At 40.6% G+C, this 72,089-nt stretch overlaps 1 protein-coding gene and 1 long non-coding RNA gene across 12 annotated transcripts; one reads left to right on the forward strand and one right to left on the reverse strand.

Moving 5' to 3' along the window:
* The first annotated feature begins 4,492 nt into the window (after window positions 1–4,492).
* Window positions 4,493–59,983, forward strand: MAK (male germ cell associated kinase). 9 transcript variants are annotated; one of them, XR_006217489.1, is made up of 16 exons: window positions 4,493–4,578; window positions 11,354–11,678; window positions 19,604–19,658; window positions 20,320–20,441; window positions 24,440–24,519; window positions 27,345–27,477; window positions 30,913–31,084; window positions 32,058–32,225; window positions 38,023–38,328; window positions 42,701–42,873; window positions 45,562–45,710; window positions 50,780–50,911; window positions 53,111–53,185; window positions 55,665–55,784; window positions 57,109–57,269; window positions 59,557–59,641. XR_006217489.1 is itself a non-coding variant. In XM_042985730.1 (16 exons), the coding sequence occupies exons 3-16, from the start codon at window positions 11,578–11,580 to the stop codon at window positions 59,709–59,711; spliced, it is 1,941 nt and encodes a 646-aa protein (XP_042841664.1). In that variant the 5' UTR covers window positions 4,606–4,740; window positions 6,770–6,855; window positions 11,354–11,577; the 3' UTR covers window positions 59,712–59,983. The 9 variants fall into 9 exon arrangements, 8 of the variants coding, with proteins under 8 accessions (XP_042841659.1, XP_015390173.2, XP_042841665.1 ...); XM_042985730.1 differs by lacking the exons at window positions 4,493–4,578; window positions 57,109–57,269 and adding exons at window positions 4,606–4,740; window positions 6,770–6,855 and having other exon boundaries at window positions 59,557–59,983; XM_042985725.1 differs by lacking the exon at window positions 57,109–57,269 and having other exon boundaries at window positions 59,557–59,983.
* On the reverse strand, window positions 12,726–45,555 carry LOC122238558. 3 transcript variants are annotated; one of them, XR_006217492.1, is made up of 4 exons: window positions 44,931–45,555; window positions 43,019–43,171; window positions 39,621–39,852; window positions 12,726–13,421 (listed from the first exon to the last, which is right to left on the reverse strand). It is a non-coding gene; the product is annotated as an uncharacterized LOC122238558 (long non-coding RNA). The 3 variants fall into 3 exon arrangements; XR_006217491.1 differs by having other exon boundaries at window positions 43,019–43,196; XR_006217490.1 differs by lacking the exon at window positions 44,931–45,555 and having other exon boundaries at window positions 43,019–43,437.
* Window positions 59,984–72,089: the final 12,106 nt, after the last annotated feature.

The raw sequence follows: 72,089 nt of genomic DNA on the forward strand, positions 1-72,089 counted from the left end.
GAGTAGCTAACTTCAAATACTGGCAGGGTCAACATGTGAGAGACAAGGTAAGTCTTCTCTATGGTCCTGTATAATTAAGGAATGCCTTCAACTGAAAATGGAAGTGAAAAATCAAGTGAGCAAGCAATATGAGGAATTTTCTGGCTCTTACAGTTGAAAAGACCAAGAATAGATTCAGGGATAGCTTTCTGCAGGTGCTCAAATGTTGTTGTCTGGAAATGGTCTCATTCCCTCTCATCTCTGCATTCGACTGTGTTCATTTTCAGCAAGGACATGCGGCGAAGATGGCCCCCAGCCAGTCTGGGCCCTCGTTTTATGCTAAGGATGCATCACAGAAAGCGTACCTTTTCCCCAGTATCTCAGAATCATGTGCCCATCTACGTAAGCCAATCTCTGAGACTGAGTGGCTTCACATGACATCCCGGAAGCTGAACCACAGTGACAAAAGGATCAAGGTGTCTCCCCAGGGGGATATTGAGGGATACCTGACAGGAAGGAGTAAATGCTAGATAGGCAAAAACAAGGGATCCACTGCAGATCATTCCGGGTAAAATTCGGAGTATGGTCAGGAACTACAAAGTAACATGTTGCCATTCAATAAAAGGACAATGTAAACCATTGGAACCATCCCAAATTGAGATTGCAGGAGATATGTGAGTTCTGTCATAGGAAGTTCAGTCAAAGACTTGCATTTCTAAGGTTGCTAAGCTTTCAATCAATCCACTGAATCAATCAATCAATGGATCACTTTGTTATTGGACACTGTAAAGTCTCCCTGTCTCTACTGCTGTTGTGCTTGTCCATTCTACCATCGTATCTTAGCCCTTTAAGGGCAAATGCCTCCTGACGAGCCAGCATCCCTATTCCCTGCTTGCCCCCCTACAATTCATTCCCCAGAGAGCAGCCAGAGGAAATACCCATTTACTCACTCAACAAATATTTATTGAACACCTGGTGTGTGACAGGGACTGCTTAAGGGACAAATCCATTGCTGGCCAAATACATAAATCTCTGCCTTCAGGGAGCTTCTGTTCCAGTAGGAGAGGGAGAAAGAAAACAACGTAAGCCAGTAAAATGTATATTAAATGGTAAGAGATGCTAAAAAGAAAAAATAAAGCAAAGTGCATGGAATATTAACAGTGAGGTAGTTGGGATGGTCCGGGAGCACTTCTTGGAGAAAGTGATTTTGTTTTTAAGGTTTTAAATATTTATTCATTTATTTTGAAAGAGAGAGAGAGAGATGATGATGATGATATGATGATGATGATGATGATGATGATGATGATATGATGATGATGATGATGTTAATTGTAAGGGCCATGATAGATATTAAGGACTGACTAGTATGAGCTGGGTAGTATTCGAGTTCCTCTAACAACTTTCAAAGTTATGCATCATTAGCCCATTTCACAGAAAAATAAAACAAAACAAAACATGGAGTATCAGAGATCCTACATACTTCGCCCAGAGAAAAATAATAACCATTGTCAGTTAGAGGTGGTAGAGAGATTAAAACAAAAGTCTGCATACCTTCAACCAAACCAGGCGTCTCCATTGAAATATTCATCCCTGAGGCCACCAGCAAATTCTAAATAACAATTCTAATGAACACATTTTATTCCGTCAGCAAGATGTATCCTAAAGTATCAGAAGAGCCTAACTAAGAAAGGTTATTTTTTTTTGGTCTGGGAATTCTTAAAAATTTTTTCCATATAAATTAATGGTAATTGTGTCTTTGTTTTATGCCATTTCAGCTTAACTTTTCAGGGAAACACTCTACTTTTGTATAGCAGGGGAAACCTGTATGTGGGTCATATTTTCAACTCCAAAAATTATTATTACTAATTATGAATAACTGTTATTTTACACGGAGAATGCTTTTACATTTATACATGCGTCAGTTTCTTTGCTCATATTTTCTTTTTGCACCTGAGACACAGAATCGGAAGCAGGCTCCAGGCTCCCAGCTGTCAGCACAGAACCCCACGCGGGGTGTGAACCCAGGAACCGTGAGATCACGACCTGAGCCGAAGTCTGACTGAGCCACCCCGGTGCCCCTGTGGATTCATGTCTTTAATCAGTTGTAGAAAATACTCAGCCATGATTTTGCAAAAGTTGCCTCTCTTCTAATCTCTTTATTCTCTACTTCTTAGACTCTAGTTAGATATATATTAGACTTTCTTGGCCTTTCCATCCTATCTCTTAGTCTGTCATTAAAATCTCCTTTCTCATCTCTTTGTGCTACATTCTGAGTGGTTTCTGCAGATTTTGGACCAGTTCCATAATTCTTTCTTTGGTTCTAACATGCTGTTTAACTCACTTGTTTGTTGTTTGTTTGTTTTAAAATATGTTGATAATGATTATGTTTATTTTTAACTATTTTTTCTAATATTCTGGCTCAATTTTTTGTTCATTTTTGTGATTCTGTATGCTTTCTTGTATGCTTTGCCTGCATAGCTATTCTACACTCAAGCTGATATCTCCAATGTCTGAAATCCTCAAAAGCCTAAATATATTATTGCTTTTTTTTGCTAATGTGCATTTAAGGAGCTCCGTTTTTCATGTGGCTATTGGCTGATAGTTTTGTGAAAAACCTGGACGCCTAAACTGAAGATGCTTTCTCCAGAGAAGGTTCATGTCTATTTCTTCTGGGACTTAGATGATGCTACTGCCCTGGGACCGCTTTGGCCCCTTCCCAGTTTCTCAGGTTGATTTTCTAGTGTCTGGTTCAGCTCAGCCCCATGGCCACTGGTCCACGGCTTCGTCTTCTTGTTGCTGTGCTGAAAGTGAATCTGCCTTCGGGCCAGTTTTGCCTTCACATATATTTACTGCTCCTAGTCGAGGATCAGGTACCTCTTAGAAGGAGTTGGGAGTGCTTGGTGATCTTCCATTCTTCCTACTGCAATGATGAGATAAAAGTTGTGTCTTAAGCATGATGTGTTGTTTCAAATCAAGAGGGCTCCTCAGAGGATCTAGTCTACCCTCCTGCCCTCTTCTTGTTTTCCTCCTTGCTTCTTCTTTTTTTTTTTTTTTAACCTACCTTTTGTCATTCTGAAATATCTTTTTTTTTTTTTTTTCCGGAGATTCGCTACTTCTCTGAGTTTTCTTTTTCAGTCCTTCTCACTCCCTCACCTCCATTTCTCTTCCCCACTCTTTCAAGTATGGGGTTTTCCAGAATGCCAATTCTCCTTCCTTCTCAGTTGATCTCATCTACATGCTTGGACTTCAGCTGTACTTCTAGCTCTGACATAACCCTAAATGATACATCTATATTTCAAATTACCCTCTCATAATCCCCATTTGGATTTTCCTCAAACTCAAAATTTTCAAAACTGGCTTTATGATCTCCCCCGTATTCCACCTACAAATCTGCTTCTCTTCAACATTTCTCCACTTTTGGACACCACTATCCACCACTCACCTAAGCCAGATGGTCCTGTTAATTTTAACTCCTAAATAGCCCTTGAATTCTCTTTCTCCTCTGTTCTTATCATCACTGCTGTAGTTAGATCCTCATTGTTACTTCCTGATGAGTTGCATTGCCTCCTTTTCTTTCTCTTGCCTCCAGATTCACTGCTGAAATTTGCCTGACGCAATGCTGCTTTTGTGATCTTTCTGAAATGCAGATATGAATGTGTCACTCATCTGTGGAAGATTCTTCATCGGTTCTCCCATTAATGCATGGTAAATCTTAGGTTTCATAATTGGGCATGTGAGACCTCCATGATCTAACTTAAAAAGCTTTTTACTTTCCTGCCTATTTTTCTTTAAGCTGCAAGAAGGCCGTGAGCATATCCATCTTGTTTACTTTGGCTAGTGCCAAGCCCAGGGCTGATAACCTCACAGATAATTACTAAATGGGTACATCACTGCCTCATCTCAAACCATCTGATTCATGGACCCTTTTTCCTAGCCAATCTGGACATTTTTTGCTATAACAAAAGTCTACCCTCCTCGCACAACTGTAGGCTAATTACTATTTACTCTTTTATTCACACATTCATTAGTCTATCTTGGAATTACCACTAACACTGTAACTGATACATAGAAGGTTCTCTGGATGAATAAATGAAAACAAACTTAGAAGTGTGGCCTAGGAGGTAACACATACATGAAGCATTGACTAATATAAAGGACTACTCCAAGAGCAACTTTTCCCCCAGGTGGTATATGCATAAACCAATATAAGTACAGGCAACCTGTATCTTTCTCCTGCCCTTTCCAAGTCCGAGAACCAGATTTAATGAATCAAATTCTTTTCTGAAATGAATCCACACAAAACCAAGACAAAATAAAGGGCAAACCAACCTCCTACAAAGCACTGAAAAGGTAATCAAGACTTTCCCAAGCCCCAAATACAAATAGCAGAGAGCACTAGCTCCATAGGCACCGCTGTGCTGACGGAAGCCCCGCCCCAAGGGAGGCGGGGCCCGAAGTGCGGGGCGGGATTTGTCCGGATCGACCACGCCCTCTCTGGGCGGGGCGTAAGCAGGCGGGCCGCGCAGAAGCCCTCGCACCCCCGCGGTTTCCTAGGAGACGAAACACAAGGCGCCAGAGCTTCACAAGGGAGCCTACGAGGTGAGCCGCCTGTGCGGGCAGGTAATCCCTAGCGGGCTGCGGGGCTGCCACCCTCCGTCCGAGCCCAGCCCCAGCCTGTCCGGCGAGGCCTGCCCGGCATGTCCCCTCCGCGCCCTGTCCTACGAGGGCCAACCTCCGCCGAGAGAAGGGGCCTGGACACTGGTAGGGGGAGGGACGGCGGGGAGGAGGATCCGGGAGCGGGGGTGGAGCGGGAGGGGTCCTTCTGCGTCTGCTGCGATCCGTGCTCCCCAGGCCCCCCGGACCACTTTTCCGCGCTCCTCGACGGCGGGGAAGGTTCGGGGCGGGAGGATGACGGCGGGCATCCGTCGGTCTGAGGGACCCGGCCCCCAAACCTCTCCCTTAGGATCCCCCTACTCCCCCCCCCCAACTCCCCCAGTCTCCACCCCCAGTCTGGAGGGGAAACTGCTTTCACGAGTGAGAAGCGGGATCGGGTCTCGGGAAGGCAGCCGAATTGAGTGCCGAACGACTAAAATTAAAAAGGAGGTAGAAAGAAACTGGGTCTAAATTCCGCCCTCATTCGTGCACCCCAAGGGACTCCCAGGTAAAAGCGGGATCCCGGCGCAGGGCCCCAGGACGGACCCCTTTCCCCGCACACCCGCAGGACCCCCGCCCCAGGAGGCTTTAAATCCCTGTCCGCGAAAAAGGACGAGACTCGGCTTAAAGAAAACTTTCTTCCTGCAGATACGATTTTCAAATTTAGGGACAGAGTCGGGGGCGGGGAAGGGGGGAGCAATAAAACTGATTTTAGGGGCTTGTAGTTTCCGTTCTCAAAGGGATTCATCATATTTAAGTGACCATTTTTAATGAGCAGACATCTGTCCCGAGGACAACGAAATTCTCATAGAGTCAGTTATGGGACTTCCTTCATTCAGAAAACTCATTTGGTCAAAGCAGCGGAGGAGGAGCGAGTTACTCTCCAGCCTTTTGGTTTTCCTCTGTGACCCCACCCCCCAGTTCACCGCGGCGACTGGGGAAGGGAGAAACTCCCCCTTCCTCCTCCACCCCCAGGCGGCCACTTAACTGCCCCAGCAAAGCTGGCCTTGGGCAAGGATGCTCGATCTCCGCGTTGGGGTGGTTCTTTGTTTTGTTTAGTTTAATTTGGGAATACCTTGTGAATATTAGTACACGGCACGATTTTTTTTTTTTTTTAATCCTGGCAGCTTTGTTTTCCCATTGTAAAACTCTCCTTTTAATTTCTGTAAATACGTGTCTTACTTTGAGATCTTTTCTTTTCCTTCCTGTTTTGCTCTTCAAACAAGTTAGTGATTTTTAAGACGTTATTATTATTTTTTTAATTTTTTTTTTAAATATAAGTAATGCCAGCCTTGGAGTGATAGAATTACAGTAGGTTCTACAAAGACAAGTTGCAGACTTCCAAAGGTTATCTGTTCAGTGGTTGGCAGACAAGTTTTACCCTCCATTTGCCCTCTATGTTAATCTTCTTTAATCCTATCTAAATCCCTGTTAGCTGGCAGAAGCTCCTGAGAATACAGCTTAAGTTTACAGTAATTGTACACTTAAATAACAATACGAAAACTATAATGGGAGAGAAATTATAAGGGTATTTACTTAATGTAGGTCTGTAATTGAGCCTCTAAGTCTTTCTCTTTAAATCAAAATGTAAGGTTTGCTTAGCCATAGAAAGTCACTAAATATCGTAGCCTTATTGTAAAAAAAATTCCAAGTTCCTAACAGTTCTGTTAAATAAGGATCATAGTTGTATTACATTTACTTGTGTTCTGCCTCGCTGTGTATATCTACATACATATGGAAATATATACACAGTTTAACCCTTGAACAACACAGGGATTAGGGGTGTGAGCCCCCAACAGTCGAAAATTCTAGTATAACTGTTGAATCCCCCAAAACCTAACAGTCCACTGTTGGCAGAAACCTAACTGGTAACATAAAGAGTTAATCAACACATAGGTTGTACGTTATATGTATTGTGTGCTGTATTCTTCCAATAAAGTAAACGAGAGAAAGGAAATCATTATCAAGAAAATCATAAAGAAAATACATTTACAGCACTCTATGGTATTGATCAGAAACAAATCTGCATGTAAGTAGACCTGTGCAGTTGAAATGTGTGTGTTCAAGAGTCAGATGGACTACAGATGGAAATGTTCACATACATAAGATGTCGTGTTGATACATCTCTGTCTTGCAGGATTAGTCTTCTATAGATGAACAGAGAAGAATAAATGTAACCTACGGAGAAATATTATTATGTGTGAACTGGGGACCATAGGCAATGTATGTTTCTTAAGTTATAACTATTGCTTTTGACTAGTAATTCATTTAGGACCTTACTACGATACACCGATGAAAGCAGTTGTTTACGTGCTATCAGTCAGTAGATACATGGGGGAAATTATTTTAAAAAACAAGAAAAACCTTTCGCCTTGATATCTGTGCCTCTTTCCATTAGGCCATTGTCTTTGTATTTTCAGGGAAGATAAGGGACAGCTGGAATGGTCAGCCTCTAACTCTGGAGAACTATTTATTTTCCAATTCAAATGACCCAAAGAGGCCTTTCTAAAATTTTATGTAAAGGTTAAGCAGGGCTCAAACTGGACAGAGGCTCTGAGAGCCACCAATCAGACCTTTTGAAAATCGATGTGATATCCATAATCTTCGTCACCCACCCCATGGCTGGGAAATGGCCAAGTCCCTTGTTCGTTCTTCCCTGAATGTAAGCAGACCCTATGGGATAGCCACCTTCACTTGAAATAAACTGTTCCCAGGGCCGCCAGGGTGGCTCAGTTGGTTAAGTGTCCCACTCTTGATTTGTGCTCAGGTCATGATGTCACCATCGGTGAGATCGAGCCCCATGTCGGGCTCCATGCTATCTGCTTGGGATTCTCTCTCTCTCCCTCTCTGCCCCTTGTCCCATGTGCATGTGCTCTGTCTCTCAAAAAAAAAACAAAAACAACAACACCCCCCCTCCCCCCACAGAACCAAAACAAACAAACAAACTGTGTTTCTAGTGTTTATTTGGAACGTGGATGGTTAGGCTTGGAATGCAGTTTCTATAGCTTCCATTCCAAAAACGGTTGGGGTTTCCAGGCCAGTGCAGAAAGTCATCAATGAGTGAATGATCTGTAATGCTAATAACACCAGTGATGGTGGTGCTGGTTGGTCTTAACAGTGGAAGACAAAGGAAAGGAAAGATTAATTCCACTTTTGGGGGTTAAGTCACCACGAGGGAGAATTTTAACTATTGTTTCTTGCACACTCTCACCTCTGCCTTTCTGTTCCTACCCGGGCAGCTCCCTCTTTCATTCCCTTCTCACACAATATGTCCTTTTCCAGAATTGCCTACATTACTTCCTGCCCATCAGACCTTCGGTGCTTGTCCTCAGTGAGGTATTAACATGAAAGAAAAGATGATGCTATCATCCCATTGAATTTCTGAAGTAAGAAATTCATTCTCATAAGGGAGCTCCACTTAGACTGTCTTCCTCCTGAACTCCTACTTTCTTTTCCTTCACTGTTTCTGGCCTGTTATTTTCCAGTGTCCTTCCGAGCATGGGGCCAGATGCAGGCTCGGGGTCTAGTAGGGTAGAGAGCACCACTAGCAATTTCCATTCAGTAGCATCTGGATGTTTTAGGGTAAGGAACTGGGTTAGGAATCTTCAGGTGGAGGTGGGGGTGGGCAGCTTTCATTGTGAGGCTGCATGGTTTTGAGGCAAAGAGGGGCAGGGATGGTTCCTTGAGCTGCAACAGTTATTGTAAAAGCCAGTAAGAACAGGTTGTTTAGAAGTTGGGGACCACCCTACAAAGAACAAACAGCCTCAAGCCTAATGCAGTTACTAGACTGACTCCATCTTTGATTCTCTGATTATAGACACGTTATTTTATAGATTACAATCCTACTGATACAATGGATATATTCTCTACATTGTTACTCAACCAGAAGCGATCAGTCAACTTACAGAGAACACTTTTCCTTAAAATAGAGAGAAGTGTATGTCTTCTTAAATAAGGTAACTAGAAAAGGTGTCAAGCAACATAACATGTTGATAATGAACTGCAAAATGCTGATTTAATAAAATTCTAAATGATAAGAATAAATACATTTTAGTCCACGTTTTGTTCAATCATAGCACATGGTACAAAACAAACAACCCAGGAGCTCCCAGCTGGCTCAGTCAGAAGAGCATGTGACTCTTGATCTCGGCATTGTGAGTTCGAGCCCCATGTTGGGAATAGAGATTGCTTAAAAATAAAATCTTAAAAAAAAAAAAAGATCTTTCAAATATAAATTTCCTTGTACAGATAAAGGAAAAATCAAGAAAAGCAAATACATGTTTGTGTCAGGAATTGTGCAGGAGTGTTCACTCTATATTAATGCCGTAATTTTTTTTTTATTTGAGAGAAAGAGTGGGAGTGAGGGAGAGGGGCAGAGAGAGAGAGAGAGAGAGAGAGAGAGAGAATCTCAAGCAGGCTCTAGGCTCAGCACAGAGCCTGACATGGGGCTCAATTCCATGACCCTGGGATCATGTCCGGAGCTGAAATCAAGAGTCAGATACCCAACCGACTGAACCATCCAGGCTCCCCTAATGCCTTAGTATTTCGAATCCATGTATAGTATAATGTAAAGACCACTTACAAAAAACTTCATTTTTAGGCAAATGGAGAGTCATTTGTTGGCATCCATTAAGCCCAGTAGCTCAGACTTAAGCTGAGGAAGGACCTCTAAGTAGATATGGAATCTACCACTACTGCTGTGATCTCTTTTTTAAGATCCTGGCTTCAGAGTTAGCACAACCTACATTAATTCGCACGTGACTTTGAAGGGGTTATGATCTACATGAAGTAAAATAAATGGTAAACAAATACACACTCCCTGTCATTTAAAAGCCCCCCAGGGTTCTTCCCACATTTCCTGTGGACAAATACATTCCTGTCTTGGGAAACAACACCATTTTATTGTCCTTCCCTGCACATGTTTGTTTCTTTTTCCCAAAAGTCTTCTTTTGGAAGCCTTGGGTACTTTGCCAACTACGACATGTCTCTGTGGGTCCTAAACTTCTGCACATAATAGAGAAATGATTCCTATGATTTTATTTGGTGGAAATGAAACAGTGTTACAGTGAAAGAAAAGTCATCTTTGAATGAAGCACCGAATTGTAACAGGCATTTTAACACCAACTGTTTTATTTTTATTTTTATTTATTATTTAAAAAAAAAAATTTTTTTTTAACGTTTATTTATTTTTGAGACAGAGAGAGACAGAGCATGAACGGGGGAGGGTCAGAGAGAGGGAGACACAGAATCCGAAACAGGCTCCGGGCTCTGAGCTGTCAGCACAGAGCCCGACGCAGGGCTCAAACTCACGGACCGCGAGATCATGACCTGAGCCGAAGTCGGACGCTTAACCGACTGAGCCACCCAGGTGCCCCAACACCAACTATTTTAATGGTGCCAAGCATTTTATTATCATCTGCAACTAAGCATATAACATTCTGTATAACAGAATGACAGATTTTTAAAAAATGTTTATTTATTTTGAGAGAGAGAGAGAAAGAGCACAAGTTGGGGAAGGCCAAAGGGTCACAGAGAATCCCCAGCAGGCTCTGTGCTCTCAGCAAGGAGCCCTACACAGGGTTCAGACCCACAACCCATGAGATTAGGACTGGAGCTGAAATCAAAAGTCAGATGCTTAGGGGTGCCTGGGTGGCTTAGTCTGTTAAGCGTCCGACTTCAGCTCAGGTCATGATCTCATGGTCCGTGAATTCAAGCCCTGCATCAGGCTCTGTGCTGACCGCTCAGAGCCCGGAGCCTGTTTCGGATTCTGTGTCTCCCTCTCTCTCTGACCCTCCCCCGTTCATGCTCTGTCTGTCCCTGTCTCAAAAATAAATAAATGTTAAAAAAAATTTTTTTTTTAAAAAGTCACATCCTTAACCAACTGAGCCACTCAGGTGCCCCCAAAATGAAACTTTTTAAATAAATTTGTAACAATGTCATGCCATTATAGCCTTCATTTATTTTAGTGGGTGTACTTTTCATATATTTTTCTACAGCTAGATTAAGATGCTGTTTGGGAAGTGTTACAGAACATATGGTATATTCACCATACGACTTAAAAAAAATTTTTTTTAATGTTTCTTTATTTTTGAGAGAGACAGAGATAGAATGCAAGTGGGTTAGGGGCAGAGAGCGAGGGAGACACACAATCCAAAGCAGGCTCCGAGCTGACCCCAGCACAGAGCCCGATGCCAGGCTCAAACCCACGAGCTGAGAGATCATGGCCCGAGCCGAAGTCAGACGCTCAACCGACTGAGCCACCCAGGCGCCCCAACCATATGACTTTTCTAAAATGTGCAGATTCCTGATTCCGAATACAGCTGGCCCAGGAGTTTCACATTAGGGATCATGGGCCAACGAAATGTAATGCAAAAACTTATTCAAAGAATGGATATAGAATAGATGGTGATTTTCCAGTGCCTGATTTGGAATAATATAGGTTATATTCAGTATAAAAGGAATCATACAAATTCAGCCAGTATTTACTGAATATTCATGGGATAAATAACACAGTGCGATGTAAATGAAGATTTCATAAATGAGTATTACCAGTCTGCTTCTGCAAACTCCATTCCACATCGCACAAAGGACTGACTGACAAATGGTTAGCATACTGGCATACATATTATAATTCTTCCCTGTGCTTAGGTTACCAGATGTTTGAAGAGATTCCTTAATGAAAATTCCTTTTATTCATCTTGTTGTTTTCTTTCTTCTCGAGGGTGTTCGTAAGAATGAAAGCACCGTTTCCTTGCCAGATTCCTTATTGCTGTACTTCATGAACCTACGTAATCTTGGGCAAGAGCCTGTGTTTAACGATGACACAGCTGTCACCAGTGTAGCAACAACAGTCCAAGGGAAGAAGACGGCTAAGGAAGCACTTACGTTTATATTCAACAAGGGAGTCGTCTCAGTCAACAAGTTGTGTTGCATTATTTTTCCGAGATGAACCGATATACAACCATGAGACAGCTGGGGGACGGCACGTATGGAAGCGTTCTGATGGGCAAGAGTAACGAATCTGGGGAGCTGGTGGCCATCAAAAGGTACCGTGCGCGACGCGGCCGACTTTGAGCGTCCGATCTTCCTTTGCCCTTTCTTTAGAGACAGGCCTAGCTCGGACCCCATGCTTGTTTGGCTAATGCGGACTGCCGTTCTGGAGAAACACTGCCAAACGGGATTCCCCACGCACGTTGTTTCAGTTTTCTGGTTTGTCCGGCTACATTAATGATCGAAAAATAAAGTGCTCTGCTTTCTATGCCTGAGAAATATGAACTGAAACTGAAGGCGATGTTTGCAAAGTGTTTAGAATTTAAAGTTGAGTACAGAGTAGACCATATGATTGCTTTAAGTTAATAGGCCTTGAAAGATGGTATTCATAGGACCAGTCGAGTTCTGAATGGCATATGGTATTTTCTTAAGCTTACCAATGAAATAGAATTAACTATTATTAACTTAATCATCTTTTTTTTTTTAAGTTTATTTATTGATTTGGTGGGGTGGGGGCAGGGTCAGAGAGAGAGAGAGGATCCCCAGCAGGCTCTTACGCTGTCAGCGCAGAACTGGATGCGGGGCTCGAACCCATGAACCGTGAGATCATGATCTGAACTGAAGTCAAGAGTTGGACGCTCAACCGACTGAGCCACCGAGGCGCCCCAACTTACTTACCTTCTTAAACTATTGTATTTCGTATCTATTATACGTAAAAAAAGTTACTCCAAAGCTTAGTGACTTAAAACAAGAACAAACCTTTATTAATTCACACTGTGTGGGTCCGGAGTTTCGGGGGAGCTTAGCTGGACGGTTCTGGCTCCAGGTGTCTCATGAGTCACAGTCATCCGAAGGCTGGACTGGGACCGAGCGTCCATTTCGAAGGTGGCTCACTAGATGAGATTGCTAGGGCTGCTATAAAGAAGGAGCACAGACCGAGCGTCTGAAACAGCAGGTTGCCTTCTTCACAGCTCTGGAGGCTGGAAGTCAGAGATGAAGGCGTCAGCCGAGTTGGTTTCTTCCGTTGCCTCTCTCCTCGGCTCCCAGATGGCCGTGTTCTCCCTGTGTCCTCTCAAGGTGTCCTAATCTCCTTATAAGGACACTAGTAATATCAGATTAGGACCCACCCTAAAGACCTCACGTAACCTTAATTAATTCGTTCAAGTCTGTCTTTTAAATACAATCACACTCAGTTCCTGGGAGTTAGAACTTCAACGTGGATTTGGTGGGGGGAAATGTAGCCAATAAATAGGCTGCTGTAACAAAGCGGAAGCCACAGACTGTGCGGCTGAAATGAGAGAAATGTACAGATTTTCAGTTTTGGAGGCTGGAAGTCTAAAATCAAGGTGTCAGAAGGCTTGGCTCCTTCTGAGGGCCATGAAGGAAGGATCTGTTCGAGGTCCCTCTCGTTGCCTTCTAGATGGCATTTTCTCCCTGTCTTTCACATGATCTTCCTTCCGTGCATATCTCTGTGTGCAAATTTCCCCCTTTTGTAAGAACACCAGTCACACTGGAATAAGTTCCACCCTAATAACTTCATTTTACCCTCACTGCCACTGTAAAGGCCCGTTTCCAAATCAAGTCACAGTCTGAGGTGCTGGGGGTTAGGACTTTAGCATATGGGTTTGTGTGCAGGGGTGGGCACAGTTTAGCCCAGAACACTCACTCACTGGCTGAGAAGTGGCCTCTTCACATGGGCCTCCACAGAGGGTTGCTTGAATATTCTCATGACGTGGCCGTCGCCTTCCTTCAGAACGAGTCTTGGAGACCAATTGCCAAATCAGCCAAGTGATGGCAATCTAAAATTTAAATGCTTTAACAAATGCTTATCAAGCGTTAAAAACTCTAAAATGTCATGATCGAAAACATTACATGTTTAAGGAAATAGTTTTATAAAATATTGACAGTAGCCATTATTATCAAATAAATGTACAAGGTACCATAACTGAAATGAAATATTTACCGAGTGGGCTTAGTAAAATTCAATACCCATTCATGACTGGGGAAAAAAAAAAAAAAAAAAAAAAAAACAAAACAAAAAACCTCTTAGCAAAAAGGAATAAAAAGAAACTTCCCTAGCTTGATAAGACTTATACGCTGCATCATCTTTATGTCAAAATATCAGAAGTATTGCCAGTAGAGTTGGTTTTAAAGCCAGACTGCTTGCCATATTTCTACTAATTAAGATTGCATTGGTGATCTAATTAATTAATGCAATAAGAGAAAAAAAAAGGGGGGATAAGTATTAGCCAAAATGAGATGAAATCATCCCTATTTGTAGATTAAATAATTGTATGCACTCACACAAATACTTCATTGTATGTAAATTTATATATAAAATGTTTTGAAAGACCTGGAAAGCAACACATACAACTCACGAAAGCTGTGGCCTCTGGGAAGCGGGTAAAAAATGAGGAAGGAGATGAGGTCCGGTGGAATCATGCAACATTATTACCGGTGTTGGTTTTATTTTACAAAATGCTCATCGTGTCTTGTGGGTGGCAAAATCACGTGTGTGTTTCACGGTCCCATTTCGTAAAATAGGAACGAGGCCTCACCTGCAGAGAGCTGAGTAGAGCCTTGAAAGCACTGAGGCGTCTAAAACTGTAAGAAGTCAAATTCATTTGAGGGCTGAGAAGAGGCCATATGCATATAATTTAGGAATGCTTTGGTGTATGAAATTAAAAAAAAAAAACCTAACCAAATAACTTAAACAGGCATTTAACTTAACAAGTAACTTAGAGATTTATTTCTCTCACATAATAAAAAGTCTGGAGGTAGGCAGCCCAGGGCTAGTACCTTGTAAGGTCACCACCTTACAAGACCTAAGTTTTTCATAGACCTAAGTTTTCATAGACCTAAGTTCTGTTGTCTTCAGAAAATAGGCGCCCCACCTCCATCCAGAAGACCTCTGGTTACTTCTCATTGGCCGGAAGCGTGTCACATAGAGCACCCGGCTATTCGGGAGGGAGGCTGGGAAGCTGAGTACTTCGCTGAGCATTTTGTACCCTGAGCTGTGTTAGTAAAGAGGAAGAAAAGAGCGGCTTTTCGATAGTCCACTCACAATGTCTGCCGCTTTCAGTATCTACCATGTGCTAGACCGTGTTCCTAACTTAAGTAAGGACACAGCAAAAACGAATGAGGAGGAGGAGGAGTCATGTGGAAGGCTTGAGAAAAAGTTAAATGTCCATTCAGCACATTAATTGTTAAGCTCCCACCACACTGGTGCTCAGGCCGAAATGGGAATGAGATAGATGAGTTACAGTGTAAGTGAGGAAAACCAACGGATTGAACAAATTATGACGTAAAATATGGTAAGTCGTCTGATGGGGGAATAACGGGTCCCAGGGGAGCACAGAGAAGTGATGCTGGAGAAATGTGCTGGAAGCTTCCCGTAGAAAGTGAGATCTCAAGAGTGAGGGGAAAAAAAATACCAAGAAAAAGAGGAGGGAGAAGAATGCTCTAAGCAGCAAGGATAATATGTATGATGGCCGGGAGGCAAGAGAATAGGAAGGTTTGCGTGGGCTGCATAGCTGAAAGAAGGGTAGGTGGCCCGAGTGTAGGTTCTGAGTGCGGCAGAGGAGGGTCATGAGGCTAAAGGGTGAAGTCACAAAGCCAGGGCAATGAGTTCGTGTAGCTTGACTAGAAGGCGATGAAGGATTTTAAGCAGGAGAGTCGATACGATCCAGTACTGCTGTAGAATGGTCCCTTTGGCAAAAGAGCGGATACCTGATCAAAGAGGTCAAGGCTGGACATGAGGTGACCAGTCAGGAGGCTGGTGTAGTCCTCGTGGTTAGAGGTGGTGGTGACCTGATCTAGGAAGATAGCATCGGGTATGGACAGAAGCGGAAGCACTCAAGAGACATTTAGGAGCCAGGCTCTGTAGAAACTGGTGACTGGCATGGCGGAAAGGAGGAAAGCATGTGGAAGAGTCCGGGCTCACTCCCGGGCTTCTTGCTGAAATGCCTAGTGATGGTGCCGTTCTCCATGACAGGGGAAATCACAGGCTTAGCGGTAAAGCTGGGTTCACTTGTGGACATAATAGCTTTAAGGTGCTTATAGGTAACTGAATATTTGCATTCAAAACAGGTCTGGGCTAGGGGCACCTGGATGGCTCAGTCACTTGAGCGTCTGACTTCAGCTCAGATCATGATCTCATGGTCCGGGAGTTCAAGCCCCGTGTCGGGCTTTGTGCTGACAGCTCAGAGCCTGGATCCTGCTTCAGATTCTGTGTCTCCCTCTCTCTCTCTGACCCTCCCCCGTTCATGCTCTCTCAAAAATAAATAAACATTAAAAAAAATTTTACATCTTATTGGCTAGAAATGGATCACATGTATTATGGATCACCTTGTATTATCTGCTGCCATTTAAGAAAAAAAAACTGCAACACCATTCATTCTCGTGGTTAGCAGTAAGATCCTCTTATCTCATTAAATTTAAACTATTTATTAAACTCTCTACTTTTTAAGGACTTGAAAGGCAATTCTATTTCTGACGGTCTCCTGTTTGGGGGATAGTTCCTCATGAGCCCATCTGTGAGCACAGAAATTCATCCATTCATGTAGTAAATATTTATTGAGCACTTACTGTATGCCAAAAAACTGATCTAAGCATGTGGGGGTGTCCCCAAGGAGCTTACATTTGAGGAGAGGGGAGGACTCAACATCATAAGTAAGTATTCGACAGTATGTTAGAGGTGATAATAAGTGCTATGGAGAAAAAGCAGAGTAGGAGCAGTAACCTAGCAATAGTACTATCCTTTTCTTAAGAGGATGAGTTGGGCTGGGGCACCTGGGTGGCTCAGTCGGTTTAGCATCCGACTCTTGGTTTTGGCTCAGGTCATGATCTCACGGTTTGTGAATTCAAGCCCCACATCAGGCTCTGTGCTGACAGTGCAGAGCCTGCTTGGGATTCTCTTCTCTCTCCCTCTCTCAGCCTCTCCCCTGCTTGCATGTGCTCTCTCTCTCTCAAAATAAATAAACTTTAAAAAAAAAAAGATGACTAGTTGGGAATAGATGATTAGTTGGGCATAGCACCTTAATGAGTATAAATGAAATTCTGATTCACTAAGGATATTTTAGAAATAATAGCAGTGATGCCATTCATGTCTTATTGTCGCTGATCACAGATATTGACAAAAACAAGACCATCCAGTATTTACTGAGTGCTGAACGAAGCAGTTTACAATAACCTTTTCATATGCAGTGGTTTCTACTTTGTAGCTACAGAATTTGAGGCACAGAATCGTCAATGGGCAATCTGTACAAGGTCACACGATCTGTAAGCCACTGAGCAAGGATCTGAATCCAGCATGGCAATGCCACAGCCCATGTTCTTAAAAAAATTTTTTTTTTCATTTTATTTATTTTAGAGAGAGAGAGACAGAGACAGAGAGAGAGAGAGTGCACAAGCAAGGGAGAGGGGCACAGAGAGAGGGAGAGAGAATCTTAAGCAGGGTGTACATTCAGCGCAGAGCCTGATGTGGGCTCAGTCCTACAACCCTGGGATCATGACCTGAGCCAAAATCAAGTGTCTGACGCTCAACCGACTTAGCCACCCAGACACCCCACAGGCCACATTCTTAGCTACCATGGCGTGCTGCATTCATTTACTCATTTCCTTACCCTTGTGTATGACACTCTTGTAAGGGCTCTGAATAATTCCTACAGGAATTAGTTTAATCAATAAAGACGACTTAAGCTTCCTGAGAATCTTCTAGAACATATCAGTAGGAGATTATACTACTAAATGAAAGCAGCAAGGCATATAGAGTCTTTATTTTCATAATCCAGCCTTGTAATTTCTATACACGAGGAAACTTTTTTTTAGAACGTGAATCCTCTTTTTTCTCGTGTCCCATTTTGCACGGTGACTAAAAATCTGTTCATATAAAAATACAACTTCTACCTGCGGTGTATATAGTGGAATTATTTTGTTGCCTTTATTACTTTATTACTTTTGGTATATTTATCCCTAATGGTAACACTGGGATGGAAGAGGGAAAGTAAAGAACAAAATTCAAGAAAGCTATTTCTGGGCAACCTACTGGATGGGAGAAGATATTTGCAAATAGTATATCTGATGAGGAATTAATACCCAAAATATAGAAAGAACTTATACAACTCAACACCAAAAAAAACCAATCCAAATAAAAAATGGACAGGGGACCTGAATAGACGTTTTTCCAAAGAAGAAATACAGATGGCCAACAGACACACGAAAAGATGCTCAACGTCACTAATCATCGGGGAAATACAAATCAAATCCACAATGAGATACCACCTCACATCTGTCAGAATGGTTCAAATGAAAATGACAAGAAGTAATAAGTGTTGGTGAGGATGTGGAGAAAATGGAACCCTTTCGCACTGTTGGTGGGAATGTACACTGGTGCAGGCACTGTGGAAAACAGTATGGAGGTGCCTCAAAAAATTAAAAATAGAAATACCATACGATTTAGGAATTCTATTACAGGGTATTTACCCCACAAAAATGAAAAACACTAATTCGAAAAGATACGTGCACCCCTGTGTTTACCACAGGATCATTTATAATAATCAAGATATGAAAGCAACCCGTGTCCCTTGATAGATGAATGGATAAAGAAGATGCGGTATATGTGTGTGTGTGTGTGTGTGTGTGTGACAATTATAGATATAGATATATATTATATATATAAATTAATATATTATATAATTGATATATAACTTATATATTATATAATTTATATATAATTCATATATATCATATAATTTATATATAATTTATACATATTATATAATATATATTTTTATTTATATATATGTATGTATAAATATATATTGGATGTAATTTTATATATTATTATAGTTTATATAATATATATTACATTTATACAATATATTTATATAATATATAATTCATGTAGTATATATAATATATACTATTAATATACTAGTAATATAATATATATGCCTGTATAATATATATTATATATTTATATATTTTAATATATACTTTATATAACTTGTATATAAAAGTATATATTAAAATATACTTATATACCTATATAAATATACTTATACTTACATAAATTTATATAAATTATATATATAAAGTGATAATTATACACACACACACACACACACACACACACTCCAGAGGAATATTAGCCATTAAAAAAGAATGAAATCTTGTGATTTGCAATGACATGGATGGAGCTAGAGAGTACTATGCTAAGCGAAATGAATCAGAGAAAGACAAATACCATATGATTTCACTCATATGTGGAAATTTTTTAAAGTACAGCAAAGGGAATAGTCAATAATACTGTAGTTACATTGTATGGTGACAGATGGGGACTACACTTATGGTGAGCATTTCATAATGTACATAATTTTCGAATCCCTATGTTATATACCTGAAACCAATACAACATTGTATGTCAACTATACTTCAAGAATAAAAATTAAGAACAAAATCCTTTTGAAAAGAAAGCTATTTCTAAGGTTTGGTTACTTTTGAATTTTTATTGACTTGAATCACTTAACTTTATGGGCTTCCTGTTTAAAGCTGGGGTAATGATACAGAATTTGTCAGATCAAATTATTTTACTACATTTGCTCCCAAAATTTATGACTTCCTTCCCCTCTCCACCTCAGTGTTTCATATTTATCTGTTAAGTTCTAGAAAGAGATTTGGAAGAGGCCCTGTTAGAAAAACACAATCAACTGATTAGAGACATGCTAGAATTCACCCAGAAAGGAAGATTAATGGTAATACTTTCACCATTGTGTTTAAAGCAGAATTTCAGGTATGACATAAGTGTGAACCTGTACCAAACAGCCTTGAGATATACAGAAGGGAGGTGGCTCCCTTTTAAGGAGGAGGAAGAGAGAGATCATAGCTTGCCCAAAATGGAAACTAGAGTAAGAAAGCCAACAGTGTTATTGGTGTTGGAAATCCAGTCCCTGTACACTAAACTTGTCTTATTTTATTTCAGGATGAAGAGAAAGTTTTATTCTTGGGATGAATGTATGAACTTGAGAGAAGTTAAGGTAAAAAGCCTACAGATGGAAAGAACCCAAGGAGGCCTTAACTCTGCCTCACCCTGTCCCACTTCTGAAGATGGCTGCTAAAGGGGTTGTTCTGTTCTTTGTAGGAAGCAGTCCAAAGATAACTGTATTTCTTACGTTTTTTTTATCCTCCTACGTAAAGTAATTTCTCATTCCCCATCCAAATGTCAGTGGAGAACAGAAAATAACTCTACCCTCATATTTGAAAGTATACACTCTCACTTTTAAAAGAGCACTTTCCTTCATGCTGTCAAAGGAAAGACAACTTTTAACAACTACAAACCATTTCTTTCTATGTTACGCTGTATAACCTGGATACATTTTTGGAGACATTTGTATGGAATGTCACACAGTTAAGTCAGAAAAAAGTTAAACCTGTTGAATAGACGGGAGAGACAAAAGTGACAGATTGAAACGTTTGGTGGGTAACATCGACTGTTTATGTTGGCCCTTCCATTCATTCCTGGAAACAATCACTGCTTACTTTAACTTAGTCATGTAAAATATTGTAGACACTGAAACTTAATTCATTAATGAGTTCAGAAGATCACTTAAGGTAATTATCACAGGTAGCACTGATGAGGTTTTGCCAACTTCTATAACTTGGCTTTAAGAATTTTATTGCGTATTTGCTGTGCTGCAGTCTCTGAAGAAGCTTAACCACGCCAACGTGATCAAACTAAAAGAAGTTATCAGAGAAAATGATCATCTCTATTTTATATTTGAATATATGAAAGAAAACCTCTATCAATTAATGAAAGACAGGTATGTCTTTATTTTACAAAAACCATAATTTTTTCCCTGTTACCTCCTCTCTGAGTTCCTTGGACCCCTTCAACACGTCACACTTTACAGCATGAAGGGTTTGTCACCCCGAGAGTGAATCTTAACTAATTAGCTGATATCTTCATAACTTGAAGAAGAACCAGCTATGACACAGTCACCATTTTTCTGGTGTCATCTCGTAAAAGTCAAGGTAGGGACACCTGGGCGACTCAGTCAGTGAAGCATCTGACTCTTGATTTCGGCTCAGGTCCGGATCTCGTGGTTCATGAGATCGAGCCCTGTGTCGGACTCTGTGCTGACAGCACAGAGCCTGCTTGGGATTCTGTCTCTCCCTCTCTCTCTGCCTCTCCCCGACTCATGTGCTCTCTCTCTCTCTCTCTGTAAAATAAGTAAACATTTTTTTTTTAAAGCAAGTAAAATGGGCATTAATCTCCCACATGTGACCAGGAGCTACCACCAAAATATTAACCTCCCCGAGCTCGTGGCACATGACTGAAGCTCTCTCTCTTCACGCGTTTAGAAATTAAAATGGGGATTTCTTTGGAATTGGTAACACATTAAGTCGTATCATTCACTTAAATGTTCTAGTAAATGGACTTACTAGATCCCTTCATGAAACCTGCTTCCTTCCTCCCTTCTTTCATTAACCTTTCACAAAGTGCCGGAGAGAGTAATGAAGCAATGAAAATTTTCTCAATTTTGTCCAAGGCCAGCTTTATCACTGAGCATGCAACTGTAGACAGGTTTTGTTTCAAAAAGTATAGTGTGTGCGTTTATATGAAATATTTATCTTGATTTTTTTTTTCAAGTTTATTTATTTGCTGCGCTGACAGTGGAGAGCCCACACGGGGCTCAATCTCACCAACCATGAGATCACGACCTGAGCGGAAATCAAGAGTCAGATGCTTAACCAACCGAGCCACCCAGGCGCCCCCATTTTACCCGCTTTTAAAGCCAGAGGTGTTCAACAAAAGATCCTATAATACTTTATAAACACACTTCCCAGTGGAATGCTGATTGCTATCTCTGTATCTCTTTCATACACACACACATACCCACTCAAAGTAATCCTTAAGGATGGTGAGTGGATTTTTCTTTAATCACATTTTTCCTTCTTTCAAAACATACTTATTGAATGCCTTTTATGCTCCACAGGCTAATGTCCTATCATTAATAGCAGTTAAAATAATGGCAAAGAAAATTTCAACCCCTCAAATCAGTGTTTATTTTTCTCCAGCTCTTTCTGGCCCATGGAAACAGGCATGCATGGTTTTTTTTACTTAGTTTCAGTTTTAGTGGTGATAACTTTTTTATTTGATCGATTCACTTACAAGCGTTTTGTTTTGCTGATACATAATCTTCAGTTATTATTGTTAGTATGTTCTGTTAAATGGCTATACATGCTTCACTCCTCTCTTTTATTTAAAAGAAATAACTATCAGGGGGAGAATACGTTAATTATACTGTATCATACTGATGAGATTATTTTGTAGTCATTAAAAGTGATAATTATAATGAATATGAAAATGCCTATGAATGGATAATAAAACAAATAAAAATTATAATTATGTAACATTGAAACGTAATATAAAAGTTATACATGTAAATGGATTAGTATTGGACCAGAATACTGAAAAATCAAAATAGTTTTTTAACCAGGTGATGATGGATAGTCCTAAATGTTTGGCTTCTAATAATCATACTCTTTAAAATGTATGAAATGATATATTGAGATATAGATGTGGAAGAAAAAGATATATTTAAAAAAAATTTTTTTAATGTTTATTAATTTCTGAGACGGAGAGAGAGCATGAGTGGGGGAGGGGCAGAGAGAGAGGGAGACAAAGAATCCGAAGCAGGCTCCAGGCTCTTAAGCCGTCAGCACAGAGCCCCACGCGGGGCTCAAACTCACAGACCACCTGATCATGACCTGAGCTGAAGTCGGACACAACCCACTGAGCCACCCAAGTGCCCGAAAAAGATATTTTTAAAAAAAGATATAAAAGATTTAAAAAGTAAATATAAATATTTAAAATGTTATACTTTCATCTGATTTTAAAAATATATAAATCTGTGCTGAGTGGATAATGCGATAGCAAAGGAACAATAAAAATAGTCAAGTTTGGAATTTCATGATTTAGTTCTGGATTTCTAAATTAAGTGGAAATAAAAATGATACTGTTTGATGATTATTCAATGTAAAAGCGATAAATTTAACAACAGTTGTACATGGCAAAGAGCTATTTGAGGCTAAGTGGCTTTCTTACACTTTGTTTTTGGTAGCTTAACTTCCTGAAGCATTATTTTGAGGATCAAGATTAATTTAAAAGCCTTTTTTATTCACGTAATCTTTTTTTCTATTGTAACTGAAGGCCAATGTATATAAACCTTTGCTCTGATGCTATAACTGTACCTTTAATTTATAGCACTCATTATATAATTTAAATTGTTGGCAAGGATAAAAATATTTCGTTTTTTTTTAAATGTGTTTTAAAAATATTTCAATAATATGGGGCTGGCTCAGCTGGAAAGACATGTGACTCTTAATCCTAGGGTCGTGAGTTCAAGCCCCATGTTGGGTGTACAGATCACTAACATAAATAAATAAATAAATAAATAACTTAAAAAAATATTTCAATAATATATGATCAATAGTATTTTCAAGCTTTATATAAGATCAGTGTGTATCTTTCTCTATTGTGTGTTTTCAGCCCATTTGGTGAGATATTTTAGAACATTACATAAGCATATAATATAGTTAACAATGTAATATTCAGAAATAGGCCATTTTCCATATGTTGAGGGCATTTTGAATAAACATTCGAATCCAGGGGCGCCTGGGTGGCTCAGTCAAACGTTAAGCGTCAGACTTGGGCCCAGGTCATGATCTCACGGTTTATGAGTTTGAGCCCCACGTCGGGCTCTGTGCTGACAGCTCAGAACCTGGAGCCTGCTTCAGCTTCTGTGTTTCCCTCTCTCTCAGCCCATCCCCCACTCGCTCTCCATCTCTCTCTCTCTCTCTCTCTCTCTCTCTCAAAAATAAATAAACATAAAAAAAACCCACTCTAACCCAATCAATCACGCTGTGATAAAGATGTTAGAAAATGTTGAAATTATGATGAGCTTTAAAAGCTTAAAATGATTACTTCTAAAACACTGCTTGGTTTCAGGGTCAAAGAGAATTAATTCATGTTAACAACTCATATGTTTCAGTCTTAATTTAGGCTTTATTAGGGTCTTTATGTAAATACCATATAAAGCTGCACCGTCCAATACTGTAGCTAGTAGTCACATGTGGCTCTCGAACTCCTGAAACGTGGCTCATCTGGACTGAGATGTTCTTTAAAGGTAAAATAAAAATACACACCAGACTTTGAAAACTTGGTCCAAAAAAAAAAGTAAATTCATTAATAATTTTTATATTGACTACATGTTGAAATGATACCTGGTATAGATACTAAATGAAATACTGTTAAAAATTAATTTCACCTGTGTCATTTGTTTTAATGTGGCTACTAGGAAAAAAGTAAACACATAAGTGTTTCTCATTTGTGGCTCTTAATATATTTTTCCATTGGACAGTACCAGTAGGCAATACAGAACTGAAGCAGTTATGCCCCTAAAACTCTTAAAGCCTCTATCACACAGATTTGCACACCTGGCTTCCTTGACTATTAGGAGTTTTCCAATTTACTTTGCTTCTCTTGGGACAGTTTAAAATTTAGCTATTGAATATTCGTGCAGATACGTTCATTACTGGGTTTGAGTTTCTACCGAACATCAACACAAACAAAAATTCTAATGGTCACGTTTCAAATTTACAACCTTTCAACAACTATAGAGCTACCTTTAACCAGCATCGTGAGGCTAACAGGGGCTCCGAGGGAGGAAGAACATCTCCTTTCTTGTTTGTTTTGGTTGGTTGGTTAACAGAGTTACACGACTCTTTGACTGTTTATTTGTTCGTGTCTTCACAGAGACAAGCTGTTCCCTGAGTCAGTCATCAGAAATATTATGTATCAAATATTACAAGGACTGGCATTCATCCATAAACATGGTAGGTTTAAATTTCATTTCCCTGCCTCTTTAGATGACTGTCAAGGTCACGAGGTCACGTACAGGAATTGTCCATAAACTGTTAAATAACGTTCTATTGAGTAACTACAACTTTGGAGTATGTGCCTACTATATAAAATGGTATTTCTGTAATCTCTAACTATCTTCCTCCAGAGCAGAATTTGTTAACACTTTGATCATCAGCTGTTAGTCCCAGTTACAATAAACCCATCCTATAATCTCCTGCCCTGATTTTACCTTGGAAATGAAAACAAACAAAATGCCCTTCTTTTGGAAAAGATCGGAATGCTTTGATCACATGACCCCTTATTAACGTTTAAATAGTTTAAAGCACCCATGATATGGTGTTTTATAGTTTTCCTTAGTATTTACATTTAGTTGTTTCTGTTCTTTGTGTTTCATATTGTTGCCGGTTCTGTTCTTTGAATGAAATTAAGGAAAGTGCTTGGTCTTATTTTTATGAATCTCTCATTTATGTGATCTTCATTTATAGTCTTTTATATACCTATCAAACCAAAATAATTAGTCCAAAAAGTTAACATAATTAGTATGAAAGTTTTTAGCGAACATTTGTTTAGAATCACTAGATGTTCCGATATTAAATTGGAAGGGTTTGTGCCAGACCACCGCTGCGTTCTGAACGGAGGCATTTGGAAATCACCAGCATCAGTCTCCTTTCACGTTTCATCCCATAGTTTATATGAGAAGATATGAAAGGAGAAACTTTCCCCTTTAACTGTTACACGAGATAATTTAATGTCTAAAAATGCTATTTAAGGGCACCTGGGTGGCTCAGTCGGTGAGTCAGCTGACTCTTGATCTCGGTGCGGGTCATGGATTCACGGTTCGTGGGATCAAGCCTCGCATCAGGATCTGTGCTGATAGAGCAGAGCCTGCTTGGGATTTCCTCTCTCCCTCTCTCTGTTCCCCTCTCCCACTCACGTGAGCACATAATCTCTCTCTCTCTCTCTGTCTCTCAAAATAAATAAACATTTAAATAAATAGGTAAAAATGCTACTTATGTATTCCACGTAAGCATTGTCAGAACATTCCTGAATCCCACTTTTTGGTCCTTTAAACGTCTAAAACCTACGGTAACATACTACAACCCACTGGTAAAAGCCAGTCATTTGTTAATTACATGGAAATAGAGGACATATGCTATTTTAACTGTTCATAATGGATTTTCCATCTTCAGCCCATTTTGTAATACTGACCAGCATGGTAACTCGTGATATTTGCCTGAGTTAATTTATGCCAGTAGAAACCAATGTGCAGAAAAATCAAAAGCATTATGAATTATTTGATTTTTGGAAAGACTTTTGTGATTTACTGATATTTTTTAGGTTAGGAATAAAATTGGTTTAGATTCCTTGGGTCTATAGGAGGAACTCCCAGCAACGTCAGAGCATAAGAGATTGCAGGAAGAAGCTGGCTTGGGGCTTGACAAATTAAAAGTAAAGAACACGAATGGTGTGCAGTTGGCTCCACAACTGACGACAGTGACTGGGGACGCCAGACTCCAAGAACAATAGATATTTTTACAGAAGCTACATTATTCTTGCTACAGTGGACAAGCATCTCAGATGTACTACTCTGAGCAAACATTTTTAACATAGTGGCTGTCCCAAAATAACACTAATATTTTAGTTAAAATAGGACCACGTTACCAATACCCTTATATTAGTGAGAATGGGGAAAACGTCAACTGTACAAATATGTAATTGGTTTGATTCTCTACGATTTTACGGATTATGTCAGTCTACTCACCACCACGTGTGTTCCTGTTCTTGTCTCCGCGGTAAAAAAAAGTGCAGTGTATTTCCCTTGGAAGTTTGTGAAATGGATCTCAGAACAACTATTTTGAGTAAGAAGTACCAGATAACACTGGGTACAAAACTGCTGTGATGTCACCAATGTAGAGCCCACACTGGCTTAGAAGGAATTAGAAAAGCTTAGGCTTAAAACTCGGCTTAAAACGTTCAGGCTGAAGCTACGTGAAACCTGCTCCCAAAATGATCACCTACAACAGACCCTACAAGGGACCAGGCCCCCTCTTGAGTCTCCCGCCTCGCAAGGTCATTGGAATACAGGCCACCCGCGTGTCACCGGCGTGCTTTAGATGGCCCTTAGAAATGTACGAAGAGGGTTTTCATGTCCTTCTTCCTGGGTTTTCTGCCTCGTGTTCACTGACCTGCCTTTCAGCTTCAGTCACCATTTATTTTACATACTGAATTGGTAAATAACCATTATAATTATTGGGCTTTTCAATAAAGCAGCTACCAAGGGAGAACTGAGCTGGTAAATAGAACAACTGCAAATGAAAGAATTGGCTAAAGTGGGTGCAGTTGCGTTTTCGTTTAATGGACTTTTCAAATAAGTGACGTCAGCCTGAATATGCAGCTTTCCTCGGGCTTTGATTAGGCTCCTTCTCTTCTGCCCTCCCCCTCCTCATCTGCTACACAACAGTGACCATAATACGTCCTTAAGATGGTTGTGCAAATTAATGGAGATAATCATAATGTGGCAGTGTCTAGCTCAGTGCTTGAACTTACGGGATTCACAAATAGAAATATGTGTTAAGTGGGAATTTTTAATGTCCTTAGGTACAGTGGGAACTTTCTTGCCAATTTATTTTGAACGCAGGGTGCCTGCCACCTTCACCTTTTAGACAATAGTTAGGGTTTATTTTTTTCCTAAGTTCACATTCCTAATTACAACAGAGAAGTTCAATTATATTTTGTTTAGGTTTCAAGTATGTTTAAACGTGATGATCAATTATTGTTTTCCCTCTCTGTTCCCAAGGTTTTTTTCATAGGGATATGAAACCAGAAAACTTGCTTTGTATGGGCCCAGAACTTGTGAAAATTGCTGATTTTGGACTTGCAAGGGAATTAAGATCACAGCCACCATATACTGATTATGTATCTACCCGATGGTGAGTAGTTTCATGCAATTCTGTAGAGGTTTATGTCCGTGTTAAAGTTTTACCACAAAAGATCGTTACATCGCTTTCTGGAGGTTCCATATCGAGTATTTAAAAGAAAATATAAAACTGACTTTTGCATTCTGTGGAGAAAGAAGGATTGGGTCATGACTATTCTGAAGGAAAAAGGATTTCATTAATTGATTCATTCATTCGACAAACATTTGTTGAGCACGTACTATGTGCTAGATTCTATCTCAGGCACGGGGAACACGGAAGTGAACGTCACAGGAAAAAAATCTCTGTCTCATGCTACTTACGTGACATCCAATAAACAAATAAAAACATCATGGGGGGGCGGGGCACCTGGGTGGCTCAGTTGGTTAACCATCCAAGTTCAGCTCAGGTCATGATCTCACAGTTCGTGAGTTCGAGCCCCGCGTCGGGCTCTGTGCTGACGGCTCGGAGCCTGGAGCCCGCTTTGGATTCTATGTCTCCCTCTCTCTCTGCTCCTCCCCCGCTCACACTCTGTCTCTCTGTCTCAAAAATAAATAAACTTGGGGCGCCTGGGTGGCTCAGTCGGTTAAGCGTCCGACTTCGGCTCAGGTCATGATCTCACGGTCCGTGAGTTCGAGCCCCGCGTCGGGTTCTGTGCTGACAGCTCAGAGCCTGGAGCCTGTTTCGGATTCTGTGTCTCCCTCTCTCTCTGACCCTCCCCTGTTCATGCTCTGTCTTTCTCTGTCTCAAAAATAAATAAACGTTAAAAAATTTTTTTTTAAATAAATAAATAAATAAACTTTAAAAAAAACCCCAAAAACCAAGAAACGTCATGCATTACCAACAGAAAGACATGCACATCCTCATCAGAAGACATGTAATAGTCCCAAACTGCAAGCTACCCAAACGTCCATCAGGAGCAGCGGAACATATTCACCCAGTAGAATGCTTTACAACAATGAGAATGAAAAGCCTACAGCCACATACAACAATACGACTGAGTCTCACAGATACAATGAGGAGCGCAAGAGGCCAAACAGGAAAAAAGTACATATGGTAGGATTCCACTTATATAAAGTGAAACCTAACGTATGCTGTCAGCAGTCAGGGTAGCAGTTACGTGACTAGTGACAGTGAGTGCGGGAGAGGGACCTCCTGGGATGCTGACAACGCTCAGTTTTTCTTGAACTTGGTGCTGCGTCAATGGATGTGTTCTATTTGTGAAAATTCATCAAGCTGCCCTCTTACAATACATGCACTTTTGTGTGTGTGTGTGTGTGTGTGTGTGTGTGTGTGTTACATTCCAGGAAAAACAAGCATATTGGTAAATCAGGTGGTGATACATTATTATGGAGAAAAATAAAATATGGAGAGGGACAGGGAGTTGGGTGGGTAGGGAAAGGACAGGGCATGTTGCTATTGTAAACAGAGGCTCTCGCTGAGAAGGAGAGGCCAGGGCAAGAAGGAGCTTTCACGCAGACAAAATGCTGAGCGCAAAGGCCTTGAGACGGGAGCGCCATGTGTGAATTCTGCCAAGAGCAGAATGAACAGGGACGACTGTAGGAGGAAATGAGGCGAGAGAGTGTATGGAGTGGCCAGATCTCATGGGTCCTTACAGGTCATTGTAAGGACTGTGGTGGCTTGTTAATCCGGGCGGGCGAACTGGGGAGCTCCTGGAGGGTATTGAGAAGAGGTGTGATATGATCTGACATGCCTTCGAAGTACCACTCTCACTGCTGTATTAAAAACAGGTTTCCGAGGAGCTAGGGAAGAAGCAGGGAGACCAGGCAGGAGGCTGTTACAGTAATTCTGGCAGGAAGTGACAGTGGCTTGGATCTGGTGGCCACGGAGGTGGTATTTTTAAAGCAGTGCAACCGTGACTTCCTGGTGAATCAGATGTGGGGTGTCAGATAAAGGAGTCAGAGACTTTCAGGTTGTTTTTTTCTTTTTTTCTTGAGCAACTGGAAGATTGGAGTCAGCACTAATTGATATGGGGGAGCCTCAGTTCTGTTTTAGGTTGAGTATCTGTTTTCATCTGGGTAAATTTAGGTTCCATACTGAAACGGAATGAAATTGAGACTTGTTTTCAACATCCAAACTTGGCAAAACATTCAAAACAATGAATTTTATCTCACAGAAAGCTCAAGGCATAGTAGCAAGCATTGGCAAGGACGCGGAGAGTCCGGGTCCCTCACACATCACTGGTGTGAGCGTGAAATGGTGCAAAAGAGTCAGTGGTTCCTCAGGGGTTAAACATCCAGTTACTACGTGATCCAGCAACTCCACACACATTTCTCTGGTATGTAGCCCAGGGAAATGGAAACACACATCCACACAGAAACTTACACATGCATGTTCACAACGGCACTACTTATAATAGCCCCAAATTGGAAACCACCCAAGTGCCCGTCCACTGGTGAGTGTATAAATAAGGTATACTAGGGCCATATAATGGAACACGATTCGGCAGGAAGAAGAATGAAATACTGATACATGCCACAGCATGGAGGAACCTTGACAACATGCTAAGTGAAAGAGGCCAGTCACCAAGGACCAGAAAGCGTGTGGTTCCACTGGTAAAGCTAGAGCACTGGGAATACAGGGTTTTGGGGGAGGTATGGGGTTTCTTTGGGGGGCAATGAACATGGTCAAAGTTGATTGTGATGATGGATTACTTAAAGCCCCTGAGTCATACGCTTTTAAATGGAGAGTTGTATGTTATGACATTATGTGAATTATATCTCAATAAACCTGTCAAAGGTACTCGGGATAGAAGCAAAAAAAACAAAAAAAAAAAAAAAACACACACTGTGACACATTTGGGCTGAAAAATCTACACACTTCAATATGGAAAAAAAGAAGTGAGAAGTGAGAATATTTCCTACGAGGTAGCTTTGCTCTCGTAAATAGCGTATTTTTCTCCATGAAAATACATGTTAGTTAAGGGAATGGAATCAATTGAAGGAATCAGCACTTTCAAACTGATAAGTAAAAAGACGGAAAAAAACCCCACACTACTTAGGGACAATCTTTGCTAATCTTTTGTTTTCTATCCTTCATATAAATATAGCACGGATACAATGCTTGGTAAAATTATACAACTGTTCTCATTCAGAATGTATCTGCTTCCGTTCAGAACCCTTCTCCCCGCCACCCCAACCGTGTCTTACAGCATTTATTTCCATATTTATTCATTTGAGTTCCTATCTTAGGCCACTTGGACACTTCATTTAAATTTGTCTCCAGCTCCACCAACTGTTTGTGGTCAGGGAAAATATGTTACGTCCAACATAACCCCAACACATTGTATAAATGCCGGATGCACAGAAAGCACTTCATACCGATCCCTTGGTTGAAATGCGTGACCAAACAGAATAGAACCTTACTGCCACGCCATCTTTGAACCCACAGTCAAATTGGCCTGTTTTCTTTTGTTTTCTATTTTCATAGGTATCGTGCTCCTGAAGTTTTATTAAGATCTTCAGTTTATAGCTCTCCCATTGATGTATGGGCTGTAGGGAGTATAATGGCCGAACTGTATACATTAAGACCACTTTTCCCAGGGACAAGTGAGGTCGATGAAATCTTTAAGATTTGCCAAGTTTTAGGGACTCCCAAAAAAGTGAGTACTCTCGTCCTTAAGTTGTTATAACTTTTGGTTATTTATAACTTTTACCTTGGATATCTGATATCTTTCATTTTCAAATAGGCTTATGTTTTAATGGTTATTTGTTCTTATAATCCTTTTTTTTTTTTTAATTGGGTGGGATGAGAAGCCAAAGTCCCCACCAGACTAAAGAAGAAAAGATTCTTGCCTTTAAGAACTTAAGGGAATACTCTATATCTAGCATTGCTGACTGCATAGATATCCTTGCTTAGACTCTCCTACTTGCTCTGTGAATGTTCATTGGCATCGCCTCATTAATCCCAGGTGTCCTGGACCATTTTCGCTTAAGCTTTTTGTGTTTCTTTCTATGTACCTCTGCCCTGGATATGTGATGTCTTGAACCGACTACTTTTCAATTAACTATTGCAATCAGCTAGACCTTACTTTCTGATACGTACTTAATAAATATGTATCATTATCATTACATCCTAATTGTATTCACATGTGCCTTGTAGTTAACATCAGACAAGTAAACAGTTATTAGAGATTTACTGAAATTTGTCATTTCCCAGCTATGTGCAGTTTTTAACACTGGATGGGATGTATATAACATATAATAAGGGTCTTTGGGATGATCAGCTGCTTTGTATATCTGTTGTCCTTGTTTATTCAAAGTCACCTGGATATCATCCTCAAGGTCCAAACACCTGACAAGAGTTGAATATTCTGAAATTTATAGAAGTGCTTTCTCATTTTTTCCTAACAGTTCTATATTCCTTCTATACTCTCCGTAGCACTGAATTGTATACATAGTCTGGTGTTTCATTCTTTCATCTATTTATGGTAGTTAACAGTAACATTTTCATACACCAGTGATTTTATATTATTTCTATGTTTTTAAATTGATTACTAAAAACCATTTTTCTTTTCTTTTTCTTTTTTTTTTTTTTTCTCTCCCGTCCCACCTACTTATATATTCCCTAAATAGAGTGACTGGCCAGAAGGGTACCAGCTTGCATCCTCTATGAATTTCCGCTTTCCCCAGTGTGTTCCTATAAACTTAAAAACTCTTATTCCCAACGCCAGTAATGAAGCTATTCAGCTAATGACTGAAATGTTAAATTGGGATCCAAAGAAGCGACCAACAGCAAGCCAGGTAAGATGAATCCCCCTGATACAGTGTTCTTCCCTTCCCTTCTTCCCTTCTTCCCTCCTTCCCTCCTTCCCTTCCCTTCCCTTCCCTTTTTGTTTTGAGGGTTTACAATACCAGGAATATTTTCATTTACAAAGACAAGTCTATTCTCAACCAGGGTTTTACCAACAGAAGTAAGCCCAAAACCTTAAGGCATCCAATATGTCATGAATTAATTTCTAGGCCTACAAGATGCCTGGGAGAATTGAGAAGACAGCCACACCAATGATGTTCTGTGTCTGGCGGTTCAAATGAGGTTGAGGCTGAAAGAGATCAATTTCTCTAATGATAAAAATTCAGGGGGCGCCTGGGTGGCTCAGTCAGTTCAGCATCCGACTTCGGCTCAGGTCATGATCTCACTGTTTGTGAGTTTGAGCCCCGCGTCGGGCTGACAGCTCAGAGCCTGGAGCCTGCTTAGGATTCTGTCTCTCTCTCTCTTCCCTTCCCCCGCTCATGGTCTGTCTTTCTCTCTCTCAAAAATAAATAAACATTAAAAAATATATTTTAAAAAAATTCAGGCATGTGACAGAATTAGGAAGAAACTCATCACTGGTAGTAGAGAGGCATCTCTTCAGTTAGGAAACAGATTTTCTGTGCTCTCCTGTGGTTTAGAGGTGGGTCCTTGTTCACTCCATACAACAGTGTCATCCCTCCATAGGACTGGAATATTGTTCACTCTGCAGCCCCCACAAGAGGGCAGCAGGTGGTACCCTCGCTTGGCTCCTCTGTGACTAGCCCTTCTACATCCTACAGGTGTTCTCTCGAGTCGCAGTCTTGAAAATGCCATGGTTGTGTTTGCGAAGGGCTTAGATTAAAAAAAAATCTAAGCTTTAGCGTATACTTATTGTTATTTAAATATAAATTCAGTATTAAAATTGCCAAAACAGGGGCACCTGGATGGCTCAGTTGATTGAGCGTCCACCTCTGGATTTTGGCTCAGGTCGTGATCCCAGGGTCGTGGGATCGAGCCCCGCTTTGGGCTCCACAATGAGCATGGAGCCTGCTTAAGATCCTCTATCTCTCCTTCTCTCTCTCTCTACCCCTCTCGCGGCTTGCACTCTCTCTCTCTAAAATAAGAAAAAAAAAATTTAATTACCAAAACATTATTTCAGAAATAATAAGGTTGAGAAATGTTCTCGAAAGGTGAACTGGAAGAACAAATGGGAAAGAATAGTCAAGACAGGTTTGAATAAGTAATTGGAGGACAGTGGTGGGGCAGACAGCTTGCTCTATCAAATATTAAAACAACCTGTAAAGTGATAGTAATTACAACAGTGAAGGTACTAGCATAAGAATGGACAGACAGCTCAGAGTTGCAAAAGCTGTAAGTCAGCAGAGGGGTAAATACGGCATCACAAATGGGGGGGGGGAGGGGTACCGTCACTGGGACAATTAGTTAATTCTTTGGAAAAAAGTAAATTTAGGTTATTTCTCACCATACTTTTCAATTTTTCAAGTAAATCACAGAAGGTTTAAATAATAAGAAGGACAAACTAAACTATTAAGAACTAGAGAAATTATAGGTGAGTATCTGATCTCAGGCTAAGAAATAGAGGAGTATAAAAGTAATAGAAGAAAAATTTCTTCTCTGAGTTTTCCCTCAGATTTCCCTCAGTAGAGAGATGCCTCTCTACTACCAGTGATGAGTTTCTTCCTAATAGAGGAGTATAGAAATAGAGGAGTATAAAAGTAATAGAAGAAAAATTTGCCTCAGAAATCTGAGGGAAAACTCAGATTTTTTTTTTCATCATGATAAATGCACTCCTTAATCCCCTTCGCTGAGTTCCCCCTATTTCCTCCCTCCCCTCTGGGTGACAAACAGTTTGTTCTGTGTAAGGAAAGCTCAGATTTGATCGCATAAAATTAAAATTTTCTCTTATAAAAATCTTAAGATTAGAAGGCAAATAGCAACAAATCTTTTTAACAAATGTGGCAGTGTATTTTCTAATGTTTCTAAATATTGGTTACTTTTGTAATAAAAATGCAACAAAACTCTTTAACTCTTACCTAAAAAAGAAGAATGGGCATGAGACATGTTAAAAAGTCACAGAAAGGGGTGCCTGGGTGACTCAGTCAGTTAAGCATCCTACTCTTGGTTTCAGCTCAGGTCATGATCTCATGGTTTGATAGATCAAGCTCCACATCAGGCTCTATGCTGGCAGCGTGGAGCCTGCTCGGGATTCTCTCTCTCTCTCTCTCTCTCTCTCTCTCTCTGCCCCTCCCCTGTTCATGCACACACTCTCTCTCAAAATAAATTACATTTTTTTAAAAAAATCACAGAAAAAGAGGGGCACCTGGGTGGCTCAGTCTGTTGAATGTCCGACTTTGGCTCATGTCATGATCTTGCAGTTCGTGAGTTCGAGCCCCGCATGGAGCCTGGAGTCTGTTTCTGATTCTGTGTCTCCCTCTCTCTCTGCCCCATCCCCACTCATGCTCTCTCTTTCTCTCTCTCTCTCTCAAAAATAAACATTAAAAAAATTTTAATAAAAAAAAATCAAAGAAAAAGAAAGAAAAATTACCAAAAATATTTTTTTTGATGTTCCCCCTCTTGTTCCCCATGGTAAAATGCAAAAAAAAAAACAAAAAAACAAAAAAAACAAAAAAACAAAAAACAAAACCTTTGAAAAGCTATTTCTCTAAGTAATGGAAAATAGTTTTGCAACATAGTATATCAAGAACCTTAAAAACAATCAGAAAGTTGGATAAAGATTTCTGCACACAGATGTTAAAAGCTAATTAAAACCTTTCCATTGGCAGTATAAACCTAAATGTTTCCAAGGGAACATTTCAAGTTTAAACATCATTAAAGTAGACTGTTTGCTACAATTAAAAAATGGAGACTGCTATTTGAACAAGATATTATAGCAGATATTATAGTAGATGCTGTTAATGCCTCACCCAGATCTCCTGTGCCAGGATGATGCACCTGTCCTCCAGCTTCTGTAAAGTGCTGGTTGCTAGTGCTCACAGCTGCTCCCTTTCCTGGACAATTGCTCCAGCCAGCAAAAACCAGCATCACTGAGAGGTTACGTACCCATACATCTGCTTTGGGGACAGTCTAGATCCTTTGCATGGCTGACATAAAGATACCTTTGTTTTAAGAGGGCAAAACCCTGAAGTCAGATTTTCATTTCAGAATCCCCCTCCTTCTCTGTGGATCAGGCCAAGGTAGACTTGATCAGAGTTGGTATCCTAGGTTGACCCCTCCCCACCCTTATCCTTCACCCACGTCAGATTTTTTTTTTTTTTTTTCATGAAAAGCACTCCCTCAATATATCACTGGTACCAGATCTCCTTCTTAGGCTCTGTTTCTAAGGAATCTGAATTAAGGCAGACAGTATGAGCTCCTGAAGTTATGCACACTTTATACCTTCAGATAAATTATATAATCTGTGGGCACAGAACAAAAAAAAATGGAATTTTTAAAATGAAACCATTTTAGAGAATTCTCAAGTTCAAATGCTAAGTTTAAAAGCAGGCTAGAATATTATAATACAATATGATTTTATTTTTAAAAATATACATATATTACATGACTAGAAGGAAGTTCTGAAAAAAACAACCCGTCACAATGTGAGCAGTAGTTTTCTTCTGGTGTTGGCATTAGAAATCATTTTAATTATAGAAATTTCTATACATCCTTTTTAAATCATTCTTTTTGTTCATTTTTTTTTATTTTGAGAGAGAGAGAGAGGGAGCAAGCAGGGAAGGGGCAGGGAGAGAGGGAGAGAGAGAGAATCCCAAGAAGGCTCTGAGCTGTCAGCCGGGAGCCTGATGTAGGACTCGAACTCACAAGAAGCTGTGAGATCATGACCGGAGTGGAAACCAAGAGTCAGACACTTAACCGACTGAGCCACCCAGGCACCCCTCTATGCATCCTTATTGTATGCAATGATCAAATATTCTCTGCATGAGCAGTAAAAAATAAATTATTTCTAAGACTCTCCTCCTCTGGAAGGACGGTAGCTGATATTAAAGAGGAAAGATTGTTACAGACGAAGCCGTGAAATTACAAAACGCATTTATAAAGGTTCCGGTTCCAAAATATAGCCCATTTCAAATTCAGGAGTATTGACACACTAATTCATATGACTTAATGCAGAATTTGAGTGCCTTCTGTGTGTCACGCAATGCTGTATTTAAATTGTCTGTGTTTGTAGAGGTCCACTTAGCAATGTCAGTGTAATTAACACGGACACCAGCTGTGGTAGGGGACATCGCAGAATTAAAAACTCTTCTGCCTCCGCCAAAATCCACCTCCCTGCCCTTAACCTCTTTCTTTTCCACTATGTCCTAGCCTTGCTTTTTAGTGGAAGCAGGGAGGCCTAGTTAGGGAGAGATGGAAGTTATAGGATACAGGGGCCATGCTGTCCCCCCAGAAACTGCCCTTGCAGGCCTGAGAAGCAGCCAACTGTGGGTCAGGGCTGTGCTCACGCACAGGTGGGGACCGGCTTAGGGCAGGATGTGCAGGGTAATAGGGCTGGGCGACCTCAAGGACCCCCCTCCCACCTTCCCTCCCCTCCCCCCGCCCCCCACACAGACACAAACAGCGGAACTGGGAGCCTTCCTCCTTAATCCAGGCACAGGCTCACTGGTAAGGGGCTCAGCCTCCACAGCTGAGCTGCACAGAAGACTTCGGACGTTCTCTAGGTCAATTTTCATCCACCTTGGTGCTCCCGACATTTGGATCAGATCACCTCTGTTGTAGGGCTGTCCTGTTATTATACTCGATGCCAGGAGCACCTCCCACCCCCAAATTGTGACAATAACTAAATGTCTCCAGAGGGGACAAATCGCCCCAAGTTGAGAACCTCTACTGTAGCTCATGTCCCCAGACAGTCGTGAGGGGTCCTCCACTCCACCTGCCACCTCCATGCAGCAGCAGCGAGTGGCTGACTGAACTAGTTGAAACTCAGTGATCAGGGGCACCTGGGTGGCTCAGTCGGTTGGGCGTCCGACTTCGGCTCAGGTCACGATCTCACAGTCCGTGGGTTCGAGTCTCGCGTCCGGCTCTGTGCCGACAGCTCAGAGCCTGGTGCCTGCTTCAGATTCTGTGTCTCCCTCTCTCTCTCTCTGACCCTCCCCTGCTCACGCTCTGTCTCTGTCTCAGAAATAAATAAAAACATTTTTAAAAATTAAAAAAAAACCCTCAGTGATCATTTTTTATTATTATTTATATTTTCTTTCCATAAATATCTGGTATAGTGCTATAATACACTCTAAAACATATTCACTTGTCATCTCCTTTCTTAGAATTTTTTTATTGCTAGTAGGTATGTAGTTATCCTTAGGCTAAGTGTAGGCCTGAATTTTATATAATGTGATAGTTAACCGTTGAAAATGAACCACATAGGTTTTTTTAACTCATTTTCTAATGCCTTTGGACCATGATCAGTATCTAGCATTTTAGTTTGAATGAATCGCAACAAATTTGACCAGTGTTTATAAGCTAGATTTTTTTTTTTTTCATACAGAATCTTTAAATACAACGGTTGTGTTGCCTGGATGTTAAAATTACATGTGAGTTTGACATTCTTCCTACTATGTTGTACTTTGCTTTTTAAAAGAAATTTCTTTCCTAAGTCATTACTTCCCAGTCGTCTTTTTGAAGGTACCACATAAGGGAAAACTGGATGCTTTCTGAGTCTTTGAAGCTTATCTAGTCTAGTTCTATATGCTGAGCTCGCCGCCGGTCGGTAGTTCATGTGCAATACATGTAGGTGAGACCGTTTTCCATTTCTTATTTCCCTGCTTTTTGTAGGCACTGAAACACCCGTATTTTCAAGTTGGTCAAGTATTAGGCCCTTCCTCACATCATCTGGAATCAAAACAATCTTTACATAGTAAGCAGGTGCAACCACCAGAGCCGAAGCCATCTTCAGTTGATCTAGAACCTGAGCCTCTGCCGGACATCAACGAGCAGACTGTCAGACAGCCGCAGCCGAAAAACAGCCACCAGCCACTGCGGTCCATCCAGCCGCCACAGAACACGAGTGTCCTGCAAGCGCCAAAGCAGCAGAAACAGCCACAGACGCTATTTCCGAGCATCGTCAAAAACATGCCGGCCGTAAGTAGCCCGTGAGGATCCTTTATATGCAGTAGTTTGGTTCAGTTAGGCTTTTGTTTTCTAGGCATTCCTAAAAATGCCTAGAAATGTTTGTTTATTTTTGAGAGAGAGAGAGAGAGAGAGAGAGCGCGCACACAAGTGGGGAAGGCAGAGAGAGAGAGAGAGAGAGAGAGAGAGGGAGACACAGAGTCCGAAGCAGGCTCCAGGCTCTGAGCTGTCAGCACAGAGCCTGATGCGGGGTTCAAACTCAGGAACAATGAGATCATGACCTGAGCTGAAGTTGGACGCTTACCTGACTGAGCCACCCGGGCGCCCCCTAAAAAAATTTTTTTTTAAGATGTAAAATATGATTCTATGTTTAAGTCCTTGCTTCCTCTGGCCGGGGCTTAGCATGAGATAACTTAAAATTCTAATATGGTTTATGAAAAGAAAAACTACCAAAACTAATGTAATAAAGTTTTGATGTTAACAGACTTTAACAGTTACTTAGATACAGAAGAACTGAAAGCATTTAATAGAATATGGGACTCAAGAGAGCTGACCCTAAAATCTTAAGGATTTTAACAGTAATTTTATACTGGTTTTAAATACTACTGAACATGAACAGATTTTTTTTTTTTTTTTTAAGTGTCAGGCATAGTATAAAAACTTCCTCTTCCGACTTTGGTTGTTTGGTCGGTTCAGGGAGCTCGTCATGTGCCATATTACTGGCTCCTCAAGATGTATACTCCCAAATGCACTGCGTTATGGGCATTTTAGGACTGAGAGATCTCAAAGAAAACTGCCTAGTTCCTTATCCATTCCTGCCACCCCTATAGAAGCAAGCCCTGCTCGCAAAGCCCTGACGTATTCTAACATACAACTAATTATGTGTATCTTATGTGTATTGTTTATTATCTGGCTCTTCCTACTGGAATGTAAGTTTCATGAGGTCAGGGATGTTGTCTGTTTTGTTTATCAATACAGGCCCCAAACCCAGAATGGTGCCTGGCACACGGTAAATTCTCAAATATCTGTTGAACAAATGAGTGAATAATTGTCCACATTATTTCTGTTCAGCACCCCCAGGGTCCTGACGAACCCACATCACCTTTGGGGCATTTCTGACTATTAGAAAGTTCTTCCTTATACTGAGCTAAACTCTGGTCTTCTTTAGCTTTTAATAAAAGTTCATCACTCTTCGAGAAAGGCAGCCATTCAGATATTTGAAACTAGCCCTTATACTGCCTGCCCTTTTCTCTAGGAGAAACATCCCCGGTTCCTCCATGTGCTCCGCACATGGCATCATTCACCAATGACTGAGTAATCCTTGGTTCCTGGGTAGGAAGGAGCTGTTGAGTCCCCCTTACCATCCTGCTTCCCCGTTAGAATGAGGCTGCCAGAACCAGAGGTGAACAGCAGGCAGGGAGTATAAAGCATGGTGAATCACCTCCAACATCCCAGAACCAGAGGTCCATCCACTCGTGCCGCCAAAGATTACACTTTTGTCTTTTTCTTGGAAGGCACATCAAATGTTGACTCATACTGAGAGGAAAAGAAAAGGAATATTTACTGAGTAGCTACTAAGTGCCGTGTACTATGCCCAGCCCTGGTATGCACTAAGTCAAAGTACCCAATACCCTAGCCCTATACCTTCATGATGAACAGAATGGCAGGGAGCCCTTGGGCAGGCCACTAGAACTTTCTTCTAGATGGACATTGATCCACTGGCAGCAATCTTGGTCAGAGTACCAAACTACGTACTTAGTCTGCTATAACAAAATGCCATAGACTGGGTGGCTTTAAGCCAGAAATTTATTTTATCACAGTTCTAGATGCTGGGAAGTCCAAGATCAGAGCGTTAGCCAATTTGATTCCTAGGGAGGGCCTTCTTCCTGGTTTGTGGATGTCACCTTCTTGCTTTGTCCTCATATGGCAGAGAGAGAAAGCAGGCTCTCTGGAGTCTCTTTCATAAGGGCACTAATCCCCAGTTACCTTCCAAAGGCCACTTGTCCAAATACCATCACATTAGACGTGGGTTATAAATGGGGGGGGGGGGTGGTCAGCAGTACTGACCCTGCCTTGTTGTCCTTTTGTCGCTTCACTGATAGCCTCAAAGACCCTGTCACCCATTTTGTCGAAGGCCACACAGACTACATACATTGTGTGCTTCTTACAAAAAATGGTTGCCTAGGTGGTCTGCCACTCCTTTCCCTTGATGCTCAAAAACTTTCCCTTTAGTAACTGATTTTCGAATCTTTGTCCTCATCCTATACCAAACGTATTAAAGTGGAGTTGGCACAACTCCACCCTCTACATTACAAAAATTACGTACATTTGCCCCTTTCCAGTCTTCTCAGGCATACGACTTGATGTTACTGACACTGTTCAGAAGCACACAGACTCAGCACCCTAAAAAACCATCCCACCAAAACCAGAGCCTCAAACTCAGCTAAGTGTAACCTTTGATCAGCTCTTCTTATCTGGGACCTGATAGCTTTTTATTCTCCTTAGTCTAGAGCTCATTCTCCCTGGCAAAGAAAACAATAACAGAAGTTGGCAAATACCATTTTCGTCATGGGCCATCACTGTGACACCACGGGCTCCAAGCAATAGTATATCCATTCTTTCAACATCGTGCTCCAGAGATAACTGTATTTGCTGACCTTGCTTCCAAATTCCCTAATTTTCAATTGCCTTTTGGACTCCTCGGTTTACAAACCCCAAAAACACCCCAAATAAATTTGAATAAAACCACTCTCTGATCCAAGCCAAGTCTTCTTCCTCGTTCCTTATTTCTGTTGACAGGGCCCCCATCCTGAAGTGATTGCTGCCTTTCCTTCTCTGCATCTATTAGGATTACACTCAGTGACTTACGATGGAAACCTGACCCCTGAGGCCCCAACAGTAATGGGTTGTTTTCCCACATGACAAGAAGTCAGTGGTGGGCCAAACCAGGGCTGCGGCAGCTTGTAGAAGGAACCAGACCGCTTCTGCCTTCCTGTTCTACCATGGTTAGCAAGCGACTTTCCTTCCTATGGCCACAACATGGCTGCTGTCCCTTTGGGATGGCATCTGCATTCTAGAAGAGGGAAGAGTGATGGGGCCCCTGGGTGGCTCAGGCCGTTAAGCGTCCGACTTCAGCTCGGGTCATGATCTCACTGTTTGTGAGTTCGAGCCCCGCGTCGGGCTCTGTGCTGACAGCTCAGAGCCTGGGGCCTGCTTCGGATTCTGTGTCTCCCTCTCTCTCTCCCTCTGTCCCTTCCCTGCTTGAGCTCTCTCTCTCTCTCTCTCTCTCTCAAAAATAAACATTAAAAAAAACAACAACAACACTGGCATGTCATGCTAGCTGTCCCAGAAATCCCTCTAGTAGACTTCCACTGACAACTCGTTGGCTAGATTGTGTCACATGGCTACAAACAGCTGCAAAGGCAGCTGGGACTTCAGGTATTTAAGCATACCGCTGCAACGAGTGCTGCCACACTCTTCTCTCACATCTGTTCACATAGATGCAAAGTCCAGGCCTTTAATTCCTTGTTAAGAGCACACGTGTTCTTTCCCGAGCATTCCAACGACTAGGAATCTGTTGCCCTTGCCACTGCATGCCAGTATAACTGCAAAGGCCTCCCATCTGAAGAGTCTGGCCTTCGGGAATGCCGCCTGTATCTCCTCGCTTTTTAGCTCAAAAAACATCCAGTGTTTTCCACTGCTCACAGGAGAGCTGCAGCTCGTTAGGCAGACGCTGGAAGGCCTTCAGACTCCGGCATCAGTCTGTCCTTGCAACCCTGTCTTTCACTACTTCTAGCACCAACTATCTGCCTTGATAAGCACCAACCACCCTTCCTTCCCAGAACACACTCTGGCACTTTTCTATCAGAAAGTCACCCTCTTTCCCTCTTCCAAACTCTGGAACAACAACAGTAGTAATAATCGTACCACCTAACTCAGTGACTCTCATCACGTGTTAGGCCCTAACCGAAGGACTTCCGATGTATTTTACTATTAAATTCAGAAACACTAATTAGATGAACATTGGATATCACCATTTAAGGAGGAGGAAACCGAGCCTTTGAAATGTTCAGTCACTTGCCCAAAGAGACAGTCACACACATGGCAGTTTTCCAAATTATACGGCGGTGAGCAGTTCTGATCCTTAAGTGTTCGAGTCCTCCCCCAACCCAATGTCAGAGATCTCTCCTTCCTCGGAACCCCTATCCTGTTTTTAGCACGTGCTACCTATTTTTGTTAACACTTTTCAACGTGTGTACGTGTTATCTTAACGGTACGGAAGGCCCCTCGAGATCAGGTACTCTTAGTATAAGGTAGAGTAGCTTGTGCATAAAAGGCATTCAGCAAATGATTAGAGATGATGATGACTGATTTTCCACCACAGAAGCCAAATGGTACCCTGGGGCACAAAAGTGCTAGGAGGCGCTGGGGTCAGACGGTGTTCAAGTCTGGAGACAGCTGGGAAGAGTATGAGGATTACGATCTTGGAGCCTCCTATTCCAAGCGGCCGAGCATGGGTGTATTCAAAGAAAAGAGGAAAAAAGATACCCCATTCCGGTAAGATTTCACATCCCTCAGGAAAATCTATTTTTATCACGTATCAACTTTATGTCACTCAGGACATACAAATGCAGGGAGACATTAAAGGCAATAAGTAGCTTAATATTGTTCTCTTCCATAAACCCCAAATCTGCACACGTACCTCTGGGAAGGTAAGAATCTTGGCTTCTCACGGTAAAGATTCTCAGTATTAATGGCTGAGTGCTGCAGGCGCGTGGAGGGAAGGGCTCTTGTTAAGTTTTGAGCCTACCCTGATGAAATAGGATCCCACGATTCCCATCTGAAATCCGCATGCCTATTTGAAGAAAGCAAAGCACAACCTACAGAGGCAATGATTTCTTCCGATGGCGTTCAGATTCCCTTATTTGTTTGTTTGCTATTCTAAACCTTTGGGATCACTTCCTAAACTTTTCCTGGAAGTTGAACGTCTCCAGCAGCCCCCTGTCTTTCTCTAAGCCAAGTATTCATGAGTGCACTATTCACCTTTGAGGTGAGGGTGGGTTAAACGTTGTGAACCAATGTGTGGGGAAATACTGTCTTTCTCTCTCCCTCTTTCTCTCTCTCTCTCTCTCTCTCTCTCTCTCTGGAATAAAAGAATAGGGAGAAAAACATATTGGCAGGAGGCAGGGAATTTTATCTAATAGCTATCTGGCATTCCCCTGGGGTCCACATATCTCTGAAGGTACATGGAGATTCTGTGAGGGGGACCTATGCTTGGATAATTCTCAGTCAATAAGTTTCTAGTTTCTCAAATTCCATAGGGACCCTTCCCTAAAATACATGAACTTGAGGATAAACCTGCTTAATCCCCCTGTGGAAAGTCACACCTCTTAGCATTTTCATATGTGAGTGGCAGGAAGGCCAAACAACTTTGGAGATGCTAAGCAAAAGGAGAAGTCAGACGACCAACACCTTCCACTTGGAAGGCTTTGTTGTCCTATAGTATTTCTCTTCAAGGGAAAAGCCCACATTAGAAATAGGGAATTTTAGCCTATTTGGAAAGCACGTGTTGGAAAGCACGGAGATTCAGAACCACTAAAGCACCAGGACCCAGTGATGCTTATTCTTTTAAGTGTACCAGAATGTTCTGTGAAACTGTCTGATTTTTCAAAACCTACGGATATACATTGTACATAATTTGTTGAAGATTCAGAGTGTTTATGGAATAAGGGTATGGAATAAGGGAATAAGTTAAGACTTATTTTATGAAGTCGTACCATGAAATACTCCAATTACAGTCAATCCTCATAATATTTCACTTTATAAATTATTTACTGTTTTCCACCTATTGTTAACAAGAAACAAGAAATAAAATGATTTAATTTACGATGGGAAATTATAGATGTCAGCTTGAAGATGTCAACATCTTAAAGACGTGTAGAGAGCTGTATAATTCCTTTTTTAAAAAATAATTCTTCGCGTCTGCGTTGGCCTACTCTGTACATGGCTTGAAAACTTTTTTTTTTTAACCCATGACGTTCTAATTCCAGCTGAATTTTATCACGTACTTTTAGGGGTAGAAGAGATTTGAATCCAAACCTATAGATCGAGTTTGTAGTCCACATACTTAATTCTGGCAAGGAAACGATTGATAAATTTCAGTATCAATTATTCCTTTTCTCTTGAAATTCGTTCGAAAAACTGTATGACAATCAATTTTTAATGTATTTCTTCCATTTTTTATTTTTTGGTATCTTCGAATGGCTTTATACGATTTAGACATAATAACAATAATGATTAAGATACTTCCATTTATTAAGCGCCTACCTAAATTTTAATTTGTAATCTTCATACTCCAGTACAACTATCTGCCGAGTAGACTACTGAGAGTCAGATAGGTTGAAGGAACAGGTTGCCTAAAGTCAGACGAGGCCTAATCCCAAACTAGACCTCTGTCTCTTTTTTTGCACCGCACTATTTCTTAAGCAATAAGAGCTCAAACACTTGGCGCACTGAATGGACCCTGCTATTGTCCGCTCAGTTCCTCTGGCGGCCTGGGCTTCCTCATAAAGAATACAAAAGACCCAATGCTAAAGTGTGAAACTTTTACTTACGAGGTTGTCTCTTTTAGAGTCAACAAAAGCAAGATGTTTATACTTGCGCGCACGCTCGGTAGACGTTTACTAAATACAGAGATGTATTAAGCCACGGCAGGTACAGGATGTGGTCTGTCTGCAGCCCATCAAACGTATAGCGGCAGAAATAAGACCTTCGAGTCAGCATGACACCAGAGCAGAGCGTGCACTGAGTGCTGCTAACGAAGGAGCTGCAAAGAGCTCAAAAGTCCTGTTTACGGGCAGCAGAGCACTTCGAGGAGAGGAGGCTTTCTGGAATGAGCGGTCTTGAAAGTGGGGCGAATCTCAGCAGCTGGCATGACTACAATGGGCTGAGCCAAAGGGAAAGAAGGCAGGAACGGGTGGGGCCGTTTCTCATGAAAGGGTCCATCTGCCTGTGTCTAGAACTACCCCTGAGCGGGTGGGGGCAGCCAGCAGCTGAGGGCCAGCCAGGCCAGTGTCAGCCTCCGAGGGGGACCCAGACGGCCTTACTGATCAGACGTTACGTGAGTAGGCAGTGACGGTGGCCGCGACGGTCCTCCCGCAGACGCGCAGGGGGCGGGTGGGGGACGCAGTAGCTGCCATCGTCTCATTTTTCAAGTAGTGACGCTACCTTGTGTGGACTTTCAAGGCTTCCAGAGTCGGTGCCCTCAGCCTCCCGCCACTCAGCAGGGGAAAACAAGAGCTTACCCGCTGCCGTTTCCCAGAAATCGGATTCTGAAGTGTCAACTGCTTCCACCGCTAAGCAGTACTACCTGAAGCAATCCAGATACCTTCCAGGTGAGCAGAGAACATACAACGTTGATGCTAACTAGGAGAGGGGTCAGGCTTAAGCGTCCTGGAATATCGGCAGAAAGGGCACCACTGAAACAGCGCTCTCTGCCGGCTCAGCCTGGTCAGTACTTGTTCCCAAGTACTTTCTGGGTCCCCTGCCTCGGGGAAGTCTGCTCAAGAAATGCCTGGCAACCAAAAAGATGAGCATAGGCTTCAAAAAAAAAAAAAAAAAAAAAATACCTCCCTCTCCCCCCAAAGCTCTGCCTTTAGCAAGCGCTAAGTTTTATTAAAACAATTCTGCACCCCCGCGACACCGTTTTATAAAATGTAGCATTTTACACTGTTTCCTAAATGATCGGGATTGTGTTTTTGAAAGATCATTGTGGGTAGAGCATACTAGGGGCTCAAGAGGCCACTGCACGTGTCTGGAACGAGAGGGTGATGGCTTGTTCCAGAGTGGTGAACGTGGACACAGAAATGGGTAAAATCTCCATGTATTTGAGCAGTGGAAAGACAGGACTTGCTGACAGATGGGCACGGGTGGTGGTAAAGAACAGAGGAATCAGTGTTGTCCCCTGGGGGGGGGGGGGGTGGTGACTTTACCCGAGAAAGGGGGAGATCAGGAGGGGACGGATGTGCGTAACTAGGGAATCTCGGGAGTTGGGGTTGGGATGTCTAGTGAGCATCTGAGTTGATCTATCTAGGAGACGACTCAATATATGAATCCGGAGCTTAGGAGAAAGATCTAGACAGATGGTGGGTAGTTTATGTTATGCCTGCAGGTAGCATTTTCTCCTCAAAGTCCACTTTAAAAAGAAAAGTTTAAATTCAACCTAGCCTAAAAGGGAATCAATTTTTAAGTGACCATATATCTATACAGATTTATCTTTAGTCCAAAAAGAGGGAAAGATGAAGAGCTGAGAAAAGTTTTAGGTGGAGGGAAAGACACTGGCTTCTCTGAATAGAACAACAGGCCGCACATTTAGATTTTACAAGAGCTTAGGAGAGAGTGAGGAGGGGTGAGGTGGGGAGAGCCAGCAGTATTCCGGTAAGACAGCACCGTGAGGGCAGGGGAAGGAATTCTGGGTTTATTCCAGCTCCGAAAGAGGCCTTTGGGGGGAACCTTGGGAGGTGAGTGGTGACATGTGACATACGTGTTAAAAAGACTGTGTAAAGGGTGGATTGCACAGGGCAAGACCAGAAGCAGGGAGGCCAGCTGGCAGCCACTGTGGTCCCCCAGGGAAACGAGGATGATGACTGAGAGGGAGCAGGGCTCCTGATAGATTTTGGAAATGGTCTTGCTGATGGATGTTGTAGAAAAGAAAAAGACAAAAGCCAGTTTGTGGCTTGAATCCTAGGTGGATGGTGGTGCTATGCTCTGAGATGGGGAAGACCGACGGGGAACAGGATTGGGCAGGAAAGAGGTGGTCAGGCTTGCATGCGGGCGGTTAGAGTCGAGATGCTTGTGAAACATTCCAGTGTGGCGAGGCCATGCAGGAGGTGGGAGGGAAGAGCCAGGAACGCTGAGGAGGGACCTGGGCTACAGAGAACGGCGACACCCAGACAGTATTTAAGTCCATGCATTGAACAGGATCACCTACAGAGAGACTGTGAGTGGCAACAATGGTAGCGGTAGAGGAGGAGGAGGAGGACAACTCGAGAGAGAGGAAAGGAAGGAGCCAGGCAGCTGAGGGGGAAAAACCATGAACAGGGGGTTTGCAGAAGCTGAGAAGGAACCATTTCCCTGAAAGAGTTTGCTGCTTAGCGGTTATGAGAAGGGACAGAAATGCCTGATTAAACTGAACAGTGGGGAGGTCCCTGAAGGACCTGAAACTTGGCGAGCAGTTTCAGTCTGGAATGGTGAGGGAGAACGAGGCTGGAGTGGGCTGCGAAGTGATGAGAGGTGAGAAGTTAGTGACTGAACAGGTAGACAACTCTGGAGATGCTTCGCTGTGACATTTTGGTGTTGATACCATGAGGAGTTCCGATCCTGCTGCAAAAGCAGGGATGTAACAAAATTCCCAGAACACAGATTCATGGGGGATATTTTCCCCTGTTTAAACATAAATCAATCCTATAGCAAATCGATATTTTCTTATCTGTACAAGGGAGCCCTCTGGCGGTGAGAAAGGCAACTGTAAGTTTTTATCAGGATAAATAGATCCAAAGCACTCTGTTTTCATAGTTCTGCTCCCTAATGTGGTTTTCTGGGACATATTTCAGGATACCTGAAACTGGTCTGGTCATTTCCTTTTTAACTAGAAAGATCTATCCGATCCTGCACATTACTGTGGGTCAGAAGCATGGCTATAATTGAGACCATAAATAGACTTGAAATTAGAGCTGCTTGAAATCTAAACTTGAGTCTTTCTGTTTCCCTGTTGGCATTTTTTTGCCTTGAAGATGCCCCTCTAGAGCTGGGTGAGATTTGAAACTAGAATTGAGCTCAGTTCAGTCACTTAGACAAACATTTACTGAGCACCTGTCATGAGCCAGCGATGACTGCAGAGGATAGAAACCGAAATAAGAAATGATGCTTGACATTTACGATCCATAGTTATTTTTATAATTAAGTATCTTTAGGAATTAAAAAAAAAAAAAGAATATGTTTGGGGGCTTTTTTTTTTTTTTTTTTTTACCATAAAGCCAAGCATAAAAGCATCAATTGATTCTTAAGCGTCAATCTTTAGGATCATGGGAGCTCTAGAAATGTACCATATACTTTCAGGGCAGCATGGCATTATTCTACAAGACTTGGCAGATCTGTGACATTGGCCTGCAGGGAGAGGGACGCAAGAGTCCTAGTTATTGACCTGCTACTGACCGGCTGTTTACTGGAGCAAGACTTTGAGACTGTTTTCTGTTACTTACAGTGGGACTGCACTCACCTCTCCGCTCACCCTGTAAGCCTTAGGTACTTAATTATCGCATAAGGGAGCCGCAGAGTGTGCGACGGAAGTGAAAACCATCTCTGGGGGTGCCCTCTGGTCTCACTCCCTGCTCCCAGAACTGGGCTCTCTGGCACAAACTGATGCCACCACGCAGGCGGGGAGGGCCGCTCCTTCCACAGCACTTTTGAAACCCTGCTCCTTCTCAAGTCCATTTATCGCCTCTGTCCTTCCTTCCACCCTGTGTATTCAACGTGCTGTGTTATTTCTACACTTGCCTTTCCCACTGCATTTTAAATTTCTTAACCTGGCACACAAATCCCTACTTGATTTGACCCCTGCCCCCTTCTCCATCTTTATTTTGTGCCAGTCCCACTTCTTTCTCCATCCATGGAATGTCTCGGGGTTCCTTCCCATCTTGGGTCCCCAGCCTACACTGTGGCCTCTCCCAGGAGCACAGCTCCCACCCCCTCCCGAGTCCTAATCAGATTCACATTTCAGCTTAAAATTACTTTTTTTTTTTTAATTACTTTTTTTAAAGAAAGACTGGTGGGACTTTTAAAGAAAGTTTCTTCTGTTATTTGCCTGTCCTCTCAGCACCAGACTCCTTTAAACAATTTATATACCATTAATTACCTATTTGTAACTGTTAATGTTTCCCTTCCCTCAGGTTGTTAAGACCCAAAAGGGTAGACACTATTTTGCTCACCACTTTTTGTCCAATGCCATACACAATGCCTGGCATGTGATAGGTGCTCAGTAAATATGTGTTCACTGATTTACTTTCCTCTGAGGCAAGGGATGATGGTATATTCATTTCTACCTCTGTCTGTCAGTGTTTGGTATATAGAAGGTGCCCAGTAAAAGCTTGTAAACTAATATGTAAATGACTTCACATTCTAGATTGTGTCAATTTCCAAGAAATCTGGAATGTTCAAAAAGACAAAATTGAAGCAATTGTCTTTGCTAATGGATATATTTAAAAAAAAAAAAAAAAAAAACTAGGGATATCCGAAGGCTAACTGGATTAACAAAATAATTTAACTGCTCAGGGCCCATTCTTTGTTGAACTACATTTATGAAAACTGTTCATTTAAGGAGCTTAGTTTTTCCCCCCTACCTTACCTTGTCTTTGGGGGTAAAGGATTTTTTTGTATTGACTTTTTCGTATGAGTTATTGCTACCTTTTTAGTAAGTGCATCTTCTTTACTGTCAGGCAAGTGCCTATGATATATAGTTCTATTGGTAGGTCCTTTATCAGAATCCGAAATCCATAAGGAGCTCTATGCGATAAGAAAGGCAAATTATTTACATGGAGGAGTGTTTCATTAGAGTACTGATGACTGGTAACTTTGAGGCTCAGTACAGAATAGCCTGGCCTTTTTATGGCTTCCAAACAAGGGATATTATTCTATGTCTCATAAATGTGAAACCTTGCTGAGGAGTTCACTCTCTGAAGAGCCAGAGCTCATCCTGTCCGGAAAGAGGTGCTAACTTCCTACGTTAATGGTAGTCCTTGGTGAGGCTTTTTCTTGTATTTGCTAAAGAAAACACATGTACGACCCAGAGACGTAGACTGTGTGATGTCTTTACCTTCTCGTAAGTTGCATCCAATTTATTATCAGTGAAAAGAAGTCACGTTCAGGAAGTTTTCAAGTCTCTTAAGAATAAGTTAAAACACCACCCTTTGACCATTAGTACCAAAGTCTAAAGTTGCCTCCACATTTCACAGATTTCAGAAAATCATAAAGAGTTTAGATTTTATTATTGTCTAATATGCAATAAGTTTCGGAGATCTTTACACACCACATGCAAGCTCTCAATTCTCCTGGCTACACTGAGTGTTCCTCAAGGGTCTGGCGCATATCCATGTAGTTTTAAGTACGTACTTAAAACAAGTCAATTTGAAGAAAATTTTTGTACCACCTCAATTTTTATAAGACGTTGAGCCAGAGATGTCCAATGTTCAATGATCATTACTTGTTTTATAGAAAATACCTTGTGTTTGCAAAACGCACCGTGAGGATTCCACATTATTGAAGGAACTGCTACATTGTAACATCAATTTATTTCCATTCGCCTCCAACTTATTTCCAGTCTTCATTTGAATGTATTATGTATTTATCTGTCAAGTTAATGATCACACCCTAACTTTTCAAATGACTACTTTGATTTTGTTCTTCTAAGGTGTAAATCCCAAGAATGTGTCCTTGGTAGCCAGTGGAAAGGATATAAACCCACATACTTGGAGTAATCAGTTATTTCCTAAGTCATTGGGACCCATGGGGGCAGAACTTGCTTTCAAAAGGAGTAACGCAGGTAAAGTAAAAACACACTTAAAGTATAAATTTACATTGCTTTCCTTCTGCAGATTTTGACTTCTAACTGTATTGCAGCTGCCTTCTTCCAACTGAGATAACCTTGGGGGGAACACCAAGTTTTCAAACTGGTACTTGAGCACAGGTGGTTTTAAGGCAGTCATGTGCCAGATCTCAACTCCCATGTGGATTCTTTCCTAAAATGGATCTCCCTGAGCTGTGTCTCTATTCTCCTATTTTACAAAACAAAAGACAAATTGCCTGTTTACTATGGTTGTTTCCTTTTTCCCCAAAGTCTAGAAATATCACCTATACCTGGGGTGCCAATCCAAGAGACAGTTTCATAAGTTGGGAACAATGTTGAGAGAGCGAGTAATTGTGATAACTGGGGAACAAGTCCTGTTGAAGTCAAGTGGTTTCCAGTTCTTAACCTTCACAAAATTGAAGAGCCTAATTGAATTATTAGCCGACAGATAGTCAAAACTCATTTTTAAAATCACTGTATGAGTTTTGGTCTAGAACTCTGAATTCACAGAATGTGGTGACAAAGCTGTAATAAAACAGCTTTCATTCCCAACTATCTGTTTATGTTAAACAAGGTTTCTCAGTGCTTCCATTTCCAAAAAGGAACAAGAAAAAAGGGACGGAATTGGTCCTGAAACCTGATTTTAGCAATAAGCAACATTCATTTGTGGACACGCGGACAGCTTGAATAAGCTGCCGTCTTTCTCAGTGAGATGAATTTCCCCCCAAAATAATGCCTTTTAATGTCTAGTAATCAAAATTTATACTATTCAGCTTTTTTGATTAACTACATACAATGAATTGTCATAATTATAACTAACCTAATCCAGGAAAAAAGTATTTTAACATACTTAGGGTTATAAAAAAATTTTTTAAGGTTTCAATTTATACATACTTTTGAATGGTCAATTTAAAGACTTTTAAGCCTGAACTTATATTTGTTTTTCTTAACCTAAAATTATATTTGGATAAAATCTGGGCTTTGACATGAATGAAAATAAAATTTTAGAGAGAAATGAGATTAATGTGAAATTTCCAGCTGTTAAAAAGGAATATGTTCATGTATTTTGTAAGTCAGTATTGGTGGGCATAAAATCACCACGGTATTGGGGCACCTGGGAGGTTCAGCTGGTTAAGCATCTGACTTGGGCTCAGGTCCTGATCTCACCATTCATGAGTTGAAGCCCTACACTGGGCTCCATGCTGACAGCTCAGAGCCGGGAGCCTGCTTCAGATTCTGTGTCTTCCTCTCTCTCTGCCCCTCCCCACTTGCACATGCTCTCTCTCTCTCAAAAATAAACAAACATTAAAAAAAAATGTCCTTAAATCACCATGGTACTTAGATTCCATTGGTTATGGTTAAAGGAGAGATGGAATAGTTTTATTTTTCAATGTCTGTAATTATAATATGCCACAAAGGACAACTTTTGGAACTATAAAACTTATGCTGAAGGATCTTACATATCATTTGAAAATGTGTAAAGAAGTAAAGCATTCTTTTTAAAAAAATAGATAGATAGTTTTCTGGTATTGGACCCAAAAACCACCTGAGGATCACTATGGTAATCTACTGGGATATTCTTTTTTTTTTTTTAATTTTTTTTAAGTGGTCTTATTTCTTATTACTTTTTTTAATGTTTATTTATTTTTGAGAGAGACAGAGACACAATGTGAGTGGGTTAGGAGCAGAGAGAGAGGGAGACACAGAATCCGAAGCAGGCGCCAGGCTCTGAGCTGTCGGCACAGAGTCCGACGCGGGGCTCGAACTCACGGACCGTGAGATTACGGCCTGAGCTGAAGTCGGACGCTCAGCGGACTGAGCCACCCAGGCGCCCCATCTACTGGGATATTCTGATGTGACGTTAATCTTAACACTGTGGACATTTTAAGTGTCAAACACTGCAGCACTGTAATTCACTTTTTTTTGCCAGTATTTTAAAATAATATCCACCGAACCAATACAAATGAGTTATGGTTAAATACAACTTTGAGTCTCGGGGGAATCTATACTTGGCTGGCATCAGATGAAAGCTGTGACCGCACATGAGAATGCTTTCTCATGTTAAGGGTTCTTCCTGATCTTTTCATTAATCATCTAATCAATCCATTTTTGTTCTCTGCTTTTCCTAAAACATTCTTATTATTCATTCTTTCTTTCTACCTGCCTTCTCTTCAGAGGAAAGCATAATTAAACCAATTGAAAAACTATCATGTAATGAAAGTTTTCCTGAAAAATTAGAGGATCCACAAGGTAATTTCTGGGCATTCTAGATGAGTACAACTTGTTCTTTGAATACCTTGTCCACTTTTCTTTTCCACATTTGCTCTGAATCCTGTCATACAAGGCCACTATGAAGGCCAAGGTCACCTTCTTTTAGAAGTCAGACGAGGACTAGGAGAAAGAGAAGCATTCCACATCATCAGAAACACCATTCTTCAGTAGTTGGAATTCTAAGACTAACATGCTCTCAGGAAGTTCTATGCTCATCTTCTTAAATTAATGATGACAATTTATATAAGTGAAGCAGATCTACTGAAAAGAATTAAAAGATTTCCTTATTTCGTAATCAGTATTCCTGCAAAACTTTTTTTTTAAGTTCTGAAACTCATTTTTGAAGCGTTAACAATCATTTAAAATTAAAAACTAACCAGGTTAATGGAAATGGTAGATTTCCTAGGGGTTCAAGGTCGCTGGTATAAACAGTGCTATGGACTCCAGCCTAAAGATTTGCAGCTCACAAGGCACTTCAAAACTCCGTAGCCAAAGTAATTTAAGAAAATTTCTTTTTCTGTGCATTTTTCCGTAGCAACTTCTTCTTGTAATAGTAAGATGCAGCCTATTAACTATTCGGCACACAACTTTTAGAATCTGGCATATCCCCATACTATCACTCAGTAGGCCTTGTGACTGTGGACCAGTTCCTTAGGCTCCCTACGTCGGTTTCCCCACCTACAAAATGGAGGAAATAATATTTACCAATGTATTATTATATAACCATACCTGGGATTTTTGTCACAGTAAGCATTTAGTAAGTGTCTGCTCTGGTGAGAAGGATGAGACCAAGAGCAATGTTCTGAAGCTGCTGCTGAACGTGATCACTGCCTTGAACTTTCTTTCAAAAATCTTTCAAAGTAGAGGGCTGACTGCTGATTCTGAATGGGCACTCGAGGGAGGCGATCATGCTTATATTCAGTAGCGTTAAAACTGTATAAGCTGGTAACGTGCTCACTGTGTAAAATCCCATTTCTGCGACGACGCTGCTGTTTGACGTTTGTTGGTTCAAGAGCAGACACTTACTGGGAGCCTACTATGCACAGCACTGTGACAGACTCAGGGACGAGAAGTTCAGAGTCCAGACTTGCGAACAAGTAACACTGTGAAAAATGCTTCAGTCATAGCTGCCAAGCAAGCAGTTCTTGAAACCACCACCACGATCTGAGCCCCGTTTCACCTCCTTGCTGACACACCTGTCTCCTCTCCTGCACGGCTAGGCTCTCGAAGGAGAAATTACATCCATTTCTTCCCTTATTTCCAGTTTGCTCTTCAGCTCACTGTCCTTTGTCCTCAGATGGCTTCAGGCCACTGAAACAGCTCCTGCCAGGTCCTGACGTTATCCTAGTGGCCAGATTCCAAGGGTGGTGCAAATCCCATCAGACCTCTGCCTCTCTGGCCTCCCTCCTCTCTCTGCACACTGTATCCTCTTGGCTATTCAGACCCTGCTCCTCCCATCACCTACCCTCCCTACTCCCTCTTCTCCACGGGGTCCTTTTCTGTCCTTTCCCTCAATGCTGGTGCTCCCTGGGGTTCCATTCTGGATCTTTGCACATCCACGGTCCCTCTGAGCTGGCTCCTCCAAGCGCATGGCCCATAATTGCCATAGCTTGATAATTCCAAATCTCCAGGCCTGCTCAACACTACAACTCAACTCAAATATCCCATGGCCATCATGTCTTTCCAACAAACCTGATTCTCCTGTACTGCTGTTGTTAGTCACCTAAGATACAAACTTAGGGGTTTATATTCCTCTTTCCCTCCCCCTCCTACCCCATATACCCACGCCGTTCTCTTCTGCATTGCCTCTGTGACTCCCTGAATTCAGGTCCTCATACTTACTCATTTCAGCTATGGCAATGACCTCCTGTCTTCTGCCTCTACATTTCCCTCCTTCGGCCCCTCACTCTACTGCCCCCAGGTTGATCATTCACTAATAGCGATGAGGATGACGATAATGACAGCTGACGTTTATTGAACACCGGATTCTATGCTAAGTGCTTTGCCTACATCTCATTCAATCCCTACAACAACCCTATGAGAGTAGGTGCGGTCATGATAGTGATTTTACAGAACGAAGACAAAGCACAGAAAGCAGTGCAGGGATGGGGGCTTCCTGGCAGGAGACATACTCTCAGGGTAAGAGTGGAGTCATAAAAAAAAAAAAAAACCTGGTGTGTTCAGGGCAAACAGCCTTGGGTTCACATTCTAACCTGGTCACTTACCGTGATAATTTAAGCAAGTTCTGAGAGCCACAAGGTGTGGGTAAAATATACCTCCCAAAGGGTTGTTATACGGACTGAATAGGATGGTCTCTAAAGCCATAGTACAGTGCTTGAAATAGAGTCAGTCCTCAAAAAATAGAATCTAGAATTAGTAGGCGTGTAGTATTCAAGTTACTCTCGGGTGCTTTAAAATTTTCACCTTCTGACTATGAAACTTTATGATACATCACTAGGAAGTCTTGGAAGTTATGCTACTTACAATCAGTCAGGATACATTCCTTCCTTTCTCAAAAAAGAAGTGGGGTCAGCTGGCCAGAGGATACACTTAGCACCTCTTGGTGCAACAACGACAGGTAAGAACTTTAGATTTTTTAAGATTTCTGACCAGAAAGGAGCTTTTTCTAAGTTTCTACACTTTGCCCAAGCGGAGACTTTTAAATTAGTCTCACTCACCTTGTTAACACAGTTCTAATGATTTTTGGCAAAATGCCCCTTCTTCTGAAGGTGCGGTCTGCGAGTCTCTTGTAAGAGCTGCCTTTAACAAAGTGGTGACTTGCAAGGCATACGGATTATGCTACTGAACCTGCACAAGACTGGATGAGGTAGACCTTTTACAGAGGAGGAAAGTGACATCAAGTAATTGGCCGAGGGTCACCCAGCTCCTAAGTGGTGGAGCTGGGAGAGGAGCCGGTTTGTGAAATTCGAGAACATGCTGTGTGACCCAACGGGATGTAAAGAAGGTGCATTTTTCAGAGCTGCCCACCCGGTCGGTACCTGGCACAGGGTGGGGGCTTCATAAACACGGAGATGCTGTTCGTGTATCACTCCACAGGCAGTTCCCGTGCAGAGTGAAGGGAGCCGTGGCAGAACTTTCCCACCCTGGCTCTGGCTTTGCACCGGTAGTAGATGGTGGAGGCTTGGCTTATGCCCCCGCCCTCCGGTTATGACCAAGTAGGCTGTGTGCCCTGCGGTGGCGTGGTGGTGATTCTGTACTTGAGCTTGACCAGGTCTGACTATGAAGGCTCTCAAAACGACTCTAAAATAGAAGTCCTCAGGAAGGCACTTAAAATACACATTAAGGCAGACAGTCAGAAGTTTGGGAAGATAGGGAGTTGTATAAATTCCCTCCGAACTTCAAACTCCTGGTTAGAGTTCACACTCTAAAGTTCTCTGAAGTCCAACCTCTAAAGTTCGCGCTGTTGGAGCTAAAACCGCGAGAAGCACGGGACTTCTGTAATTTATGATTTCGGACCACGGTAGCACTGCTCAAACAGTACTTAGTTACCTTATCTGTGAAAAGCATCGCTTCATTATCTCTCTGCTGAAACAAAATATGTAAGTAAACACATTATACACAGCAAGTGATTTTTTTTTTTTTTTTTTTTTTGAAGCCTCAGGTATTTTAAGCCAGCCTGACAGTGAGTCAGCAGCCAGGGCTTAGTAGCAATTTTTAGAAGAGGAGAAAATCAAAATGTTTCAAACTGGTTTGTTATCTAAGTGTCTGCTCTTAGAAAGTGAAAGTGGGCATTTTAGAAAACGATTTTTGTAAGATATTGAAGGCCTTTGTATATTAAGCATTCTGTCAGATTAGCATGCATGTTCCTGTTTTCTTTTCTTTTTTTTTTAAGTAAATGCTTTCTCATAACTTTTCATCTCTTCATTTCCTCTGCTCATCAGATGTTCCTACAGATGGTGATAGGAGGAAAGGTAAAAAAAAGAAGTAAATATTAATCATCCTCAAGTGGTCAATGCCAATCCTTAGGAAAACACTGTTCTGTAAGAGATGTGTCTTTCAGTACCCACTGGTGTGAGAGTTTCCCACAAAAGAATAAAACCAGGTCATTACCGTATTTCCTCGACTATTTCCCCTTCTCTCATAGCCTTCCTCTCTACTCTTCCCCAGCCTCGCCCCCAGGATTAGAGAAGAAAAATCGAATTAATTTCTTCCAGCTTCCCCATGTAATCTCTCACCCCAAACTTCCCAACACCTCCTCCCCGACTCCCTGCCTTGTGGTAACAAGGACTTTGAGGAGTGACTTCTTCCCTACACGGCCGGCCGCCCTTTGCAAGGGCAGGGAGGGCCCTGTTCTAAGTGAGCTATGTTCATTAACTCTACTCCAGAAGGTACTATTATTACGGTCTTCATTTTACACGGGTTTTATTTCTTGCTAAAGGTTACATAATCAGGGCACGGATCACAGGCAAACATCTTTCCTTTGGCAAATATTTTCTGCAGGAAGTTAAATGCCCTTGATAGGACACGTGCTGTTTTTAAAAAGAGGGCACAGCAAGCGTGAGAGGGCTGCCTGCCCCACTAAGGAGGTGCGGGGCAAGGTCCGGCTGACACAAAAGTGTTTCTTGCCTGGCAGCTGCTGAGTTCTTCACCAAGGGTGCTTGGGTCCTGAAATTATTATTTCCCAGAAAGGAAATCTTGGCAAAATGATTCCCTCTTCAGCAGTTTTAAAAATGTTTTCCTGGACATGGTTTCCCTCAAATGCATTCAGGACCTGACGTAGCTCGGTCATGAGCTGGGAAAAAAGTTCCGTTACTCCCCAAATCCCTCATGTTGCCACACCAGAGGCTCGCCCAACTGTTAGCTGAAGACTGCGTCCCCTCTCCTGTCCCCTCTCCCGTCTCTGAAGTCACTCACCAGGGGACTCTCTGCCTCTCTCTCCTCCTCGCTCCACTCCCTCCCTCTCACCTGCTCTCTCCTCCAGCCACAGGCCCATTAGGTCTGCAGCCTTCCGTGTGGGCTCACAAATTTAACAGACTGGTGTGTGTCCACACTCCTGTGGGATAGAACAAAAGGGCTGTTCCTGGAAAACCTGGTTAACTGTTTAACCAGTTCTTCCTTCACAGTTCAGGGTTAACTGGCTATTACCCCACCTTGTCAGGTTGCTTTCTATCAGCTTGAACCTGGAGAATTTTAAACCTGGTAAGGGCAGGATGATAGGACCAGGTGATTATCCCCAGGGCAGTTCCTCACTTAATGCTTTATTCCCATTAAGCTGAGGTCAGCGGCAGACCCACGTGCTCCCATAATTTCCCCTCCACTCCCAGTTTTACAGAGAAAGTTTAAGAAAACAAAAACAAAACAAAACAGGGAAACCATGCAAGTGAATACAGTATGGGTAGTGTTCAGTGTACAAAATGGTCAGACTCGTCTCAAAATTGACACTTAGTTTAATCCAAGAGTGTCAGCCACCACACAGTGTGAAACGATACTTAAATCCCAAATTGAAGGATCAAACATCCCTCTTCAGATAGAACATCTATGATGCTCAGCCGTAAATATGAAGTGAGGGCAGGCGAAGGAAGGACTGGAGAAGAGATTAAAGTTCTCTGCAAAATGATTTACTGCTCTGTCATTTGAGATGTTTAAGCAATTCTAGCTTGTAAACTGTTCAGATAACAAATATTTAACAAGTCAAAATTTCACAAATATTTAATCAGCCAAATTTATGAATAAAGCAGACCCTACGATGAACGGTTTGGGATCTTAGGACTGGCTCACCTTTTAAAGGAATTCTGCTATCGCCCTTCATTTTCCCAATTAAAAAAAAGGAAGTTTCTTGCTTCTAAAAACCACATTTTCATGGTTAAAAGAAATCTACTATGGGATCCCATCTGTGGAGCTCCATGAAGCCCAAGCTTTATAGGATTCACAATTACAAATAAAGTTTCCATAGTGGGTATTACGCTCGAGTATTATTCAGATGCAACCACTGTGTGATTTTACAAAGTCACTAATAACACTGTGGGTTATTGCCTGTTCAACCTGAACCAAGAATTTTCTTGGTCATCCTAATTCATGTTGCCAACCTAAGTGTGATAGGCATTTGAGTGAAACCACAAAAGCAGCAGCAGTAGTCAGAACTGTAAACCAGAAACACTGGCCCTTGAGCTACTGAGAATTCTCTATCAACATCACACCACACTAGAATTTTGCGTTTTACTATTAAAAAAACAAAACAAAAAAACAAAAAAACCCTTAGAGACCACAGAACTAATCTTTTAAAGATAAATTCAAAACTCCCCCATGAAATGAAAAGATTTAAACTGCCTTATTTTCAATTTGACAATCCAATGAATAAAGTTCTAACTTCCAATTCTGATTTCTTCCAGAATACACCTGGAACACAAAACCCGGTCGGGGGCCGTTTTCAGGACCTACTTACAATCCTACGGCCAAGAATCTTAACATTGTGAACCGCGTGCAGCCGGTTCCCTCAGTGCACGGAAGGACAGACTGGGTGGCCAAATATGGCGGCCACCGGTAGGAGAATGGTGCAAAGCCCCACAGCATTCTCCATAGAATACTCCATAGTCCACGCAAGTCCCCAGACCCTGGGAAATGTGTACAGATGTCTATTTCTACTGAGTTCTGGAAGCAATATGAAGTAGTGGGTACTCTGCAGAGCAAAAATCATCTCCTACTATTTTCTTTCTTTCCTAGAAATGAAATCCAATTTCTTAGCATCAATTGCCCACAGCGCTGACACGCGTACGGGTAGGACTTTACAAAGTATTGAATAAACTATTTGCCAAAGTATCAAGTGTTTGATCTACAAATTAATAGTTACTAAGTATAAGACACTTTTTTAAAAAAGCCTCCAGAAAGTAAGTGTTTAGAATGTTTTCGGTTTCATCTGTTATTTGCCTAAATTAATTAATATTTTGATTGTCCTCAGAGGTGTTTTTGTTTTGCTTGGTTTTGGGTTTTGTTTTTTTTTTTTTAATGGCAACCTCGGTGGTCTGTCAATCAGAGCTCGTATTTGGCTAAGGCTCTATCTTACCAGTTTGGCAATGGCAGAGAATGCTGATTTATCATCTGGTTTTCTACTCTGAAATTATGGAAGCAGTGGTAATTCTTGAGCAGGGCGTCTTTCTTCGGAATAAATTTATCTTTAACATAAAGATTTCAAAATTATGACACCCGATGTTAGCGGAGAAAGAGTCTATTGTTTGACCAACACAACTCCTGTGACTTCGTGGAGACTATCAACCTCAATGGCTTAATGACTCCCAGATCAACCAAGGTTCCCATCTTTACATCATTAAGAGAGTTCTTGAAACTGTGATGTTTGCTCATCACACTTTCAAAATACCTTGTTTCCATGTTCCTACCAGACACAAAGATGAGGTGCGCCAGCTTTCGCCCAAAGCAAACTCTTGCTGCGCTGCAGATCGCTGACCTGGCTCCGACCCTGATATTTACTCTCAAGAGCAAATGCAATTCAGTTGCTATAGCAGTGATTCACTTAGTACAATTTTTTTTTTTTCTTAGTTCTGTTTCTAAACTGGTACTTAAAAGAGACATCTTGAACTTGGGACTATATTTAAATTTGCCATTTTATGGACTCAACATTAATACTGTATATTCTTTTTAAAAATAATACTGTTATCAACTGTAATTTTTATGTGTTTTTTTGTCTTTGTAACAAATGCTAATGTAATTGGCATCATCTTGTGGACATTATCCAAAGACATCATAAAATAATAGTAATACGGTATTTTTGTATAGAAGATTCAGCTCACCTTGTTGAAAACTGTTAAAATCTGAAGAGTAATTTATGATGATGGTAATGGCTATATCTATTTGTACAGTTTTAATTAGTGTCTCAAAGCTAAAAGATTATTTTGTGTTGCTGGAAGATTTTACACTTCTTGATAGATATTAAAATTAATATAGTTAACTGGTGTGTTTTCTCTACACTTTTAAACTTTATACTTCTACTCTGAGGCCTATTTGTTCTTTTAATTATAGACTTTTGTTTTTCTAGCAGTTTTAGGTTTATGGAAAAATTCACTGCGTAGTACAGAGTTTCCATATACCCCTCCTTAAGGGCCCCTCCCCAATTTTCCCTATTAACACTTTGCATTAGTGGGGGACATTTGCTGTAACTGACGAGCCAGTATGAGTACATTAAGTCCTTCGTTTATACTAGGGTTTCACACTTTGTGTTGTCTATTCTCTGGGTTTTGACAAAATACATAATGGCATATATCGACCGTGACAGTATCATAGAGATTAGTTTCACTGCCATAAAAAACCCCATGTTCCACCTAGTCATTCTTCTCCACTGCCTCTTCGCCCCGCCAAACCTCTGGCAAACACAAATCTTTTTATGGTCTCCACTGTGCTCCTTTTCCAGAATTGTCATGTAGTTGGGATTATACAGTATGTGGCCTTTTCCGACTGCCTCCTTTCAAAATTTAAGTTTCCTCCTTGTCTGTTCTTAGCTTATCTCATGTCTGTTTACTGCTAGCTAATATTTCATTGTATAGATGCATCACAGTTTATCCATTCACCCACTGAAGATCGTCTTGTTTTCAAGGATGGGCAATTATGAATAAAGCTGCCAGAAACATTCACTGCATACTTTTGTGTGGGCATCAGTTCTCACCTCATCTGCATAAATTCAAGAGGCATAATTACTGGATTATCTGGTAGGAATATATTTAGTTTTGTAAAAAAGCAGCAGGCTACTTCCAAGGTGGCTGCACCATTTTGCATTCCCAGCAGCAGCGAATGAGAGTTCCTACTGCTCCACATACTCACCACCACTTGGTGTTGGCAGGTTGTCTGTTCTAGATTTTGGCCATTCTTATACGTGTGCAGCAGTATGTCATTTTAATTTGCAGTTGCCTGACAACATAGGATGTGGGCTATCTTTTCATATGCTTATTTTCCAGCTGTATATCTCCTTTTACGAAGTATTATTCAGATCTTCTACACATTTAAACACTGGATTATTTATTTTCTTTGTTATTGAGAGAGAGAGAGAGAGACAGCGTGAGTGGGGGAGGGGCCGAGAGAGACAGAGAGAGACAGAATCCCAAGCAGGCTCCTCACTGCCAGCACAGAGCCTGATGTGGGGCTTGAACTCACGAAACCGCGAGATCATGACCTGAGCTGACACCAAGAGCTGGGTGCCTAACCAACTGAGCCACACAGGTGCCCCTTCTTACTGCTGAGTTTTAAGAGTTCTTTGTATATTTTGGATAACAGACTTTTATCAGATTATGTCTTTTGCAAATATTTCCTCCCAGTCATTGGCTTATCTTTTCATTCTCTTTACAGTGTCTTGTGTACTGCAGAAATTTTTAATTTTAATGAAATGCAACTTGTCATTTTTTTCTTTCATGGATTATAATTCTGGTGTTGTATGTAATAAATCATCACCAAACCCTAGGTCACCTATGATTTTCTCTTGTTAGCTTTGGGAGTTTTATAGTTTTATATTTTACATTTATATCTGTGACCTGTTTCACGTTTGTTAGGTCTATGTCTAAATTTTCTTTCCATTTTTTGCATGTTTATCTCCAGTTGTTCCAGCACCATTTCTTGGAAGAAACTATCCTTTCGCCACTGAACTGCCTTTGCTAGTTCATCAAAGATCAGTTGACTTTATTTCTGGGCTTTCTGTTCTGTCCGACTGATCTGTATCTATTCTTCCACCTATACCACAGTGTCTTGATTACTATAGCTTTACAGAAGTTTTAAGTCAGGTTAACATCAGTCCTCCAACTTTGTTCTTCTCCTTCAATTTTATGTTGGCTACTTTGGGTCTCTTACCTCTCCATATAAACCAGAGTCAGGTGCCAACATCCCATAGAATAATTTACTGGGATTTTGGTTGTATTGGACTGGATCTAGACCAAGTTGGAAAGAACTGACACCTTGACAATATTCTCTTCTTGTAGTGCATGGACCATCTCTATTTATTGTCATCTTGACATCTTTCATCAGTGTTTTGTAGTTTTCCTAATATAGATCTTATAAATATTTGTTAGATTTATTCCTAAGCATTTCTTCTTTAGCGTTAATATAAATGGTATTTCAAATTTAAATTGTTCATTGCTCATATATAAGAAGGCAAATGACTCTGTGTATTAACTTTGTACCTAATACCTTTTATTACCATTTATTAAGTCCAAGAGTTTCTTTGTTAATTCTTTGAGATCTTCTACATAGACAATCATGTGATCTGCAAACAAAGTTTTCTTTCTTTCTTCCCAGTTTATCTTTTATTTTCTTTTCTGGTCTTATTGTACTACAAGGACTTCCAGTAAAATATTGAATAGGTGAGGCAAGAGTGAACATCCCTGTCTTGTTCCTGATCTTAGTGGGAAAACATCTAGTTTCTTCCCATTAAGTACGATGTTACTTTATCAAACAGATGTTCTTTATCAAACTGAGGAAGTTTTCTACTCCTAGTTTGCTGAGTTTTATCAGGAGTGAGTTTTAGACTTTGTCAAATGCTTTTCCTGCATCTATTGCTATCATCATTGGTTATATATATGATTGTTGCTCTGTAGCTTGTTGATGCGATGGATTACATTAATTGCTTTTCGAATGCTGAATCAGCTCTGTATATCTGGAATAAATTCCACTTGGTCATAATATGTAATTCCTTTTATACACGGTTGGATTCAGTTTGCTAATATCTGGTTGAAGATTACTGTATCTATGCTTATGTTTTATACTACATATATAAAAAGACACTATAGAGACTAAAGAAAGAAACTCAATGCTGAGACAACTGAATGGTTTATATATATAAAATATAGGCACATGTATAGATACAGATAGAGTGAGAGAGAATGTACCTAATGTTAACAAGTGAATTAAAATTAGGTAGAGGTTATATGAGTAATTATGAATATTAATGAAACTTTTCTGTAGATTTGAAATTTTTCCAAATAAAACTTAAAACAAGATAAATATATGAAGCAAGATTTATCATAAATACAAGAAGAAATGGATATAAAAACAATCAGAGTAGCACGCCTGGGTGGCTCAGTCAGTTTAGCGTCTGACTCTTGACTTGAACTCAGGTCATGATCTCACGATTGTGAGATCAGTTCTGCATTGGGCTTGTGCTGGGCATGGAGGCTGCTTAAACTTCTAGCTCTCGCTCTCCCTCTGCCCCTCCCCCACTCACACATGCATGTGTGCACTCTCAAAACAAAAACAAAAACAACCGAATCAGAGTAAGAGGCTTATTTCTCAACAGATCTAGAAGCCTAAAATAAGTAAATAAGTATTTGGATAATACAGTAAACAAAGTTTATCTGACATACATACCATATAGAGATACTTCAACCAATAAGGAAAAAATTCATGCACTTCTCGAATATATATAGCATTCACAAAAAGTTGACCTTATATTAGGTCACAAAGAAAATTACAATCTCCCAAATAAAGAAATACATAAGCCACATTTTCCCCACATTTTAATAAAACTAGACTATAATAATAAAAGGGTATATGTCTCCAAATTTTATCCACTTAAAAATATATTAAAAATATCATTCTAAACAATGATTCAAAAAGGAAAAGTAAAAAAAACCTCTTTAGAAATGAACAACATGCCTCTAAAACTTGCAAAATTCAGCCAAAACAGATCTCAGAGAAAAAAAGTATACAATGGGTCCATTTATGAAAAAAAACAAAACAAAACTAGGAACACTGAAAATATGCTGAATTTGAGCATTTAGCTTAAGAAAGTAGAAAAAACAAATGAAAAATTAAAAAAGATTAAAGATATAATTATAATCAAATAAAAGATTTCACCCCAGTAGCAACAAGCATATCTAGCATCCAGATCTTGATTTCTGATACCATGGTCCAGTCTGGAGAAATGGCTGATTCTAGCGCTGAGCATGAAATACACAAGATGATACTGGAGGATCTTACAGTGCTAGAAAGGAACAAAGTTCTAAAAAAACAAAAGCAAAAGCAAGCAAGCAAAAGAAGCCTATGTTGACGGGCTATGTCAAAGGGACACAGGAGCCAAACGAAAGAGCTCCCGACGGCCAAAACTGCAACAATTTGAGAAAGAAAATTAATAAAGAAATACTGTATTATAACCCAAAGTGGGAAATACATATCCTTGAGTCCATACTGATATAAATAAGTGAGTAAGTAAGTAGGGGAGAAGAGACAAATCTCCCAAACAGCAGAATTCAAAGTCATTTATGGAGATACTCTGCCCTCAAGGAGGTAGAGTACAATTCCCAATCCTTAAGTACAGAGTATGTATAGTGACTTCCTTTCAAAGAGTACAGTAGGGGAAGGGGGAAAAAAGGAGTAACTTCACAGTGGAGAAGCCTGACTGAATACTACCTCAAGCCAGATGATCAAAGTCAAAATCAACAATAATACTATATCCATATATGTGACCTTAATAGGATGTGATGAAAATGGCACTTGACCTCTATGGCCTTCCTCCTAAAATTTTAGAACTCCAGTCTAACCGTAAGGAAAACACTAGACAAATTCAACAAAAGAGCATTCTATAAAACATTTGATCAAAACTATCACAGTCATCAAAAACAAGACAAATCTGAAACAATCATAGGCCATAGGAACATAAGAAGACATGATAACTAAATGTAACATGCGGTCCTAGGTGAGATTCTGTAACAGACAAGCAATATTAGCTTAAAAACTTAGAAAATCTGAACAAAATATGTACTTTAATTAATGTACCAACATCGACTCATTAGTTGTAACAAATGTATCATGCTAACATAACAAGGAAAACTGGATGGGGGGTGGGGTATATGGGAACTCTGTACTATCTTCTCAAAATGGTCCTAAAAAATCAAGCCCATTTTTAAAAAGAAGATTGGATCAGTCTATATTTTCAGCAAATATTTACTACGTGCCCATTACGTACTAAAGTGTACCATATACGATGGTGACAAAAGGGTCACTTGTCCTGATCACATTAAATAAGCATGCATAAAACTGTATATTGGCAAATTATTATGGGTGTTAAGAAAAAGAAAAGGATGTTCGTGAGACTAAAGAAGAAATCTAAATGTTAAGAGAGAACCGAATGGTTTTAAGTCTAGGAATCTAAATATACTTGAAATATACTTCCGTCTCCCGGCAGAAGAGAAAGAATTGTTGGGACGAATCATGAAAACAAAGAGTTCTATTAGAAGATTAAAAGATGGTGAGGCTTAGACTTCAGTATTAGCAATTGTATGGGAGAGAGCAGAGTATGACTGTTAACAGAAAGTTGCTGGATTTTAGTGTTTATCTTCTTTCTTGCTGCTTTATAGAACTTTCTCATTAATTTATTATGTTTTGAATTGTTTCTCTTGGATTTTCTAGATAGACATATATTAACCATTTAAAATGTTTAATTTCTTTTTCCACTATTAATTTAGACCTCATTTATTTCTCATAGTTTTACTGCTTTATCTAATGTCTCCAGAACAATGTTGATCTTGTCAGTAACCCCAAGTATGTTATTTCTAACTTAAAACAAAAATTTAATGTTTATTTTTTCTGAGAGAGAGAGAGACAGAGAGAGAGAGACTACAAGCAGGGGAGGGGCAGAGAGACAGAAGGAGACACAGAATCTGAAGCAGGCTCCAGGCTCTGAGCTGTCAGCACAGACCTCGATGTGGGGCTCGAACTCACAAACTGTGAGATCATGACCTGAGCCGAAGTTGGGACACTTAACCGACTGAGCCACCCAGGCATCCCATAGTATTTCTAACTTTAACATAAAGCCATAGGACTAGATAAGTGGTAGCTAATAAAAACCTAACACAGGTAATGCTTGAGTGGATCAGCAGAGACATTTATAGTAGAGTCAATTCATTTTGCTCAGATTGCTACCTAATTTAAAAAAGTTACTATTCATCAAAACTCTACAGTATCCAACAGTAATCTTAATAGAAATACAAGGAACTAAAGGAATATACGAAGACATTAAAAAAACTAAATTAACAACCAGAAAACAACAAAATGGCAGTAAGCCCACATCTATCAATAATTTCTTTAAATATAAATGGCCTAAATGCTGCAATCAAAAGACATAGGGTGGCTGAATGGATAAAAAACAAGACCCACCTATATGCTGCCTACAAGACACTCATTTCAGATCTAAAGACACACACAGACTGAAAGTGGAGAGATGGAAAACATTTTCCAAGCAAATGGAAACAAAAAGCTAGAGTAGCAATACTCATCAGACAAAACTGACTTCTAGGGGTGCCTGGGTGGCTCAGTCGGTTAAGTGTTCAACTCTTGATTTCAGCTCAGGTCATGATCTCATGGTTTGTGAGATCGATTGAGCCCTGTGTCGGGCTCTGCACTAATGGCCTGGAGCCTGGTTGGGATTCTCTCTCTCCCTCTCTCTCTCTGCCCCTTCCTTGCTTGTGTGTGCACATGCACTCTCTCTCTCAAAATAAATAAGCATTAAAAAAAACAACAACAAAAAAAACCCCTGACTTCTAAAAGAAAGACTGAAACAAAAGACAAAGAAAGAAATTACAAAATGATAAAAGGGTCAATCCAAGAAGAAGATAAAACACTTGCAAATATTTGCATACCCAACACAGGAGTACCTAAATTTATAAAACAAATATTAACAGACATAAAGAGGAAAATTGACAATAATACAGTAATAACAGGAAACTTTAATACCCCACTTACATTAATGGACAGATTATTGAGACAAAAATATCAGTAAGGAAACACTGGCCTTAAACAACACAGCAAACCAGATAGACTTGTTAGATACATACAGAACATTTCATCCCCAAAACGCAGAATACACCTTTTCAAGTGCACAGTGAACATTCTCCAGGATCACATTAGGCCACAAAATAAGTCTCAATAAATTTAAGAAGACTGAAATCCTATCAAGCATTTTTTCCAAGTACAACAGTATGAAACTAGAAATCAATTACAAAAGTAAAACTGGAAAAAAAAAAACCCACACAACACATGGAGACTAAATAATATGCTACTAAACAACCAACAGGTCAACAAAAAACTCAAAGAGAAAATCAAAAAATATCTTGAGACAAATGAAAATAGAAACAAGACTTTCCAAAATCTATGGGACACAGTAAAAGCAGTTCTAGAAGAAAAGTTTATAGCAGTGAACAATAAACATTTCAAATAACTAACTTTACATCTAAAGGAACTAGAGAAAGAACAATAAAATCAGCAATAATAAAGCCCAGAGTTAGTAAAAGGAGGGAAATGATAAAGATCAGAATGGAAATAAATGAAATAGAGACAAAAAAGAAAGGCTCAATGAAACCAAAAGCTGGTTCTCTGAAAAGATAAAATCGATAAACCTGTAGCCAGATTCATCAAGAAAATATGAGAGAGGGACCAACTAAATAAAACCAGAAATGGAAGAGAAATTACAACTGACACTAAAGAAATACAAAAGATGGTAAGAGACTGCTACAATTATACACCAACACACTGGAAAGCCTAGAAAAAAATGAATTACTAGAAACACATAACCTTCCAAGACTGATAATGAATAAAGAGAAAATATGAATAGATCAATTATAAATAATGAAATCAAAACGATTAAAAAAACCACCCAAAACAAAAATCCAGGACCAGACAGCTTCACAGATGTATCCTGCCAAACATTTAAAGAGGAGTTAGTAACTATCCTTATCAAATTATCCCAAAACACTAAAGAGGAAGGAACACTTCCAAACTCATTTTATGAAGCTAGCATTACTTACTACCTAAATGAGACAAAAACATTACAAAAAAAGAAATTTGTAGGCTAATAGCCCATATGAACAAAGATAAATAAGTCCTCAAAAAATATCAGCAAACCAAATTCAGTAATACAAAGGATCACACACCATGATCAAGTGGGAGTTTTGCCAGGAATGCAAGGATGGTTCAACATCTTCAAATCAATCAACATGATACACCACATTAATAAAACAAAGGATAAAAATCATATGATCATCTCAATAGGTATCAGAAAAACCATCTGACAAAATTCAACATCCATTCATAAAAATTCTCAATAAAAAAAAAATTCTCAATAAAGTGGGTACAAAAGGAATGTATCTCAACATGTAAAGTCCATATATGACAACCCACAGCTAACACCATGTTCAACAGCAAAAAGCTGAAAGCTTCCTCTAAGATAAGGAACAAGACAAGAATGCCCACTCTTGCCACTTTTATTCAACATAGTACTGAAGTACTAGTCACAGCCATTAGATAAGAAAAAGAAATACAGGCATCCAAGTTGGAAAAATAGAAGCAAAATTATCACTATTTGCAGATGACATGATAACATATATAGAAAACCCTAAAGACTCCATGAAAAAACTATTCAAATAAATGAATTCAGTAAAGTTGCAGAATCCAAAATTAACACACAAAAATCAACTGTACTTTTATATGCTAATAATGAGTTATCAGAAAGAAGCTTTAAAAAACAACACCCCTGGGGCACCTGTGGTTAAGTGTCCAACTTTGGCTCAGGTCATGCTCTCACGGTTCGTGGGCTCGAGCCCCACATCAGGGTCTGTGCTGACAGCTCAGAGCCTGGAGCCTGCTTCAGATTCTGTGTCTCGCTCTCTCTCTGCCCTTCCCCACTTGTGCTTTCTCTCTGTCTCTCTCTCTCAAAATAAATGTTAAAAAAAAATTAAAAACAACAACAAAACACAACCCTCTTTACCACTGCATCAAAAAGAACAAAGCACCTAGGAATAAAACCCAAGAGATGAAAGACCTGTACTCTGAAAACTGTATGATATTGATGAAAGAAACTGAAAATGACACATATAAATGAAAAAATATACTGGGCTCATGGGTTGGAAGAATTACATTGTTAAAATGTCCTTACTACCCAAAGCAATCTTACAGATTCAATGCAATCCCCATCAAAATGTTAAATGCATTTTCACAGAACTAGAACAAAGAATCCTAATATTTATATGAAACGACAAAAGACCCTCAACAGCCAAAGCAATCTTGAGAGAGAAGAACAAATCTGAAGGCATCATGTTCCCTGATTTCAAACTATTCTACAAAGCTATAGTAGCCTAAACAGTATGGTATTGGCACAAAACAAACACATAAATCAATGGAACGGAACAGAAAGCCAGAAATAAGCCCACACATATATGGTCAATCTATGACAAAGGAGGCAAGAACAAGCAATGAGTAAAGGACATATTCTTCAAAAAATTGTGCTGGGGAAACTGGATGGCCACATGCAAAAGATAAAACTAGACTACTATCTTGTACCATATACAAAAATAAATTCAAGACAGATTAAAGACAAACATAATATTTGAAACCACAAAACTCCTAGAAGAAAACCTAGGCAGTAAGCTCTTTGACATCAGTGTTAAGCAATATTTTTGGACCAGTTTCCTATGCAAGGGCAACAAAAGCTAACAAATACATGGGATTACATCAAACTTAAAAGCTTTTGCACAGCGAAGGAAACCAACAAAATGAAATGGCAACCTAATGATGGAGGAAGATATCTGCAAACCATGTATCTGATTAAGGTGTTAATATCTAAAGTATATAAAAAACTTACATAGCTTAATATCAAAACAATAACCCAATTAAAAAAGAGCACAACTTGCATTGACATTTTTCCAAAGTTACACATATATGTCTGCCAGACACATGAAAAGATGTTCCACATCACTAATCAAGGAAATGCAAATCAAAATCACAATGAAATATCCCACACCATCTCACACACACATGGCTAGTATCAAAAACAAAAAAATAACAAGTGTTGGCGAAGATGTGGGAAAAAGGAAACTCTTGAGCACTGCTGGTGGGAATGTAAATTGGTTGCAGCCACTGTGAAAAAGAATACGGAGGTTCCTCAAAAAATTAAAAATAGAACTACAATACGATCCTGCAATTCTACTTCTGGGTACGGACACAAAAACACCAATCTAAAGAGATACATGCACCCATATTTTCATGGCAGCATTATTTACAATAGCTAATGGGAGCAACTTAAGTGTCTATTGAGAAATTAATAAAGAAGATGTGGGATGTGTGTGTGTGTGTGTGTGTATACACAATAGACTATTACTAAGCCATAAAAAACAATGAGATGCTTGACATTTGTGGCAACATGGATGGACCACGAGAATACTATGCTAAGTAAAAAAAAGTCAGAGAAAGACAAATACCACACTATTTCACTTGTACGCGAAACCTAAAAACCACAAAGAACAAACAAAACAGAGACAGACCAGGGACACCTGCGTGGCTCAGTTGGTTAAGCGCCTGACTCTTGATTTCAGCTCAGGTCATCATCTCACAGTTTGTGAGATGGAGCCCCACTTTGGGCTCTGCACTGGGTGTGTAGCCTGCTTGGGATTCTCTGACTCTCCCTCTGCCCTTCCCCACTCACATGCACTCTCTCTCAAAAACATTAATTAATTGGAAAACAAACAAACAAACAAACCAGACTGGGGCACCTGAGTGGCTCAGTCGGTTAAGCATCCAACTTCAGTTCAGGTCATGATCTCATGGTTCATGAGTTTGAGCCCCCCATCAGGCTCTTTGCTGTCAGTACAGAGCCCACTTCAAATCCTCTGTCCCGCTCGCTCTCTCTGCCCCTCCTCCCACTCATTCTCTCTTTCTCAAAATAAAAAACTTAAAAAAAAAAATCTTAAAAAAAAAAATAAAAACAGACTGAGATACAGGAAACAAACTGGAAGTTACTGGAGGGGTGGGGTCCTGGTGTGGGGGCGGGGGGAGGTGAAATAAGTGAAGGAGATTCAGTGGTACAAACTTCCAATTACAAAATAAGCCATGGGATGTAATGTACAGCTAGGGAATATAGTCAATAATACTGTAATAACTTTGTATG

This window comes from Panthera tigris, chromosome B2, assembly GCF_018350195.1.
Source record: "Panthera tigris isolate Pti1 chromosome B2, P.tigris_Pti1_mat1.1, whole genome shotgun sequence".
In the NCBI taxonomy this organism is placed as follows: domain Eukaryota; kingdom Metazoa; phylum Chordata; class Mammalia; order Carnivora; family Felidae; genus Panthera; species Panthera tigris.

Excerpts from the sequence above, each read along its gene's own strand:
- MAK (XM_042985725.1), top strand. The coding sequence starts at position 11,578 with ATGAACCGATATACAACCATGAGACAGCTGGGGGACGGCACGTATGGA. Across the intron at positions 20,442-24,439 it reads TATCAATTAATGAAAGACAG|AGACAAGCTGTTCCCTGAGT; the intron begins GTATGTCTTTAT and ends GTGTCTTCACAG. Across the intron at positions 24,520-27,344 it reads GGCATTCATCCATAAACATG|GTTTTTTTCATAGGGATATG; the intron begins GTAGGTTTAAAT and ends TCTGTTCCCAAG.